Source organism: Anopheles nili, chromosome 3 (assembly GCF_943737925.1).
Source record: "Anopheles nili chromosome 3, idAnoNiliSN_F5_01, whole genome shotgun sequence".
Lineage (NCBI taxonomy): Eukaryota > Metazoa > Arthropoda > Insecta > Diptera > Culicidae > Anopheles > Anopheles nili.
Genome location: NC_071292.1, coordinates 60,142,488 through 60,203,007, shown reverse-complemented (window position 1 = coordinate 60,203,007; position 60,520 = coordinate 60,142,488). Strand labels below are relative to the sequence as shown.

Sequence of the window (60,520 nt, the reverse complement as noted above, 5' to 3'; positions counted from 1 at the left end):
GTATCGTAAAAACATATGCAGCGGTAGCATGTTGGACATGGGTTTTCCCGCCACTTAAAGATGCTCAAATTGTCCCTTTTCTTTTTATCAAATGAATTTTTTTAGCAAGTGTTAGAAAGTGTCGCTTGCAGTAATGATTAATTTCACTTTTTAAAGATTTCCCATTCTCCTGATTAGTGTTGGTTTCGCGAGCTGTAGAAAAAAATGCATTCGCGAGTAACAATTCAAATCCATTCGACACGATTAAAACATTACACTGGTCATATTTTGCCTTTCGACAACGGTTTCTAACGACCATGCATATTTTCAATCGCCATAAACGGTGAATCACCTGCGCGAAATTGAGCATCACGTTTCGCTTGCAGCATAATATGACCGTTTGGACCATCCACCTGATTGCATCTCCTGAGGCGTCGGTCTCTTCCACGATCGCGCAGATCTGTGCGTGCAGATCTCCTAACCCCACACGTACGCTAATGAGACAAACATTAGCCCCAAATCGGGCGCAATGACCCGCGGAACGGGCACACGCATAATTTCCGAATGCAATTCGACTTCCCGAGAAGCACACTTTCACGCATTTACCCTCGCCCGGTCCCTGGCGTAACGTTTGGGTGCATCACGATCGAAGACGCTACGATCATCAGTCGATCGTTGCTTTACTGCATCCGTGGGGCAACTAACGCTGGAAGTCACCGGATCAACGGGCGGTCCAAAGTTGGGTCAAGGTTTTTGCGCCACCATTTACTCGAACCACTCGGCACGCTGCGAAGGAAAGTGACTAACGAGCCACCGGCCAGACGGAAACTGCCGGAAGCCGGAAGAGCTGCAGGAGTGCCGGAGGAAAACGGAGCCCGGTGGATGACCAATCGTGCAGCGGTCAGGACGCACTGGCGTGCGTTGCGTGTGTCTGCGTTCGGAATGGGGCGGAAACGAGTTTTCCAACCGATCGTGGCGTTTTTCTGCTGCGCTACGTTCCACTGCCCCATTGCACTTGCACTTGGGCCGGTTCGGGTGAGGTGGGAGAGAAACCTAGCGGCATGCTCGGTGTCTGCCAGGGAAGCCTGAGTCGGGGCTTGTTGCATCTTGATTTATTGCGTTCCGAAAAAAAAACACATACACACACATCTTTATATGAAAAAGAAAATTGTTCGCCAATCGAGCTTTTCCATGAAACTTGATAAGGGTTATCTGTCGTTTTAAAAGCAACCGATTTAAGTCGCGATAATAAGGGCAGGAAGGCATTTTGTTTCCAAGACACTTGCCCTATAATAGTCCCGTCAAAACCACGTCCATCAAACACGCATTGTCCGTTCAAGCCTGCATTCCGAAGGGCTCAAATTAAAATACCTCCACCGGGGGACAGATCGGAAACAAAACAGCAACAACCGGGGACAAATAAAGTCCTCCCCACACAATCTACCCCGTTCATTTTTCAATGCTCTCTGGCCCTAGCTCCCGCAAAACTATGTTGTCCATTTGGAACCGTTGCACATTGCACCGTCAAGCGATATGACCTAACGATATGCATGCGATTCTGTCCAGGTCCAAAGGTAGCCAAGTGCCAGCCCTGGCAGCCCGGCACCGGCGTGTTTTCACCGCCAGATGACAATCAAGCGAACGAAAGCGACACGAGAGGCGACTCGTCACTACGCGCCTGTTGGCCGACATCAGTTTTCACTCTCATCTCGTGCCGGATCCGGAGCACACGCCGGCCGAGGACCAGATTCTGCACCGTGCCTTGGTGGGCGCGTGTGGACAGGTGGAGGCGCGAAGATGAAGAAAAAGCCACTCTTGCGATTGCTCGCGCTATTCTACTTTTAATTTCATCTAATGGCGGAACAGGACCACATAGACTTACGGGTAGTGGACGCGTTTGGAATGTCTTGAGGGTTGGTGGGTTTGGAAAAGTCGTTTGGAGTTGGAAAAACCATCACTAGATCGAAACATGCGACAAATGTGGACCAAAAACCACGCGAACATGCCATCCTACAGCTGCGAGATAACCACCCCATGGATCATGTCCCCACGGAGCTGTCCAATGTCCCCAATGCAGGATGATAAGGAACCGCCAGTGGGCCGTCCTACGCTGCAAACACTTACACTTTCTTTCTCCCTGTTGGGTGGAAAATTATCGCCTTCCAGCCAGCCGATCGCAAGGGTAAGTTCAGATCAGGTTAAGCACACTTTTAGCCGCGTGTAATTAGTGTCGTTTGCTGCGATCGATCTGCGTTGGGTGGCTTTGGGTCGTATGTCTTTCTCTCTATCACTCCCGTTTTGCGCCTGCCCGAACTGGGTCACCCCTTTGAAACACTGACACTCGAGTCTCCAGAGATTCTCGTCACATCACAGCAGCTCAATAAACTACGTTCGCTGCCAAATTGTGTCACACTTCATCGAGCAACCGTTCCAGGATCGATCGATTTCACGCGGACACTAGCCAATTTGGCTCCATTTCAGGGCGAAAAACACTCCAGCTCCGGTAGCTCGCTGCAAACAAGCTCGTCCTACACCGAGCCCAACAATCGATCGTGCGCAACGGAGTGTTCAATTCGGTAGCACTTCCAATTGCTCAACTCCTTCGTCCCGACTGACGGAAGATGTGAGCGCGCCCGTGTACACACACACACAATACCCGGCAAAGGGGCGAAGAAAAAAAAATAAGCCAACCACAAAACTGTGCCGTCGAGTAACCGCGACTTGCGTTGCCACCGCTCTGTTGTGCGCACCGAGCTCGACTAAAGCGCGCCGCAGCGGGAAAAAAGAGTTTAAGTGGCTCCCGTACCACGGCAGGGAAACCACCCTACGCCCCGAGAGGGTGAGGATCAGCGAAGGGGGTGGCTTTTGGGGGTGGGGAAACCGGCAAACCGCCCCAACGGCAACGGCGGGAATGGCGTGCGATCGAACGAATGAACCGAGGCGACGAGTTGCGCCCCCGTTTGTGCCTCTCTCAACACGTGGTTCCCCGGTTCCACGGGGACGACCGGTTGAGCAGTGATGTAGCGCAGCATGTCACTGTCTTTGCGTACTTTCCGTGGCACCTGGCTTCGGTTGAAGATGCGTTGGGTGCATCTTCAACGGAACCGGACCCATGAGGAGGGCATGAGAGTTTGGCGATTCGAGTCCAGAATCCTTTCCTGTGGTGTGTGACGCTGTCGTATGGTTGTGGGTAGGACGAAAAGTGAAAGCAGCCGGTGAGGTTGAGAATTATGTGGATCATTTTACTCACAGAATTCGATTCTTTTCGGAATGTTTTAAAGGGTTTTTTTTTCAAAACAATTAATTGATAAAACGATGATATGCTTGCGAATTATTTTGAGTGGTTTATAACCATAGAACATGCATACTACAAGCCTGAATCACAGCAATTTCAACTCTAATTACTATTCCCAAACCGCATGGTGGATGTTTTGCACTCCGCCACACAAACAAGCAAGAATATCTTGCACCCGATCAGTGAACAGTTCGGGGAACACACGCAGATAAGATTCTACCAGATCGCAATCGTTGGCCTTCCTGCTCGTCAGTTCCTGGTCTGAGCGTCTCAGTATCATTTCAAAGTGAAGACAGGTGGGTTCGAAAACTAGACACCACAGCGAGAGAAGCAGAAAAGCATCAACATGAACCGTGGAATACGCAGCAGTCGGCTGATTTCCTACGATGACACCCCTCGAAGTCCACCGATGGCAATAACGGCACGAAATCGACATACAGATGGATCTTCTTCAAGGAACTCGTCCGATTTTAGCAAAAGGTTTGTGAAAAGCCGTTTACCTAACTAGTACGTTGTTTATCCAGAACGTTGTTTTACCTGCCCTCAGAGAGAACATATCCAAAAACATCGAACAACTGCTGATCTGTGAACTGTGTGAGCTTAGACTGAACGTTCCGAAGATGCTCAACTGCCAGCATACGTTCTGTCTGGAATGCCTGGAAGAGTGCCTCCAAAAGCAAACGGACAAGTGTGAGCCTTCCCAACCGATCGATGGTTTTATGCCTTTCTCATGGAGCTACAATCCTGCCGATCTTTTCAGCTTACATCGCGTGCATAACTTGCGGAACAAAGCAACTCCTCAAGGATCCGGATCTAACGTGCCTTCCGTCGAACCTGCACATCGATAACATGCTGCTGATGATGCATCCAACGCCATCAGCAGCATCATCGGTCCCGTGTTCGCCCAACATCGGCAGCTATCACCTGGAGAATGTAACGTATTTCTTCTGCGCTCTTATCGGTGACATTTAATTTTGGTCACTCCATTAATTGGCCACTTATCGCGTGCGGGGGCTTTTTGGAAATGGGCACACGTTCCGTGCGTTTCTTGTCGGTGCGGAACGATCTGTCGCGTTTTTGACCGTTGTTTTGCGGTGTATATTTCGTTTCCAGAATTTGGCCCCAACTCTGCAGTGCTCCAAGTGTCAAACCGTTTCCGAAACGCCGATGCACAAATGCGACCACTGCATGTCGGTAAGTTAAAGTGTATCTACTAGGATAGAATTATTACAAGGAGTATCTTATTAGGACGAACTATTAGAAGAAAAGTACTCTGCAGGGCTATCAATTATTTTTCGTTGGCATTGTGAATCGCAACAAAAAGTGAAAATGATAGAAAATTCCTTCCGTTCACGACAACCCATCGTATATGCGCGATTCTGCGTGTCATTTTGGTGATTAGCTTGATTTCACTACGCCGTTGTATGATTCCAAAATTGGATTTAAACCTGCGCTCCAACAAATATGGCATGGAATCAAGTTCTCGCGTGCAGAACAGAAGGAGGCCACCCGATCATTAGCCAAAATTAAAGCACACCATTTTCGATTTCGTTTGCAGATGCTCTGCGCGATCTGCTGGCTGGCCCACGTGGACGAGCTCTCCCGGCAGGTTGGTCAGCTGGAGGACCAGCTAAAGTCGGCCAATGAAAAAATGGACCATAAAATGATTGAATATAAGGTAAGTAAATTAACACACAAAACTCTCGCGGGGTGGAAAACACAAGCCGCCAACGGTCAGCGTAGGGAATTTCCTTCCAGGGCTACCACGCCCAACGGGTCCGGTTTGCTTCACCACGGGTTAATGCGCGGGTTTCCGTAGCCCGAAATTATATCGCCAACCATCAATGCACACGAGCCAATCAAAGGAGGCGCCGCCTTGTCCTGCTGACGGACGCCGCGCACCGGAAAAGAGGGCAAATTGGACGCGCGAATAACATAAAAAAAGGCAATCGGCAAAAGCGCGCACGAACCACGCCGGCACGCCATTCGTGCGATTGAGAGTGAAAATGAGGCCACGGTGGATGACAAAAATTGTCTTATCACTCGATCGTATCAAATCTCTGTCGGTGAACCGCCGCTGAAGATTATCATTCATCTTGCAACGAGTGCCATGAAAGTCACGCTGTCTTGGTCGGAGGATTTGCGTACTGGACGGCCTAACTCCTGCACTGATTAGTCCTTACTTCGACGTACGATGTTGCCTCGCTTTGGTTATTTTATGTACGAAATTAAATCGCCCGAATTTTTGGCTGCGGAGCAATGCCGGCTGCCAGTGGCTGCGTGCGTTTTTCAAATCCATTACTTGCCCGTTAGCCGCGCACGGAGCACGTGGTAGATTTAAATGAAAAGGTGCACGTGCTGCGCATCGCAATGCTGGTTAATCTGTTATTTTTTAATTTGCTTTTTGAAAGACAGAAAGCGGGCGCCCCCACCTAAACACCTTCCAAGCCCGAATACGGTGCTGGCTCATTGCGCATGCAAAGTACTGCCTGACTTCGGCCGCACGTCGTCGATAAGTAAAAGTTGCAAAACCAAAAATTTTTAGCCAAACGAAAGTCCCGTCCCGACCGATCGATTGTCACCGGTGAAATTGTTCGATCGCGCGCGAAGCGGATGCACTGCGATAGAATGCTAAAATTTTGGGCCAGTCTGGCAGTCGGATTGATAAATTGGGTTAGATTCGCGGTCGGGATCGAAATGTCGGAACATTGCTGAATTCAATCACGCATAATGTACTTTTTTTTAAGATTCAATAATGTGTTCACTATGCAGGATTGCTCTTAGAAAGGCTTCGTAGGTTATGCTTCCGTGTGCCTTTTCGTGCTCTAGTTAGGCCACTTTGCATAGACGTAAATTTATGGCACGTATTCAAACTGCTGGAATTTATCACCTCCTATTTGTATCGTATTTGTTTCCAGAGCCGCTTCACCGAGATCAATGACGAGATAAAGGCATGCTTTCTCGACAAAATGCACTGCCTTCAGCGACAACAAGCGGAGCTATTAGGTGAAATTGATTGAACTTTCTTTGCGAATTTTTTTCCCCCCATCCAGCGTGGCACATGTGCGGCTACCGGAATTCGATCGCTTTTGTCCACCGGAAAGCTGCACTTGCCAGCCCCCATTTGCATATGCTCGGCACGTTCTACTCTGCTTTTTAGCTTATTAGCATCCATTTTTCTGTTGCATTCTCGTTTCACGTGTCCACCCCGTGGCGTTGGCCGGAGCAACCGTCGCGCCAAACTGCACCAAATCCGTCGCATTGACATGTCCGGTGGGGCTACTGTTATGCCAACCTGCCATTAAAATGGACGCAACGCCTGCGAAGACTCCTCGCAAGGAATACTAAATGATGCGCTCTGTTCGCACGAACTGGTGAGGGAGAAAATCAACCAAATGCGGACGTTGATTGAACGTCCGATTGTGGGCTCGCTGGATCCGGTCCAACTGTACTTGAAACTGCACAAAGACACGTCGATCATCCTGGAGGAGGTGGCTCTGTGGGGCCGGGAGCGTATCCTGTTTAACCGGGTAAGAAATCTGGCGCCAAAGCATACAGATCGTACTGAGAGTCAGGATATTCTTCTAGGAAAAGCTAAAGGTTGAAACTGTCTTCGAAAAACGAGCTACATCAGTGGTCAAACGTAGTGCGAGTACTCAACACTTCCAGAAGCATCAGCTACATCCAAATTCATCCGAAACGTCGCTAGTACAATTTTACAAGTAAGAATGAGGCTTACAATTTTATTTGTCATTTTTAGTTGGGTTTTATTTCTCAACAGAAGTCACATCTACAAACCTAGGCTGCTCTGGAATCATTGCCAGCGTCCGACAGGCGTCGGGTTCGCACCCTGGAACCATGATAAGCTGGAAAAACCGCTCCTTTATGTTGCTGGATCTGAGTGTCGCATCGTTTTTGGTATCGATAAGTAGGTTTTTCCAGATTTTACTTATACGTGCGACTTATGGTATTGAATTGAAATTACAGAACGAACGGTGAGATAGTACAGAAAATAGCTCACGAGGAGCTTAGCTACCCGCAAGGAATTACGTTTGATCCTGAACGAAAGGAGCTGTTTGTAACAGACAAATGGAAGCACTGCATTTTTGTCTTCTCTCAGGAAGGAAAGTTATTGCGCAAGCTTTGCTCCAGAGGCGATCAAGCCGGTCAGCTGCGGTATGATAATTGGACAAAACTTTGCGAAATAGACGTCCTGTTATATTACAGTTTTTTCTTAGATCTCCAGAAGGAATAGCATTCTCGTCGGATGATTGTATTTTCGTGTGCGATACTGGTAACGATAGAATACAGGTAAGCAGCATGAACTTAAGGGACAGTTGATCATGCCCTCAAAACATCTCTTCTCCACTTGGTGCAGTGCATTAGTGCAAGCGATGGGAAGGTGCACTCCCAATTCGGACGCTTGACAAAGGATCAGCTGATTAAGGCGTCTCAAGCGAAAGTTTTGGCGCGTATCGTCGACCTCAAGAATCCCACCGACATCGCAGTCCAGAAGGACTCGTGCGTATTAGTGCTGGATGCTGGCAATCGGAGGGTGAAGATTTTCAACAAACACGGCGAGCAGCTGCTAGAATTTGGCCAAACCGGTACGATTAACGGACAATTCCAGTACCCGGAGGTTATTGGTGTGGATCCGGCCGGATTCATTCTCGTGGGCGATGGGGGAAATGCGAAGATTCTCGTCTACCGTCCCAATGGGCAGTTTGTGACGGCACTTGGTTCAAGAGGTGATTCGGCCGGTAAGTTCAACTGGATTTCAGGCATTTGCGTAAGCAAGGACTGGGAGATTGTCATCAGCGACTACAAAAACCACGCGGTACAACTTATCTTCTAGTAGAGCTGCTAGTACAACGCCTAAGTTGATGGTTCTCACAATGAAAACATTTTATTGCATGAAGGAGGTTAAAAATAGCATTTTATTTACATACACGATCGTTTAAAATAGCTCTAAGACTTCCTCAAACTAATAAATAGCTCGTATAAAATATTCCACATGTCATACTCTACGTATAGAGTCAACTCTTCACGCTCACTTGCTGAGCTTGTATGCAGCGTTCGAGTATCGAGTACGAGAAAATATTTTTGATTCGACAACTGTTAACACGGGACAGCCACTGTGCGGGTCTCCCATCAAGTTATAATTACTACAAATTAGTTAACACATGATTCCTTGGTACGAGTACCATTCCAATTATATACAGCTAAACCTCATCACGACATCCAATGTGTGACATGACATGAGATTAGTTTATCGCAATCGAGCACCTATGGCTTATTTACTATTGCAGCATTTCGCTGCAGAATTGCTTAGGAAAATGGCATGCACGGTCAGGAGGTGTTGTGTGTGTTGGTGATGAAAGAATAAGATACGGGTGTTTTAGAGTCTAAATCCTGGGAGGGATATCTTTGTCCGATTGGCTGGTTAATATGGTTCGCAATGGTCATTTGGCTTCAGCCAGGTATCAGTAGCTTTGTTCCGAAATTTGCACTTCTTCACGTCAAATTGCATAACGCGTTACAGGAATTGGTAGATAAGGTTTTACTCTGACCTAGCGTGATATTTTCCTCCTCTTCAGCTGCAGTTATTCCATCGTGTCGTCTCTACAAATGAAATAGCCCAAAATCAGTTATGAGCAGACGATTATCCATCATCGCAACAAACCTTCAGCTCGGTCGCAAGCGTCATAAACGCGTCCTCAATGAACCGATTGTCTTTGGCCGATGTTTCCATCACAAACATCACCTCGGGGATGTATTGGCATAAGCTTTGGGCCTCGGAGAATTCAACCTCCCGTACCGATTCGAGATCTGATTTGTTGCCTATCACGAATATCATCACGTTCGAGGCGGTGTACCTTCGTACCTCGTCGATCCATCGTTGGAGACTGAGAAACGACGACCGCTTGGTGATGTCGTACACTGGGAATACATAAAAGGAATTACAAATCAGTGACTTGAGATATCTTTTCGTTATCTACTGCGAATCTACGTGCTTGCAACCGATACCAACCGATTAGAACGCCATTTGCTGATCGATAGTAGCTTTGCGTAATGGTGCGGAATCGTTCCTGACCGGCAGTATCCCATATTTGCAACTGAAATACATTGAATAATGTTATCAGGACCGACAACTTGAAAGGCAACCGAGCTCTCGATCGCCTTTTAAACTTCCGGCATGCAGGAAGCACGTATGAATTAAGCATGGCAACATAGCTTACCTTAACGTTTTTCCCGTCGACGACCACCGCTTTCATGGAAAAATCCACACCGATCGTGTTTCCATGGCTTTCGATGAAGTTACCCGACTTAAACCGCTGTACGATGCATGTCTTTCCGGTGTCGCAGTCTCCGATCAGAACGATTTTAAATAGAAAATCGAACGACTCGTTTCCATGCGTCGCTATCAGCGACGTTGGTTGAGAGGCGGACATGTTAATTCTGCGGATCTGGCACTTGGTTTCTACGCGCACACGGAAGCACTTTTCTGCTACTTTCTGCCCTTTGTACAAGGGTTCTTTAGAAAGCAGCTAGGGTTATAAAATAAACGTCTCCAAAAACGCAAAGCTGTAAAAAGATTATTGTTTTCTTTGTCGTTTGCTGTCGGTGGTTGTTGTTGTTTTGAGACGCATTTTCCGAAGCATCGAATACACTGTCTTGTGTTTTGACACCTTATTTATATATCGGAATTAGCTGATATTGCAGGTTGGAAAAATGTTAAAAATGTGAAACATTTGCTTGAAATTTTTAAATTATGTTTTATAAACTTAAAATAATTGCTTTAGTTCATCAATTTTAAGTAGAAACAAAAGGACAATCCTGTGTGTCGCACCAATGAAGTGTAGAGCCAGCAGAAGCCTTCGTCGTGGATGACAACAGAAACTGTCACACAGGCAACACGAAGAACAACAAACATCCGTGGAATCTTCATCAAATCTTGCAATGAAGGAAATTAAGAAAGAAATTGTCTTGTCTTCAGGTCAGGAAGTAGCGAAATTTATCCACAACGTTCGTCTCGGGTAAGAAATGGAATCATGCATGCTGTGTTTGCATTAATATGCACTATTTTGCTGCAGGAATTTTTCCGAAGCACATAAGCTTTCATCGGCTACACTGCACCTGATGAAGAAGCTTGTGGAGAAGGAACCATGGAAGACGGCGAAGGAGCTATTGCTGTTTATTAGAAAACAGGGTCAATTCCTATCCGAAGCATTTCCGGATGGCATTGTTATTTTGAATGTCATCCGGCGAGTTATGAAAATAATACGCGAAGAATACGACTCAACGCGCGTGGTGCAGGTCGACGATGGACAAAGTATCCTTTCACTGCACAAGCTGATAACCCAGGGAGAGGAATCGGAACGGGACGATTACTCAAAATCATTGCCAACCCTGAAAAATTCGCTGCTGGACCACTTAACCGAGCTAGAAACTGAGCTCGAAACGACGATCGGAAGCATTTCTTCCCAGGCAGCGGAACATATCCACTCGGCGGAACTTATCATGACCATCGGGTACTCACGAAGCGTGGAAAGGTTCTTACTAAAAGCTGCCGAATCTCGACCCATTGAGGTGGTGGTGGTAGAATGTGCCCCCGAGTGTCGGGGCCAACAGTTGGCCGCCAACCTTGCAAATGCAAAGATTCAAACTACGCTCGTTTCGGATGCGGCTATCTTTGCGATAATGTCACGTATAAACAAGGTTATCATCGGAACGCATTCTGTTTTAGCAAACGGAGGATTGCAAGCGGTTTGCGGGGCGTATAGCTTGGCATTATCAGCGAAGCATTTTTCCGTCCCGGTCATTGTGCTGGCACCCACGTACAAGTTTGCACCCGTACATTTGTGCCATTACGATCAGGGTGATTTCAATATGCTGGGCAACACTGGATGCATACTGGAATCAAAGAAATTGGCCTCACGATTAACCAATGCTTATAATCCGTGCTTCGATTATGTGCCTCCAGAGCTGGTGACACTCTTCATCACAAATAAGTAAGCTAAACAGTCGGGTGACTATTGCACAGGAGTAGATGAATATTTGCTTAAATGGTTATTTCTTTTGCAGTGGTACAAATGCACCGTCCTACATTTACCGCCTGATAGGTGAACTATATCATCCAGATGATAACATGTTATGAAAATTGCAATCTAAATGGGAAGCCCAATGAAATAAAATGATTTACACTTCGATCATTACATGTTTGATTTGATGTATCCATATACAGGTTTTGAGAGTTAACATATCCGTTATATAAAACCGTTACAAATACAGCTTTTATTGTTTTAATCAATCCTTGATCAAGATATATAGCAGGAAAGGAAGCAGAAAGCCACGTGTTATTTTAGTGAAAAAAGTGCAATATAGAATTGCGAGAAAATACAACCGTTGGCGACGGACGGTATAGGAATTATGAAAAAAAATATCATGAGATTATCTAATGGTACAATCGAAATGTTCATGAAAGCAATCGCTTAACAAAATTGAGAAGCATGATGTCGTCAAGTAATATATAAATAACGAATGTAGTAACACGTGGAGTGACCGCAGTTTGAAATATTTTAATATAAAGACGCAATATTTGAAAAGAAACTGCGTGCTTAAGCATCCTCAATCCATTTTGAGAGGAATAAAAGACATTAAGGCTTCAATTTAATTTAAAAAGTACCCAAAAGCGATACATTCTTTACTGAAATATGTCAGAAATTCTTGCATGGTGCAGCATGGTTAGTCAGTTTGCAGATTTGTCTGAACGACTGTAAGCAAATTGGTGCCAACGACTATTATTTCAAATACAATTCTCCAAGCAATTTTTGTACAATATAAAAATAAAAATTTGTTAAATACATTTTTTACGACGCTGTGTTAAAGAGACGCTTAGTTGATGAAGGGTATGTTTTCGAAGATGGATTTCGAATAGTGCCTACAAACGTCAAATTATGCTCGAAATTTTGTCACACTTGTTTAGTATTGTTTAGAAATTGCTGTGTTTACCCACAGAACTATCGCATGATTTTAAAGTAAAAGTAAATATTAATAAACTCTTTCAAATAGTGGAACACACGGTTATCATACTTTCCGAATGTGCGATTGAATTGGTGGCGTTCCGATTGTAAAGAACCGCAACTCAATGTCCACCGGTACCAGCACTATAGGGAACCCTAGAAACCACGCGTTATAACCAGTTGCAGTTGTATCCTATAAAACATTTGTGGTCCAACGTTTCACAACCTACTGTCTAAGATGAGTTCCAAAAATTCTGCACTAGCTTCATTGACGGCCACTTACACGGATTCAGAAAATGAAGGGGGTCATCCATCGGACGATGATTCAGGCCAATCCGACGATGGAAGTTCCGTTTCACAGGTACTGTATTCCTTCACAACGAGTATCATACAGTCAGCGTAATTATTATGTATTCCATACGGTTCGTCTCAGATTCGTTCCCGTCAGCAAACACCTCTGCGCGATATGTCCGAGAGCTCAAGCACACCTATCACTCAAAGCAACAACACCAGCTTGCCACTGAAATCTGCAGAACCCAGCGGAGCCAGTGACAATGGAACGCCAGGCCCGGTTCGGAAAAAAGCTTTACGCCTAGTGAGCTACATCGACGACACCGTTGTTTCGGACGATGAAAATAATTCTCCAGCACACAATGAGAGCGTCTTGGTGGAGGAATCGGACGAAGAACCCGCCGCCGAGCGAAGTCCGTCCCCTCCGAAGCTAGACCGCTCGAAGCTGTACGGGTTTAGCTTGCCGCCGGAACCGAAAGGCAAGTGTTCGCAAGAACTGCAGGAAAAGATCGCTGCCTTGCACGAGCGTATGAAAAACTCAAACATGGACACCAACCGCATCATACAGGAGCGCAAAGAGTTCCGTAACCCGAGCATCTACGAAAAGCTGATCCATTTTTGCGACATTAACGAGCTGGGCACTAACTACCAGCCCGAGATATACGACCCGTTCCAGTGGGGTAAGGAATCGTACTACGAGGAGCTGGCCAAGTCACAGAAAATCGAAATGGAGAAGGTGGAAAAGGCGCGAAAGGAAGCGACGAAAACGGAAATCCAAACCGGCGTGAAGCGCACGGACCCAGAAGAGTCTAAGAAGCGGAAGTCAAAATGGGACCAACCGGGTGTATTAGGGGCGGCCCCCGGAATGCTGGGATCGGCCGCCGCTGTTGCCATGGCTAACGCTCTCAAACCTGCGAGTATAATTCAGCAGACCCTCACAACGACGGCCACCGGGACGAAGGGGACAGTCATATCGGCGTTTGGGTCGCTTCCAAAGAAGCCCAAGGTGTAATACTCACATAGCGAAACATAGGACAAATAAAATTAGACTAAGTTATTTTGGTACCATCGTCCGTTTTTGTCTTGATCTGCCAGAACCTAACCGATTTATGATATTATTTTTCCGTTTAATTGAAAAAACCCTTACACTTGTAATTAAAAACAGCATTTTATTCTTCTCTGTTACATAAAATCATCTATTACAGTCCATGAGTGGGAAATGATCTACGGTAAAACGCAATTTTGCTATCGTTATGCAACAAACAAAGAAAATGTAGTAGGAAAACTTATTCTGTGCTTTCGTTCGCTATCGAGTCAGTTCTGTACACAGCTCCAAGCACACGAAACGACGAAATAATGAGCAACTTCAGGTATTTTGCTATTTACGCTGCACGCAGGGAGTTGTAGGGAGCAATGCTCTATCCTTCCTCCTCCCAGGATTCGCTAACTAAACGGCGACTTAATTCTACAATGATAGCTAACATGCATCTTGAAGGAGTGTTGAAGATTACTTAACATTAAAATTGCATCGAATAAATCCGGCCTATGCCGTTGAATCCGTACCGTATACTAATAAACTTTCTATTTTTTTTTTCAATAATATTACCAACATTAGATGCTCGTGCTAAACAGCGGCAACACGCACCGGACGAGAAACAGATTTATGAACGAAAGGTAATTATAACCAATATAACCTAAATGAAACAAAAAAAATATCATACGAGAAAAAGGACATGGAAACAATTGAAATAAATATGTCTAGAAGCTAAACCTTACACTATCTATCTATCTATTATTCGCTACAGTTGTCTTGCGGAAAGTTAAACGCCCGGTATGGGGTGTTTTTCAGTTCCTTCCGAGCTTTTTTGCTATAGTTTTTTGGCAGGTACTTATGAAGCTAACGTCGCCTGAACGCAATAGTGTTCAGAGTAGAATGCGTTTCGGTTGCAAATGGAAGAACCGAAAGCAATGCTACTTTATGTAAAAAAATAAAAAAAAAAACAAACAACCATATAAAATCCTAAAAAGAACGGTTTTTAAAAATTACCCAACCGAACCACGGTGATTCCGTTTTGCTTACACTACATTGCATGCGATCATCGATCGCAGTTCGAATCGTTACAATAGCCAAAAGTGTGTGAGCCATTTTTGGTATTATAGCCGTGATTTAAGCTACAACTACCTCACCGAATCGTTAGCCGCTACGAGGTTACATTTAGAGGATTAAACATACAGTTTCTCTCCACGAATGGAGCCTTACGAATTAGCTTACTATTGCCACGGTCCACTCCTAACCTAGGGTAAAAACCTTAACTACGGATTGTTGTATTGTATTGCACATATCCGGCCTAGTTTTGTAATGTGGGGTTGGGCTACACCGTTGAGGGTTTGCCCGCCCCACCATTACGGAGAGGGAAGGTTCCCATCCTCCATTAAACCTACGTATCCTTACGCACCTAAGATTGCCAACTAATGCAAACGACGTGCTCGTCGCGTATCACATTCATCTGCTGTCGCACTACATTTTCGTATTTTCGATTGCACTGTAAATGCACTTTTAGAGCATCAGTAAAGATCGAAGGAATAATTTGAAAATATTTGTAAGAGTTGGTTCTTGACACACTCGAGAAAAAAGAACTGAAAACTATAACAGACTACACATAAAATCAAGGAAAATGACAAAAATATGAGAGAAAAATTATAAAAACGAAAAATAGCCACAAAAAACAAATGAGTGGATAATGCTAGCCAAATGTATAAAATGAATACTATGGGACGAGACATGTAGATACGACAGCTAAACTCAACAGAGAGGCACACAACACAGCATCCACGCAAAACACCATACATTCTCGTACATACAACCCCCCATTCGTTCACTCGATCACGCTCGATGTTGAAAAATAAATTATCTACCCTTTAACACCCCCACTCTAGTTCCCGTTCATTGCACGTGTTTCTCATCGTTCTAATTGCACAGTTGCCATTATTCCTTACGATCGCTAGCATATTCTAGAAGCTACACGAGAGCAACCCGGCAGCCTCGTCCTGGACATCGGACACAGGACGCGGCTAGGATCGCACTCAATACTTGTGGAGGTACAATAACTCAATAATCTCGTACGGTGTGCGCGTCCCCGCGGTTCGGGACGGGTGCGAATGTACAGCGGCGTAACCGAAACGTCCTAACAGCTAACAAGATTGCGATTTAACATTACCATTCTCCGGTATCCTACGCTAGTTATAGGGGATGCTACTAGGTGCATCCGAAAGGACGAAAAACTGACGAACCATGATCACGTGCACTAGTGCACTGCTGCCGCTATGGCCCGGTCGGTGTTCGGAACCACCGGTGTCAGGTGGGCCGGTTTACGGATGTTCTTGAAGAACACCGAGTGCGTCTCGACGCTTTCGGCACCCGATTCGGAGATGTCGTCCATGTGCGACTCAAGATCGTCCTCATCCGAGATGCAGGACATCGCGTCGTCGCTGCCGTTAAACTTCTCGTCATCGGAGGAGTACACCCGCACGCTGATGGCATCGGACGTGTTGAAGAAGACCCCATTTGTAGGGGTTCGAGCCGATCGGGCTTGCGAGGAACAACCTGCAGAACTCATTTGCGCTGTTTGAGCGATCGTCGTCAGGGACGTGGGTGGAGAAGAACTCGAGCAAGGTGCCGGTGGTGGTGGTGGCTTGGTGTGCGGTTTCTCGAGGACCTTCACGGGTCCGCCCGGGTTCGTGGGTCGCTTTTTCGTTGGAATTGTGGCCGTCGGTGGTGGAGGTGGCGGAGGATTTGGAGGTGGCAAAGGAGGCGGTGGTGATCGAGGACGTGTGATCGACTTTTCCGATCGTGATCCAGCTCCGGATGAAGATCCACCCGTCGATGAACCGCTTCGGGTCGTTCCGGTTGCGTCTGGTGTTCCTGGAGGCTCGTGAATGTTCCCACCGGAAGTACCGGACGGCGACTCCTGGATGGCGCAGATCTCGTACTTGTTCTCTTCCATGATCGTGCCATCCGGACCACCCTCGGGGGAATGCGAGCTGAAGTTGAAGCGTTCGTACAGCTTCTTGCCGTTCAGCTTCGACTCGCTCGAATCGGCGCTCATGTACCCACTATCCTGTTCCTTGGTGCTCGATCGCGAGTTACTCCTCACAATCGTGATATTGCGCGAAGTCGACGGTTTTTCGCCATCCTCAACTGACGGTGGTGAAGGTCGCTTGCGATGATGATGGTGGTGATGCCTTGGTTGGTAGTGCGAGCCGTACGCCCCACTGCCTGACGAGTCGTCGATCAACGACGATATGCCTTCGTCCTTCTCGAGGATGTCTGACGAGTCGGACGTCTTCTCGAGCTCAGGATCACCAGTCTTTCCGTTGAACTTGGACGTTGCGATGCCAATGAACTTCTTCCAAGCGTTCTTCAGGTCCTTTGATTTCTTCACGCGATCGCGCAAACCCATCGCGATCTGCATCCCGTTCGAGGACTGGTTCAGTTCCACTCGGAACACCTTCGTGGTGGTTGGTGGTGATCCTCCGGCAGTCGTCATCGGCATCGGTGCGCTGATGTCGTAGATGGACGGTTTCTCGTCCTCTCCGACATCCTTCGGATTGATCGACGGCCCATTCCTGTTGATCGGGTAGCTGTAATTCGACAGCGTTTTCGTTGACAGCACCTCGATCTTGTCGATGTCCTCGATGAATTTCGCCTTGCTAATCACCGGCGGTTGTGCGTGGCGCTGGCGCAAATCGTAGATCTTGCTGTCCACCTGCTGCAAGAGGTTCCTGCTGTTCAGCTCACCCAACGTCATGTAGCTCTCGAGAATCCCACCCGGTTCCTGACGATCCTCGATCCGTGCGTATTCGCCCAACTTCTCGCCAAGGTACACCGGCTGTTCTGTCGGCACCTTCTGGACATGGCTGTAGTTGGCCGGTTTGCCCACCGTAGGTCGACTTTTGCTGGTACTGTTGCTACCACCCGATCCTGCCCGATCGTTATCTGACACGCCCGTGAACTGCGTCGAGTCGCTATCCGCCGTCAGACTGTTGATCGACTCGTAGTTCTCACTACTTGTACAGAAGTTTGGCTTCGGTGCAGGACCTGTTGGAGGGTTTGACAGCTTCTCGCTATTGCTCCAACAGGCCAGGTTTTTCGTCGGCACACCACCATACTCGTCTGATGTCTTCTTTTGGCCCAACCGCGGGTGATCATACAGCGTACCAGATCGCGCATTCTCCGGCGGTATCAAGTCCGGAGGAACCAGCTTCGGTACTGGTAGGATCGCATCTCCGACGTTTGTGCGCTGGCGACGTGAATGGCGAGTCTCCAACGACAACAGCTTGCCCGATTTCACGTCCAACTCCGAGAGATTCCCCAAGGAACTGCGTACGGCCGTATTGCCGTTGCCGATTCCAGTCGTCTTCGGGTTTTTCGATTCATAGATCTCTCGCAGACTTCCGAAGCTCGTCTCATGTTTGAAGGACCCCGTGGACTTTAACACAAAATGGCTGTTCAAGTCGGCCGGTAGTGACGTGAGACTCGACTCGGCCGTACTGCACAGCCCACGGCTTCCCCGGGCGTCTCCATCCCACACATTACTCCGATGGCGGCTTACAGCGTTCGATTGGCCATTCGCCTTCTTCGGTTTCCGGTCGAGCGTGTCCGGCTCGAACTGATCGCTGTCCGTCGCCGATAGCTCGCAGTCATCCGGACTGTGTTCCACCTCGATCGTGATGCTCCCCTGAAAGGGCGTATCACACTTGATCTTCGGCACCTTCTTCTTTCTCTTCCCGGCACCCACCGGCTGCGGAACGTCTTCGTACTCATTGGACCGGATACTGACAGCTGCGCGTTCCGTCTTGATCGTGTCAGTATCCTTTCTAAAACCCTCCACCCGATCGTATATGGCGTTTCGGATTTCGACCTCCTCCTCGAGCGGCAAAGCCGTGCTGAGCGAAGGCGATGGTTGCGAACCAGGATCGCTGCTGTTCGTCGTTGACGTGCGGAAGCTCATCGGAGTCTTTGAGGTGGCCCGCTCAAGGCTGTCTGTTTCGTAGTCCACGATCAGGTAGTGCGGAGACTTGCGCGAATAGATCGGTGAGTCTGGCTGGTACCGGTTTGCGTGCTTTCCAGATCGATTCCCTAGCGTGTTGCATTCTTGGTCCGAGTTCAGAAAGTCGTGAAAGAACTTCTCGTTCCGGTAGCGCTCGTGTCGGTCGATACTGCTGAACCGGCTATCCGAGGAATCGATGTTGTACTCGGCCGGTTCCATTGGCAGCAGACGATCGGCGTGCCGCTCCGACCATGATCGTATCTTGCGTTGATCCATCGCAAGCGCCTCGAACACCATGTCCGGCATTTGGCTAATGTTGCGCATCTTCATCGGTTTCACGTTCGCATACTGATCATGCACCTCTGGGTGGCGCTTTCCCGCTGTCGAGGCTCCTGCAGTCGGATTGACGTGAGTCCTGTTTCCTCCATTCACGGGTGGTTTCTTACCGTGCGCATGGTGATGATGGTGGCTTCCATGAGTGCTGGCTGGCAGGTGTTTGTGAGGCAACACTGGTGAAGCCTCAAACTGCGGGTTGTTGTAGATCTCGCTGCCAGTGATGCTGTATAGATCGCGTTTGTCGTACACCTTGTTCGTGTCGAGGTTCGCCACCGAGTTGTTGGTGTTGCGCACGTACAAATCCTGATTGTGGCGACTCTCCTCGTAGATGAAGCTGCTGTTTTTCATCAACGCGCCGGCTCCATCTTGCAGCCCATACTTGGTAGCCTTACTCACCACGTCCGACTTGAGACTGTGCGACACGATCTTCGGAGCTGAGCTGGTGTCCGAACGGACAGACTTACTAGCGGATGGGATGCGCACTACGGCCGCTCGTTCCTTCACACTGTTGGCCACGATCGTTTCGTTATCCGAAGTGGACGAACTATCGCTGTTTGGGCTTCCGGCCTTACCCGGGCGATTTCCTTTCGGTTGTTTCTTGATGTCGGGTCGAATCCGAGCATCTTCTTGCGATGACTTCAGTGACTCCTGCTGAGCATCACCCGCGGCGAAAGCAACGTTCACGATGCCACCTTGAGTGTCCTTGCAGGCTGGCCCATCCGTCTCACTGGGACGTTCTTCTCCGGCGAGCAAGTTCGACTTGCTGTCGTACAGATCAGCTTCGGCGATCCCATCCCCGTGCGTCGACGAGACATCCTCGAGCCACTTGCGGATGCTGTTCTGCTTATCACCACAGTTGCGGCAGTTGCTGGACGGCACAAGGACTGAGTCGGCCTGTCCATGCTTCTTCTCGCATCCTGGACACCCCGAACAGGCGCTTTTCCGCGAGCTGTCCTTGCGCGAACTAATGAGGCTGCTCCGGCGACTGGCTGGAGCCGTTTGGACAGCTCCGTACGTCTCCGAACCAGCACTTGTCTGCTGCAACTCCTCCGGAATGATATTCAGCGAGGGCTGGAACCGTTTCGCGGACATCTTGTACTTTGCGATCGTGATCACCTCGCGGATTTTATTAAGAAATTCGATAGCTGCCGGTGGAGGTGACTGGTGAAAAAGAGCGAGAAAGAGATTTTGCAAAAAAGGTGATTAGGAAAGTGATACCCATCCACTAAACCTCTACACGGCTCCACAGTCTACTTACAACTAGAAGATGCGGTTCGAAGTAGGCCGGATTGAAGTACAGCTTCCGACGCATCGTACCGTTCACGATGGACTTCATGCTTTCGAGCTTTTCTTCGTTGTTCAGTTCTTCGACAATGGATACATTTTCCTCGGGCAGGCACTCCGTATCCTGGCCACCGGAATTCAGCGGATCCTGCGGGTGGTGATGGTGACCATGCTGCTGCTGCTGCTGCTGCTTCTGCAACTGATGGTGATGGTGAAGCAGCAGAGCCGACTGCTGGTGTTGCTGCTGCTGCTGCTGAAGGCGAAGTTCGCCATCCAGTTCGGTACGCCCTGAGAAGTTTTTTGGCTGATGTTTGCCGGTTTGCATCTACACCACAGAGAGTAGCAGGTGTTTGGTTAAAAATGCAATACTTATTGTCCGTTCATATTGGGTTCTCTCGTGGGAAAGCCCACGCAACCTACCTGCTTCTCAACGTCGGTCGTAATGTCGTCCTCAAACTCCGACACCGAATTGGAATTGTCACTGATGAAGCCCGAGTTGTCGCTCAGGTTCGGGAAGTGCTTCAGCAGCGGGTTGCTCTTCACGATGCCCATCTCCTCCGCGTGTAGGCCCACTCCACCCACGAGACCCCTGTGGGGACCCACAGCAGGACCTCCACCCTGTCTCTGGCTACCACCCAGAGCATTCCGTCCGATGAAACTTGCTCTCGCTTGTCCTCCAAATGGGCTGACAGCTGCCCCCATACCGACTCCGAATGTGACCTGATCGTTTTGCTGGTACGTCGAGTAGTCGTTCTTTAGGCCACTTCCATCGTCGTTCGAACCCGATCTACTCTTGCGTTTCTTCATGTGGATGTAGAGAAAAACCGATGCGATGTAGATGAGCCCGAGACACAAGCTGCAGACGGCGATCACGATGTATTCCTTCGTCGACAGACCAGACTGCTGCTCGACGTGCGTCTCGGAGGAAAACGTCACCTCGGTTACATCTGCGAAGGAACAGCGAATGATCACGTTAACGAACGCGCTAGGGGATAAGGGTTTTCATGCATTTTTATGCGCCCAATGTCAGGTTTTCTGTTTATCTCAAATCTCGAAGGGAAAGCAGTTCACTCGATATTACATTATGGCGTTCCACCTGTTGATCATCGGCCTGGCACCTTATGTCACTTCACGGCTCTATTCAGTGGGCCATTTCATCGCCCTCTAATGATAGGCCCTCGAAATTATTTTCCACTCATTAGCGGCCAATCGAGTCTACCATCGAGTCTACCACACTCAGGGGTTGCTTGGAAAACTCATTAAAAAATCGGTGCCGGAGCGATTGAAACGTACCTCTACCTTTACTGCCTTTACCGAAAATTGCGCCCACCCTTTTCTGGGGGAGGGTCGAAAGTGCGTGAGGGCTTCCGAGCGCGTAGGAGTTAATTCAATCAAAACATTCCACCTGCTCATGCCGTCTTTCAGACGCGTTTGCGGATAAGCGAAGCTTCCTTCATTACGAATGTTTCCCAAGCGGTCGGTCGCAAGTGACGAGGCGATAAATTGTGCTTTGAGGCACGAAAGCTTTTCCTTCCACTGAGGGGTGATTTGAGTGGTCAGAAAAATGGCTCACACCACCGTCACGGGTGCGTTGCATCATCCTCCGGCCACGTTGCAACTGGCCGGGGGTGCGATTATTCCATTACGACCCACCGTTGCACAGCCGGGCACTGATAACGGGCTGGGCTGCTTTTCGTTATCGCTTGCGGTTCGCCGGGCGCAAAGAAGTGAAAGTTCGACCCATACCGAATCGATCGGGCGGGTTTTCAACCACGCGGTGTGCACGGGTTGAGTAATAATATTCATAATTGTGTGATAATACCAAAGCACGCGGACCCCCTTCTGGGTGCATTTCCATCCGGTCAACGGGCGTCAACCAAGCAACACTTTCGCCTTCGCCCGTTTGACGACCTCGGCGATGGGTGTGCCCTGGTGGGAAAACACGATGAGCCCAGCCCAACAAAAGCCCTTTTTCCCGCAGTGTGAGCCGTTTAAACGCTCACACCGGGCCGGATCCGATGTCAACTGGGGTAGGAAAAACGGAGACATTTAGCCGGCCGGACGAGAAGAAGTCGACAGCAGCAACGCGTCCACCAAAGACGAAGCGCCAAACGAAAAACGGCACATTTTACGGTGCGTGATTTACGATCGCGAATCTCCCGTGGTCGGGCTCGGTTGACGATCGCTTTAGGCGCCCGGACGATGGACGCAGCAGGCCAACAAAGCGATCGTTTCACACAATTAGCATAATCTGTGATTTTAGCTCGCCGCCACCGTACACGGGGTGGTCTGTCGTACGAAAAATGACGCTGGCGCCTTCCTGGCAGGGAACACATCGTTGTCGGCATGAATTATGACACCGAGCGACCTCAGTGGCACGTTCGGTGAACGTTTTTTTTAGCACCGCACCTGGACACGTCCAGCCAAAAGGGTGGAAGGAAAACGATGCGTCTGGTCGAGGGCGACGGTTCACTTTTCACTCTTCGGTTGAAAGTGAAACCGTGGCCGTGTTCTTTTGGACTAGCCTGGCCGTATTACGGCGTGAGCTGCAGCTGGTGTCGTTTTCCCGCCAGTTTCGTTTCATTTAATGGTGAGAAAGGAAGGAAAATATGTGCATATCTTGCGGCCACAGCCGTGTGGGGATTTGATTTTTGGATGGTGTTTCTTTTGTTTTTCTCACCCCTCCTTCAAAACAACGCCCCACTTGCATACGGTTGTGGTAAATACCTGGTATTCAAAGCGGCTCTCACCGAATGCCAAACACGTCGATGAACCGCGAAAAAAACACTCCCAAAAACCCGGACGATCGCTTGCATCATTGGCATTTTCCGGGCGAGTCGTGATGTTGCGCAAGCGGTACACCAATTCCGCGAGATCCACATCGCTGGGGTGTCATAAGCGGAAATTATTCCAGCTCGATAATGGCTCGCGCTTGTTTATGCTGATGAGCTCTATGATCGTAGCCGACCCGGCCCATTAGCAAAACTGGATCAACACTGGCTGGGATGGGATTTGCTTTACAGCTCGGGCTCCGCTCTTAAAACGCAACTAATTAGCAGTTCGACAATCGATCGGAAATGGAAAATTTGCAAGAACAAGAGCCACATAAAAGCGCTACCATAAAAGAGAGAAAATTGTTCGACCGTGGCCTTGCGTGGGTCTACGACAACGCGTTGTAGCTGTAATAGGCAGGAACGCACGATCAACGATCACCCTTCGATCGTCAGGGATTCTCCCACAGCTCACAGCTCGCAGGAATGTTGTAAAGCAATGATTAAAATCCAAATCCGCGCTAATAAACAAATAAATCGGTCCCGTAATCGAGCGAGGACGTCGTGCCTGGAGCACCATAAAGCAGCCACATCGGCGCGTTCCTACATGCGCCCAACAATGTACGTTTTGGTGAAGGGATCAAGAATCACCACGATGCAGGGCCGTTTAATTTGGGCGATTCAAATGCAAATGCCGCTTTCAACCGGTTGCACCGGTGAAGCAGCTTCTGAGCGTTCATTCCAATCGCCGGAGAAAAACCTGACTCACGTGGAGCCAGAATATTATTAATTAAGACACAACCGAGCCAGGAGCGTTCTAGGGTGTGCACGCACCCGGAGTGCTTTATTTATAAACGATTTTATTGTTCTCGGTCCCGCAAGTTAAGCATGCGTAAAGTCCCTCGCCCGATAGCGTCTTACGCAGCCGAACGCATAATTGGCCGTCCCGCTCCTGACGAATTTATAGCACCCCTGCTACGGCGTTTGTTGTGGCGGGTCGTAAAACGGTGGCGTCCCTTCGTTGGTCGTAGGGTGGAACAAAAAGTAAATTTCCCCGCTGATCTAGATTCCCGACGTGTTGAAAAACGGGCCAGGAATTTATGGCGCCCGTGACGGATCCCGATTGGAACCAGTTCAGCGCAGGACAGGGATACGATATAGAAGAAGAAGAAGAGCTACAAAAACAAGCATGTTTACGACGCGCTTGTTTGCGGGACTCTAATGATCGATCTCCATAGGCCACTGGCAAGCGGAACGTCAGTCGTCACCAGTTGCAACTGTTAGATAGTGGAACTGAACATCATGTAGCCGATTGTGCGGCACTGTCGAAAGGAAGCAGGATGCAGGAGTGTTTTCCCCCATTTTTACGACTCTATCTAAGCAGGTGGTAGTTTACGCGATCGTTCGTGGAAATCAAGGTGGAAAGCTCAACCCCCGCGGAGATCGCGGCTGATGAGTGGTTGCAAATCGGCGCCATAAATTAATAGCGAAATTTATTGTGCATCTTTACGGCAGACGCACGACGGCACGTTCTTTTTTGCACTCTTGCCAGGAGGAGTCTAATTGGCGCCGCGATTGAGTGCTCAATAAATGGCCCGAGGAAGGCCAGGCCAACCGCATCGATCGATCGTTTTTACGGCCAATGTTGCACGTGGGATTGAGCCGATATTTTCCTTCACTCTGGCAACGTTTCATTGCCATGGGCAAGGGTTGCAAGGGTGCAATCAGCTCAGGTGTGAATGAAAGTACTCGTCCGAAACCCGTCCGCGGATGTAATGAGAAGCACTTAGTGCAAACGAACTCAATCCATCTGTAGATTGGACCAATTTAAGGTGTACTGTTACTGGCGCTTAGTGCAGACATAGTTTCTTTTCGACGTACTTTAATTTGGGGCGTTTTGTATCTCCAACCGAAAACGGGTAGCAGTTTGAGTTTAATTTCGTCACGCATAAGACGTCCGACTTCCAATGCTTCCCAATGTAATGTGAAAATTGCCACCTCGATTGGGATCTCACGGGTGAAATGGGTCCAGGGGGAAGAACCTAGAACGTGGCGAAACGAATCGGCCACCGATTGAGTAAGACGTCTCATAAAATCGCACTAATGGGACAATCAAGCAAACAAATCACCTTCACCGGTCGGGTTCGTCGCTTACCCGTTTGCCCAAGTCTCCGGGTCCGGAAGAGAACAAATGGTCAAAAAATAAACTCGCATTACAAAGCGACGCAAGGAAACGGTCCACAAACACCCGGACGATCGTCTGCCGAGCATTTGTCGCGATAGAATGGCGCTTTGGGGCAGTTTTATTGCCCACTCGCCTTTCCCACAATTCACCCTCGGTGTGCGGGTTCCGCCCCGGGTTGGCCTTACCGATTGTGTATTTGTGTAAATGATCTGCAATATTCATCGTACGTTCCCTCCGGATCGGCTTCAGGCGGGCCGTGAGAGTGCCGTACGATGGCACGACTTATTTAGTGGTGTCGTTTCATGAACCAAGTGCCTCGGTGGATGGAAATATGAATTCCACGACGAAAGGAAGCATTATGACCTCTCACGGATGGGGCTGGAAAAAGGGTTGGATCGGTGGGGATTCATAATTTATGGTAGCCCTAGCGGGTACTCTGCGAGTGGGCCCTCACCTCGATCATGCCATAATTCGTGTTTTCCCACTTTTTGTCCGCGGCAAAACACTTTTCATGCGACAAATGGTCCAACCTGCCGCACGCTTGTCCTCTTCCTATGTTTGAATGTTCCCAACGCTTCCGAGAAGAAGCTCTTTCGATCGATTTCAATCCCAACTGAAAGAAAGCTCTACTAAAGCTGTTTGGAAACGCCCTCAACTCCACTTTTGGCTCAGCACAGCAGGGCCACTTTCGCGTGTACTGAGCGGCTGGATTTTCTTCTTTTTCGGGGACGCTGTAAATCAAACGCAAGTGAAATTTGCTACGATTTCTAAACGATCGTCGCTTGATTCAAACGCATACGGAAAAAGTGCTGCCAAAACGGACCACCGGAGCAACTCCGTCTACCACATCCGTGTGTACGCATTGCGGCGAAGACACGGTAAGTAGTTCACCAGCCGGGACCGGGGCCGGAACGAAATATAAAAAAAAGCCCAACCCAAGTCCTGCCTAATTTAGCCGGCGCGTAATTACGTGCCCCCGTGGGGTTAATTGGGGCTTCGATTTTTATTTTTTCGCTTTCATTGCATCCCCTGGCGCAACTCGAGAAGCGCATCCTCTCCCGAAAGTGAACGCTAATGCGCGTGCACAGGCCCATCTAAGATGAAGCAGAGCCAACCATCTCGAAATGGGAAGGCAAAACCCACCCACCCAGGTCTGCGCCCTGGCGAGGAAGGATTTGCATACAATGTTATTAGTACCTACAAGCCTGCATTGGCTTTGCGCCTCGTTTCGTTCGCTCGTCTTGAGCGGCCCTCTGGCCTCGGTTCGTTCGGTAACCCTACCGAAAAACGCGCACGGTGGCGCTCGGGTAAAGCAAATATATCAATTACATGCCTCAGTAAGCGCGATGTGGAGGTGAGCATCTTGCGCTGGTGGCCACGCACCGAGGCGTCCGATGAACTTTTATGAATGATTATTATGTATTTTGTTTGGTTGTTTCATCGCGAGTTCGCTTTCTTTCGCCGGCGTACTTCATTCAACAGTCGCTCTCTCTCTCTGGTTGTTTTTATAACAGGAAGTGATTATTGCTTCGTTGGCGGGCGGTTGCTTTGGGGCCACGTGCAAACACACAGGGTGGTAATTTTGAAGTACGATTGCACCGAAGGCTTTCGCTTTCGGCATGGTGTATCTAGACACGCGTGATGCGAACGACGTACGGACTATTTTGTGGTTACTATTTGCATCACAAATAGATTCGAAAAGGCAAGGGAAAGAACCAATTTCAACCACTCGTACTCACTCGAAAAGGTTTACGAGCTACTCTTGCTTGATTGAATGCTGAACATAGTGTTTAACCTCTTCCGTTGTAAATAGTGATCGTTCGATCCGGCCACGACAGCGATCGCCGGTCGGGGACGTGAGTTGATCGTGGGATTTTCTCGGCCATCGTGAGATTAGTCATTTTCACCATTCAGGCGGAAAGAAATCGAAAGCATCAGCTCGATCATTAGCTAAGGAGAAGTAACAATAGAAATATACACTCTTCTGCAAGCAGTGCCAATTGGTTGTGTTTTCCCGCAACAAACAAACGAAACCAACCAATAAATTCGTGCAGCTACACATGCTACAAAAACAAAAATTGGCCACATAAATAAAACAAGTCTTCAGCGCTGTACGGGCAACAATCCATGAACGACGGGTGTAAATCAAAAATATGGCGCACCTTCCCTGTCAGCGGAAAAAGAAATGGGAGCAAAACAGAACCAACAAATGCAAACAAAAGACTTACTGGTGACGTATTTTATGGGTGTCCCAACGACGCGGAAGGCGATGCACGGAGTGAAGATGTTTTGGTTCGGCATCTGCATGTCATCTGGAAAAAGCGAAAAGAAGCGAAAAGCATAAGAGAAAGACATTAAATGGGAGGGGTGGAAAAGCCGTGGAATGGGAACGGCTGAAGTTGGGGGGGAATGAATTTATTACTACAACACCCCCAACAGACACCGAAGCGTTGGTGTTTTATTAATTGTGCTGCAGCTCGCTCAGTGGCCACACGACGTCGCAAGATCGTATCGATTCGTTTGCTTCTGATTTTTCGTTGTGCTCGCCAACTCGCTGGTTGCATCGTTCGCAGTGAAAAGAACAACACGGTGCAATAAAATGACCCTGCTCGCTTCTTGCGGGTGCTGCAATCAGCAGCACTTCGGATTCCGGTGGTCGAGATTTTTGGCCCACGATAGAACGCATAAATAATAATTTTCTTCATCGCCGTAATAAATTTCACTAATTTACCAGCTTCTCGGGTTCTTCCGCGATACAGTACGTGGGGGGGTTGGAAGTGAGAATATAAATTGAAATAAAACGCCCGCGATGGCTGCGTGCAAAATCCACGCGCGCAAGTAGCCCGCACAACTCGCACACGCAGAGAAAACTCACGATTTCACGATCGCTCGCTGGCCGCGGTATCGTTTCGGTATTGCAAATAATAAATCACTGATGGTTCGTGAAAAAAAAATAACGCCAACGACCCCCCAACCCACAGGGCGTGCAGATGGGCACAGGAAATGGCCTGCAGTCAGTAGACCTGGTGTCCGATTGAAGCATAAAACACAACCACCGAACCGCCGGCAGCGTGGAAGAAGACCTACACGAGCGATAATAAATAGAGCAAAATTAATATCGCCCTAACTAGGGGAGTCGTTTCGCGTTTATTACGCGCGCAAAACTGCGCTCCTCGCGTGCAGGTTCCCTGGCGAATGGTTCGCCGTGATTAGACCCTCGAGGAAGCCACCCATGGGGGTGTGCACCGATTGCACCGGGTGGGAGGCACATGTAATGCACAAAAAAGATAAAGAATTCCCGCCAGCCAGGCACACATGTGCACGAGGATGTAATGGGCCAGTAGTGAGCAATGGGAGGGAAAACGATACCATAAAGACCGCAAGCAGTCTGGAGAAGGAAAACCAACGCAGCCATTAACCGGCCGGAACCGATTGCATCGCCTCTAGTCATCGTTGGCCGCCTACGAGCCGAGAGCTGATCATGTTGCGATGCTTACATATTTGCATCTCGTGCAACCATGTGTGTGAGTTTAGGCTCGGAATCGGACGCGGTTGAGACGGATCTCCGGATGGTAGACGTGCGGATCCATAATGCGTCTCCGGCGGGCGGCGACTTAGTAGCGTGTCCCGGGGGAAAATCTGCGCCCGTAAATAACGCGCGCCGCTGATTACAAAATATCAACGGTGTCATCCGTTTTTATCGCACCATTTGTCCGCAAAGGGTCCCGGGTCGATTATGATGGTGCCTTTTTACTCTGCGCTCGAGGGCATTCGTTCGGCGAAAAATGGCGAGAAAAGGCGATGCGTAGGATTTTGTTGAGCGAAATGGATATTGCTCTAAGGAGCAGCTTGATGTATTTGTGTTTGTACAGTTATTGATTAAGTTGAACAAAGTATTTACTTTGAACAAGGACTTGGAAAGCTGCAAAAAAAATCGTTGCTAATCAAATTTCCTTAAATATGCATATGCTTGCAATTAAAAATGATGCCAGTAAATAAATTTAATTGATTCCACGCAGGCATGTGACGGATTCTCTTATCATGGAAATAAAAACAGCCAGCAAGTTTCACCACCCAATTATTACGCTTTATGAATACCGAAAAAAAAAAGTTCGTAAATTAGTCCCGATTCAATCTTGAATGAGATAAAGCCAAAACCAGATCTCCATAATCCGGTCTCCAATGCGGAATACAGAGCGCATGGGAAGGAGAAAAGCAAAACAAAAATGCCGAAGCATGCAGCAATTTTAATTGAACTCCTTATTTTGTGATTGGTCGCATTTTTGGAAAGGCCTTTCTTCGGAACCATCGTGTGAAAGAGGATCAAGCAGGAACTTGAAAAGCGGTCCATCGGTGTCCAGTTGGTGTGAAACCCCGTGGCCGTTGAAACTGAAAGTTGACTAACGAATTTACATCCTGTTAAAACCACTTTTAGTAACCAAATGTCGATGCTTTTGGGCAATCGCGCACATATTTCTTCCACAAAAAAACGTTCGTTCAATTAGGGTGCTTTAGGGGGAAGAAAAAGCCTGACCTCTTGGACCAATTCCGAAACGGAACGGTAACGTGTCAGATAGAACCGAACGGCACGTGAAAAGGCAATCTTTTCTCGAATCTTTTCACACATGCCGTAAGCAAGGGTTCGAAGGGCCGAAAGGTGATCTATTAACCTCGTCAGCGGTGTTCTACCACTTCCGGGATCGCATTGAAGCAGAAGATCACCGCGACCGGTAAGGTCACGTCAGTGAACTATTGTCCGTCAGGGCTGCCCGCGTTCAGATGGTTATCGCGCGTCCGGTCAAGTCCCAATGCAGCTACGGTACAGAACAATTACCAGGGCAGCCACAAAAAAGTGCCCTATTTTGGGGTTGATAGAGGTTTGAAGAAAAAACCCTCCAAAACCTCCGAACTCCCGCCGAACTCGCTCCTTATCGGTTTGGCGCAATCGAAGAATTATGATGGGGGGTAGTTTGAGTTCATTTTTTTGTTCTTCTACCTTTTCGTCTTCGCTTATCCATCGCAAGCCGACAATCAACGCCGCTTGAGGGCATACACACACAAAATCATACCCGATCCTGCCACTCTAACGGCTGGCGGCACGTGGAACTAAGCTACACCGGACGAGCAATAAATAAATAGACGTGCGATAAGCGTTCAACAATGATGAACAACGGGGGATGGAACGGAAAAAAAACCAACCCCAGTGGTTTGGTGAGGAAAATAGCGCGAAACAGCACCAGAATGGGGGAGGGAAAACAAATTCCCTCTCTCTCTCTCTCTCTCTCTCTCGTGCTCCCCGCGGGAGCCAAAGCCAACAAACTAATGAATTTACGGCGGGCCCCAAAATAAGCGAGCACTTTGGCCGAAATAATGGGTGCGCGCTGGTTGCTCGATCGCACGCAGGAGGCCAGACGATCGCGAGCGCGGTGATTCATCATAAATTTATCGCGCTTCGCTTTCCGCGCACCGTATGGGGTGGCAAAGAGGTGGTTTCGAACTCACCCCTCCATTGTCCAACGCCAAAAGAGATTTGACACGACTCACGGAGGGTGCGAGAAGCCAAGGAACGTAGGAAGATCACCACAAACCTGTGCGTCTTGCCGCCTGGTACACCTTGCTGACTGGCCACCCCACGGCCACGGTAAGTGGAAAATCAGCTAGCGGTTCTAATTATTCTTCCCCTTTCGAATCTCGCGCTGCTCGCGCAACCGTGCGATATTGTAACGCTGCGGGCACCAAAGCGCGGGCTTTAATGCGTTCGGGATGCAACGGCCCGGAACGCGGCACCGGGAACGCGCGAACACTGCGCTCTCAGTCGGTGGAATTGGAAGTTGTAGAATTAATAAAGCACGAGGCAAGAGCGCAGCGCGAGAAAAAGGGCGAGAACGTTGTGGCTGGAAAGAAAAAAAGAAACACGAGCGAAACATAGATACCGTACCGTGTTGAAGGGCGGCACGGCCATCGTCGAGAAGCAGACGCGGTGTCATGTCGCGGCACATCAGATGCACCAGTACGAGGCGGCCCTGCATGCGCTGGCGTAGCTCCGGTTCACCCAACCACTGCAGATAGATGCGGCCCTCGTCGCGGAACAACCGGAACGGGACGTCCGTGTCGATTGGGTTGCGCAGCTCGGCCCAACCGTTGATGGTGAGGTACTGGGCGGCTGAGACGGCACACATCGGCATCTTGACGCCTGCGAGGATCGGAACGGGAAGGATGAGAGAATTATTAATTGGTCTAATAAAGGTTTGGTTGGCTTGTTTGCGGGCTTTATAGCAGTGTGAAGGGCTTGTGCAGGAAAAAAAGGGCGAGAAAAGCATTAGTTTTCAAAGTTAGCATGCACAGGTAAGTGTATAGATATTAGTTTTTGATTATCGGTTTTTTTTAATTAAACAACGTTATGTAAATTAAACAATTGAATTAGGGGATAAAGATAACTACAGAAAATTAACAGATATAAGCTTAGTCGTGAAATGCAAGTGTAAAATGAAATGAAACATGGCTTCCCATAAACATGCCCCGATATTTGGGATAAGCCGTGTGCTAAATGGATAACTACCGGGCCTGTGAATGACGAAGAGCATCGCTTCTCTTGTTTCGCACTTTATTTCGCGATCGAAATGCTCGTATCGTATTTTGAAAGGGGGCTTGTTTCGTTTTGCAAACAGCCACACCGCCATCGTTAACGTTCTCGGTGCTTTATTGAGATGTAAATTGTTCTTTTCGCTTTTATTGAAACTTCTCCATCTCTTACCAATCGAAAGCACGGGAAAACAAAATGCCTTTTGATGGTGCCATTGCACCGGTGATTTTTGCAACGAACCACATGATCGCGGGGCAAAGTGAATTTAATGCCACTCTAAAGTCCGGCAACCATTATTCGGCAGCCACACTAACTCAAACGTTTCGCGATCTGAACCGATGATGGTCGCAGGCCAGTTTGTTGGTAGTAAAAATCGGTAAGTGTCCTTTGCGAAATAATCCCATGTGACACGAGATGTGTGAAAAGTACAGTGCACCCGATTGCGATCGCGGGATGGTGATTTGGTTCGATTCTTTATTTCCATTCCCCGGTAGTTCGTTCTGTAACTTTCATTTGAGTTCCGGATTGAACTGGAGGGGAGCAACCACCAACAAAAAATGATAATAATAAATTAGCATTTTTTTCCGCTTGAAAGGACTCAGACCCAATCTCAGGCAAGCTTTTTGGCATCGCCCAGTCGTTAAAAGAAACGGTCGCCCAAAACATGGACTGGCTTGCGTTCATTATCGATTTTACGAGCTCAATTTAATCCTGCACTGGCACTGGCCGCCTCTAAGTACGATGCCTTGAGGAATTAAGGTGAAAATTCATCCGCTTCGAACAGGTTCCCGAGGCCGAGAGCGAGTAATTTGGGGACAATTTTGGCACCACGGCATGGCAAGGCACGAACGATATCCTTAAACCCGTTCCTGCGATCAGACGTGCGCAGATGAGCTTTCGCTGGCCCACGCAAACTTTGGCGTGCTCGAAAGTCAAACCACACCGGTCCCGTTAAAGCGAATACCATCGGCTGGTGGAAGCTGACATCCCTCCTAACAGGTTGAAGTGAGCCACATAACCACTTCACACGGATCAAGGATCTTCGAGGTTCGATAGACCTCGTTTTCGCGTTGCTTCCCGGCTGGATTGAAGTCTCAATCTCGGAATGAGGCTCGCGCGAAGGGTCGTTAGTGAAAACAAGGGAGGTTTCAACCTTCGAGTGGGTCTCTTCACGCGCCATCCATTGTCAAGCGATAGGCGAACAATGGGTACGCAAAGCCGCGCAGTTCTTGAGGGAATTCCACCTGACGCACGCACTCCGGGTTCGGTTCCGCTGAAGAAGAACAAACAGCGCGTCTGGTTGAAGTTTTCATAGGCCATCTTCATGCGAAACGTTGACCGGACTGTCCGATTATCACCCAACCATACGGTATGATTATTGCCATTAAGGAATTACGGGTTTTGACGCGGGAGAGAGAAGCTTGTTATTATTTTATTAGTCGCTTCTCGGAGCGATCGTTCGAAACCCGTATGGCGTTCAGCTCGAAGAAGTCGTTTTTTTTTGTCCAAAGCGACTCGGAAAAATCCCGCAAATCTTTGAGCTTATTTGCATTCGATCTTCAAGCGATCCTCAGGCGCCATCACAAACCATGTAGCCGGCGTGGAATGGTGCGTTTGTATGTATGCACGCGAGATTGCGTTCTTGGGATCAGGTGCTGCGTACAACAGCCCTAGATCGAGGGCAATCGATATCCAAGAACCCGTTCGATGGGAACGTTGATTTTGCATTTCAAAAGCAGCGTCGATCGCGCTTGATCCGCCCCGTATTGTGATGTAAATTTAAATGCTCAAATCTGACAATGTTTGAAATGACGATATGGCCCGAATGCCTGGGCGATATTTGGTAGAGAACTCGTCAGCGCGTTTGCGTCCGTTTTGCGAATCAATTTTTGTGAATTTATAATGTCCGATCGAATGTGCACGGAATGAGAGCCTTCGCTTGCTTGTGGCAGGTGGAAATAAATCATGCAAACATTTTATGACCCACGATGTGTGCTCATCAGGCAAGCGGAGTAAAACCACAAAGGAACAGTACCGGTTTACCAGTAATCACACGTTTGATGTGTATTAGTGCCGGATTTTCCCGAAACATAAAAATGGGCTTTTGGTACGATTAACAGTCAAAATGAGATTTTAAGCTAGACAAAGCTAATATAATCGCAAAAATATCCCAGAAACACTCGTCAGCAGCTTGACTAGAAGAGAAAAACAGGTTTCTTTCGAAGATGTCGTTGGATACGATCACCTGTGCGGGTCCTTTTGATCCACCATTAGACCGGACCAAGCCGAGCGTGGAATTGAGCTCTTTTCCTCTCTTGAATGTTTTTATTGACCATGATCGTTTTATGGATCGGATCGATGCTAATATGCGGGAGAAAAACGCTCAACTGCTTCTTCGTTTTTGTTCGAATTTCGAGAGAAAGATATTTAATAATTCCGTTCGTGATAGCTACGGTGCGGTTTCATAACGGCTTTCCGGGTGTGATTCCGTGGATGCGCTTTAAATGTTACCTTCGCACGGTGCAACACTTTCGGCTGAGCTGATGGATGTGCCAATTTTGCCGGCGTTTAGGCAAAAATTTGCGAATTCAAATCCATTAGATGCAGCAAATTGGGCGCTATAAAATAGTCATTTTTTTATCATTCCTTTTCGGCAAAAATAACGCGCCGCATCGTTAGAGGGTTGCAACGGAATGGATTGCAATTTACATCCCCTTGCGATTTGAGCGTGAGCTTTGGGGAAGCGTTCTCTTATGTGCAAAATCGGGCTGCGTTTTTATTTTCTGTTCTCCCCACTAGCACTAACTTTTGCACACTGCAATTCACACAACGGGAGGTTAACGAAAGGTCGAACGCAGCTGGACGCGTGGATGTGTGAATTGCCACGTGATTAGAAAATAATCATGGATCAATTAGGAAACAAAAACATCTGCCTCATACGATCTGCCATCATTTGAGACGATGAGGAATGAAATTCCTGAATAAGGTGTAGAATTGAGAACAGGTATCATAAAATTGCAATACACACAGCTAATACAGATAGAAAGCCAATAAAGCTTCTCATTGTCAGATTTTGAAGTCGCAGTTACTTGTATGGTATGATTTGCCAATTTAAGTAAATTCAATTTGCTATGCAATTGTGCACGCTTTTGTGCATACACGCTACATGGAAAAGTAATTCGACGTCATTAACGACCGGTCGGAATTACTCTTTTTTTGTGATATCTGATGCTGTTCCATCCAACATCATATCTCTGCTTATTAGCATGGGCATGCTGTTTTGTCATCACACCACAAAAGAAAACATTAAACGGTGCGTAATGATGACCGATTCTCGTCCATCTCGTCCCGGTCATCTCGTTTCGGCAGCGTGTTCGCCTTGCGGGATGCTACTGCTGAGCAAGCCACGCTCCGCATGTTATGCACCGGCTGCATACGACACGTTACCGGCTACTGACCCGCCTAATGGGGTCGTTCCCGGTGGCTTCTACATTGTGTGCCGGTTATTCTACTGAGCCACCGGGCCAGCTCACTGTACAACAGAATGGAGGAAAATTTCAGAAGTGTCGAATTTGCCATACACGCATGCTTTTAATTGCTTGCTCTTCTGCGGTTCATTCTCGACGAGCTCTCGAGGGATGTTTTGCCTTTTTTTTTGCGCGACCATATACTCTGTTTGTCACGCGTCTCTCGAACCGTAAGCTTTCGTCCCCGTACAAGCATGTCCACAAGCGCGTAAGAGTGCAGCGAGGGTAATTTAAAGCCCTCCATCATGGGCTGGCAGAAAAGCATGGACTTTCTGGAAAAAAACAAAACAAAACTCTACACAACGCATAGGCCACACAGCGACACGCATTTGCACCGACAAATTGCGCCACTTGACAGGAGGTTAAAAGTTGTTCTCCCTCCGATGCAAAGATTGCCACCATGCAGCCTGCACTTCGCACCTTCGCAAGTGCGCGTGGAGAAACCGTGGCCATCGCCACTCCCCATTAGCAAATTTGTCTTTAGTCCTGAGGACGCATTGTACAGTAAGAGGTTAGGTCCAGTCGCGACCCTTTCTCGGCGCCGAGCTGAGGAACCTAAGCCACTGACAAATCTCTACTCATTTCTGAGTGGCACTGCGACGCAGGTCCATTTGTTGTCGATTCCTCCCGGAAGGGCCCTAGCCGGCCTGGTGAGGTGGTAATAATTGTTTGCTAAATTAAAGTCAAGTGCCGTTGTGCTGGTTCCTTCATAGATGCGCTGGTTTTTCATGCTTCTTTTTTTCACAACCTTATGTGCGATGATCGCAAGCGATCGCAGGCAGGGTTAAACAGCACAGGATGGTTCGAAGTTGAAGAAAAAAAGCAGACAAAAGCCACCGGAGATGGTGATCGGAAGGTTAGCAAGACTTACCGGGAAATCCAATCTCGCGGCTCGGATGCACGATTTGGCCACGGTGGGGCAGGAAGACGAACGGTATCTTTTCCGAGCTCGATCCACTGATGAACGGTGCTAGAGTGCATTCTGTGAACGGGAGAAGAAGGTGCAAACGCACGAAAAAAGGTCAATTGGGGCGTGCTGGAAGCGAAACTCACTTGCTCGTCTTTGATAAGACGGGGAGGAGCGAGTGAACAACAAAAAAAAGGCAGTTTGAACTGATTTAAAGAGCGATAAAGTGTGAAGCGAGTGGGGCCGAGAAGCCTACAAAGCCGAAATCATTATCATTATTTATAGGCAAACAAACTAAAAAATGCTGTGCAAACAAAATGGTGCCTCGACGCACTTACTCACGGGCGGTGCAGGCGCGCATTAATATGTATTTCTAGCGAAGAAACCATCTTGGTGGGGGATTAAATTCATGACACAAACATCGTTCCAACGGCGGGGCGAACGCCAGCTAACGAGGAAAAGTGAAGAATTTTCGGTGAAGGGAAGCGACGATTTGGACGGGATCTGATACAATAGTTCGTTCGTTGGGGACTTTCCATTTCACCGTCCATCGGGGCTGTCAAATCTAATATTGTCGCTTGAAAACACCCTCTCCCGTGGCAAAACAAGCGACGCCCTCTAGCGACAGAGAAGAAAGAGAAGGAAAACACAACCCGGAAGCAGGGAAATGGTCGCGATCTCGTTGGTTTTTTTTAGGCGCTTAATTCACCTCCACCGTTGGGCCATTTAATCAAATGAAATGTACATATTTTCGTCATTCTATTTGATTTCTCCTTTCTCCCCCTTCCATTCGACACAAACTAATGCTGCACGAATAGACTGTAGCCGGGTATGGGAGGAGAAAGAGCGAATAGAAGAGAAACACCACCACCCATCGGTACCTTACTGACCCACGCGCCCCGAGGGCTCGGCTACTGTGTGGGAACTAATTTTCCCACACAAATTTGTTGCACGGAACGCGGCGAAAGAACGGATGCTGTGATGGAGAAGGGGGTGGGGGATGGGGGAGACGGATCGGAGATGAGCGGGAACGATGAGTCTGTGTCTAAGTGTCATCGGTGGGAAATATGGAAAGAGGATGAAAGTGGAGCGAGTGGCACGGAGTAGCGAAAATCCACGGCGAAATGATGGGCAGAATTAAATTCCCAATGTAAACCCAACCACCCTTACGTGGGGGTGGCTCGGTTGGGGCGGGGATGAAGATCAACCCTGCCGATCAGTTCCGGACGGTTGCTGCTAACGCGAAGCAGATCGACCGGCAACCCGGTTCCCGGGTGTGCCGAAGAGGATTGAATTCCGGAGCCTCTTCTGCTTGATTTCCACACCGTCAGGTCGAGCGACGCCGCAAGCGGTGCAATTTCGATTCGGTTCACGGTGCATTGGGCCGCGGTACCGTGCACGGGTTTGGGAACCGGAAAGCTACCCCGGAATGGTGGGTTGGCGTGGTCGGTTGTTTGCATAGTACATTTGCATTGGCTGGGCGTCCAGACCGACCGAGGGAAGGTTGTTCAATCGAGCTGTTGCCCCTCAGGGGCGTCGAAACATCCCAAGCTAGACCACGGAACGGTAGCAAAGCTCGATCGTAGTAATTTTAAGCGAATCGGCGAGCTTTAATATGCTAGTGTATCGATTATGCTGGACGGTTGTGAAAGTGTCATTCCCTTGAATGAGAGTTCCGTTTTGCGAAAGTGTTGATTCGCATCTGCTACACGCGTTCGGTGCCATTTTCTGTGCTCAAGTACAAATAGATTGCCCAAATTGGGACTGGAGCTGAATAAGTTTGCTTGCCAGAGCAGAGGAGAGATTTTTTGTGTCATATGCAATTGATTTATTGCTTTCAAACGGTTGATTTAATTCTTTTGCGAGATAAAATACATGAAACCATTACAAAAACTAACCGAGTCAGCCCGGGATAAGGCTATCTGCGGCTGTTGGGAGGAAATGCCTTACAGCTTACAAAAAAATTAAATAAATAACAAAATACATGAAACATAAGCTTACTAGGGATACTACACTGTCAGTCACACAGATGTCACATGTCATATATGTTAATCTCAGCAACCTATGGCACTTCCATTTTCAAACAGCTTGATGGTCGAATTGCCTTTTAAATTTTTATTTTCCAAGTCATAACCCACCAACAGGGAAGCAAAATTAAATGCATCAAATAAATCACAGCCAATTATTGCAACTCATCCGCACCGTTTCTTCACATTATTTTCTTAAACAGCTTCCCCATTAAAAAACCTTTCCGTGAACTAGAAAAACGGGCCAACTGGGCGAAGAGATGGCGCAGAGTTTTCCTCTCATCTGTCACAGAAAAAAATCCACCGCCATGTTGACACCCGGGGGTCCGTAGAACTCGCAGAAAACGCCTCGCTTTCGTCAATTTACACTAATAAAACGCCGGCCCGTAACCTTCAACTTCAAACCGGTGGCTACCGTTGAGCGATCGCTTAAAGCTTTACGACCGCTGCCCCGCTCGAAAGCAGTGCGAAATGATTGGCATTAATTTCGTACCTCATAAACAATGCTCCTGTTGCAGCGCTCCCACTCGCCACCCCGTTTGCTGCGGCACGGGAATGAGATTTTTCTTCCGCACCAGGCCGGACCGAAAATGTACATTTGGACTAATCACCGAATCTAGGCAAAAGAAAGCGTAAATGCGAAGCGAAAATCTCATCTACGCTCTCTTGCCGGCTAGTTCAGCCTGCCCGTTTTGGGCTCGCTTTAATGAACATCGCGAAAGAACCGCTAGTCCGCGGCGCTAGGCTTGCAATGGACCCGAGGCGGCCCGTAGCAGACTCCGGGATCGGGAATTCCGAGCCAGGACTGGACCTTATGGACCACCGGATAGTGGTAGTCATGTAGAGAAGAAGCACCGTGCAAGGAAACGATGTACTACATGTGCCGAATTAACGCTTCTCTGCATAATTAAGCCGTTGCTGCGTTGAATCTTCACTGATGCTGGCGCACGGGCTCGGGCTGAAGCGTCTAACGAGGAAACGTGTTTTTCCTCGTTTTATTTCTAAGTCAATGGGCCGACCTATCGCTTCGGTGCCTTACATCAAACTACGCGTTTTGTAGCTCAGTTTTCGATATTTGGGCCGCATTCCACACATGAAAGGGCCTTGCCCATGCCACGGGAATAAATTGAATAAAAGCCCCATCGCCGCTGCAACAGGGCATGATGATCATGAGCCGGTAGTTTTCATTCCCCTTCGACTGCAATCACCATTTTTAAGCGTCAATTTTGGAAACCTCAACCCACTGGAACTCGGAGCGGGTACATAATGCTCACGCGACTACGATTGACCCAATTCTCCGGTGGTATTTCATTCTTTAAAACTGTTTGTCAAAACCACCCCGAAAATGGGCCGTGGTGCAGTTACCTGGGCGTGCATTCGATTGTCCCGCATAATCGATGCAAAATTGTGTCATTTCACGTTTCAAATCTACCGGTATGGTGTTTTTTTTGTGGTGCCATTGGACAGCACGAAAGCCCCGAAAACACCCGGAGACTTAAACGCTGGGCGTGGAGGGAACCCGTTTTTCTCGGGCAGCCGGGGGATTGCCTGTATTTTTATTTAATTTCATGCTTTCCCGCCCCGTCTGTGGAAAACGGTCCCAAACTCCGGTCGTGGAGTGTGTGCGTGGCCAAAATCGCAATAATCATTGAAAATTCACACCTTAAACGGTCCGGGCCACGGATAATAAATGTGTTTCCCATGATCTCACAGGGCGGTGCCAGAAGGAGTTGCCGGTTGGGTTGGATTTTCCCTGCCCATTTCGGAGAGCACTTGCTGCGATGAGCAGATTTTTTTGCTGGTCCTTTTCTTCGATCGACTAGACAGACACCACGCAAAAAGAGCCAAACGAAGCACCAGCGTATTAAATCACGAGCAGCTGGCAATCGCTAGTTCTGCCGGGTGGTGGTTCCATCTATCAACGTTCCAGTGCCAAAAATGGGGTGCAAAAAAAAAACGGCACAAGATAAGGGGCCGGGCAATCGCCTTTGTTCCCGATCCGCACAGCCCGATCCGCAAGTGGTAAAGGTACTCCAGAAGCAAGTGCCTGTCTGTTCGGGCGGCCAAACGCCAAATCACCTGTCGATTGGGATCGAACCTGTGCGCCAAGAACCCGGGCCGGATCCAAGGGTCGAATTAATAAACGTGTGAAACATGCCCCCATCCGTGGTTCTCGGCTAGTTTGGCGTTTCGAGCACGCACTCCTCCTAATGATCGTTGCTTCTTTTACGCGCGAGCTCAGAATCGAAGAAGCGCCTTCCGATTGCCGGTTTCGAACCCGGTCCCAGGGCCGTACAGGGTTAACAAGCCGAAGTGTAATTTGGGAAGGGCCGTTTCGACGGTCGTCCAGAAGTAATTGGAGCATATTGTCTCACATCATTAGAGGTGCCGCTGAGAACCGGGCGTACCTGAGCCCGCGTATTCAGCTCCCAGAAAGCTCGTGCGTCAAAATTGGAGAGCATTATCGAGTGTGGATTATTGTGCGCCTCCAAAACGAGCCAGGACGCGCTTGAACCTCGGAGTGGTGGTTGAGGCGCGAGTTCATAAACACCTGCCAAAAGCCCGACGGCGCCGACCATCGATCGGTTTTCGATCAAGTACCGGGCTGGTTGCGAGCGCCAAGAAGCAGGCGTTGATTTATTTGAACGGCCTGAACGGGCCTTTTTTTTTCTTCCATTCTGCCCCACCAGAGAACCCTAGGGGGGTTATTACGGTAGAGGGTTCTTTTTTTTCACCCCTTTCGTGTGGGGTTCGATCTTTTCGAGGAACGCACGTCTCATTTCTAATAAAATTATTTGTTGAGCATTTTGATACACTAATGAGCGTAACGGCACTCGAGGAAGTGCATGATGGTTGTTGAAAACGTAAGCAAGCATTCCCGATTCGCAGAGGGGCAGAAGCGGCCCTTTACAAGGTTCTGTTTTCTCGCTTGACCGTCGAAGAGCCCTCAGCGATGCGCATCGTCGAACGGTGGTTAATATCAGGCGTCCGTTTGCCCGCTGATTAATCCTCGCACGAGGGAATTCTCGCCCATTACCGACCGAATGAGGGGGCAAATGCGTCCTAAATGACGCACCCCGGGCTGCCATCGCCGTTGCATTAGCTCGTCTACCAGTCTGAGCATGCGTTCATGGTTGCATAATGTTGCTGTTCGACTCTACCCCCTGCTAAGCGCCCCATCACGCCGGCTTAACCGTGACCGTGAGACAAGCCACCCTAAGGTGAAGGTTCTGTCGCGCGCCCCAAGGGAAAGACTTTCGCCAAATTCCTCGCGAACACGCGCTCCACGGGCACGTCCTGTTGCACCATTTATCATGTGACGACGACTCGCACGCTGGACACACTCTCTGGAGGGCATTATTTGCATTAGATTCGTCTCATTTGCCGTTCCAGCCAAAGGAAGGTTAGCTCAGCGCCCTCTGTGCGCTGTAGAAATCAATTTTCCACTCGACCCAGAACACGTACCGCGATTGTGTTCGCCTTCGCCCGCTAGACCGTCGGCCCATTTCGCGGATTATTATGCGGATCGCAATGTAAACATGCACTCTCTCTCGCTGGTCCACTTCCCCATCCTGCAAGCGATGGCAGCCAGCTGTGCAGGCTGGCAGACTGAGCCTGAGTGCATTTATATGCAATTATGTGTGGCAAGGTCCCGGGGTCCAGCAGCACGATCAGCATCCGAGCGGTTTGCAGGGCCAGGGATGGACGGCACACTTCCTGGCACTTTCCGGGATTCGTGCTGATCGAACCCAACCAGATTAACACGTATGATCGGCCACGATCACGCCGTACATGATCACAAATCCCGCCGTCGGTTGCGATTTCAGGCCGATTATGCTAGCAAAACGCGGGCGCAACACAAGGACACGAGGACCGAGGAGCCTTGAAGGGCGCGCAAATAAAATAGCCATTTTACACGCATCATTTTCCAATAAACAACCCTTCGGGGAGCGCACGTGGAGGATATGGGGTTATGGGTGTAAAGAAAAGCGTCTTTTTTCTGCCGCAGCGAAACTTGACCGCCTCGTCGGTGCGATCATTGCAAAAACGTCACGGGCAATGGCAACATTTTAAGCGCCCTGGTATCGGTTCCCATTACCGCTGGGATAACGGCGTGGTCTCGGGCACCACGGGACGCTTGAAGTGACCACAGGGAGGTCGTTTACGATCGCATTAACGGCGTGAATCGATCCGCAAAACTGCCAACTCTGCGAGCGTGGGCCGAGACTAGAGCCCTTCCGTATCGCGCGATCAGGACCACCGGTTTGTCTAGCGGCTCGTCCCGAATAATGGCCCATTGGCATGCTAACCGAGCTGCCGCGTGTCATGTCGTTATGCAGAAGTCCGGGTCCGTGGTCCCGAGGGTGGATTAAATTTCAATGTCCAGACCGAGAAATGGTGCAGGTCGGATCTTGCGTAGGCTTCGCTAACGTCTTCTGGCCGTAAATGGGCAGCTGGAACATGTTGCGAAGGTCCTTCCAAGCCGAGTGATACACATTTAGCACATTAACCTGTGAAAGGGGGGTCTTATCCCGTGGGCGAATCGATGCAACACAATGCACACCGGGTGCACCGTAGGGCAGTGAGTAGCGGCTAATGAAAAAGCGCATTGAATAAATTTACATACAACGCAACCGGCTGCGATCGTTGACATAGAAACAAACAGGCTTAGGCAGCGCGGTCGGTACTAAACTACGATCGGGTTTAGTTCCTGGCAACGTTCACGCGGATAAGAAGCACCTCGAAACAAATAAACGATCAACCGATCGCGCACACCGGTCGGATGTAGCGAGCATACGTTACATAACCCACCGCTGATGGCTTCTCGCACCATCGCTCTACATTTTTCGGACAAATATTTAGCGTGCACTTTTCCCCGTGCTTGGCGTGGAAAAACAAACAAACGAAAACACAGGCCACAGGTACGAGGCAAAGCCACGAAATGGGTACGATCGATTACGCCGATCGCAGCCGTAGTGGTTCGTGAGGGCGTGTTGTTTGGATTTCATCCGCAAGCCGCGATGAACGCGAAGATGCGCGAAAAGCAAACAAAGCCATCTAGCGGCATGTAATTACACACTTCGAACCGCGAAAGGGGCGCGCGCGAAGAGTCACAACACCGAGCATGAACATAGATCGCCAAAGTGTGCCGCTTTCCACGTGAATCATCCCACCGAAGAAAATAAACCCGTTCCGGGTGCGCTGCTGACGTAGGGCGGCCCAGAAAAAAAACGCCTAATCAGGTGAGATTTATAAAATGACGCACCATTTTCCATAACGAGCTTATGATGCGACAAATTTCTGAGCCCAATTAATGGCAACTATTCTCATTACGTTAAATCGAGGGAAAACGTCGAGAGCGATCGCTTTTCTTTCTCTAATCAGGCTGTAGAAATATGTTTTAAACCGTTCAGACGCCAAAACCGATCGATCGGCAGGTGTTCTGTTATGCAGATCATCTTCTCGATCACGGGCTGGCTGTGTGGATAAGCCCGAAAAGGGCATCGAAAACAACAGTTAAGTGATGTCGCTCCATGTTAACAGGCCATGTTCCCTACTGGCTCGTAAAAACCGAAACCTCTCGAGCCATAAATTGCTGACCGCTGAGGCCACTTGTTTGCCCATTGTTCGCCCCGTTAACGGACCTCGGGACCTCTTTCTTCTCTTCCGAAAAGGGGTTCCACGTGCGCCTCGGGAAACGTTTGCTTCCTGGTTTTCGACAAAAGTGACACCTCAATCGACAGCCGGGCTCGTCCCTTGAACGTTTTTCCTCGTAATGGGTGACTCCAGCTCGCACATTAGTGAGAACTCGGCTGATGAAACAGAGGGATGTAACGCATTCCAAACGTCTCAATCTTTACCGCGTACGACTGTCCTCCACCCAGTGGCTGGTGTGTGGTTGAATGTTTCCGTTTTCAATCGTTTTTTAACGCCCAAATAACGCCTGGCTTCTAACGAGCACGCGTTCGTTTGATAAACGAGCTTTGGGCGGAGGCTCGAGCGCACACCTGGGCAGCGACATTTACCAGGTGTTTGACAAGCAACACGACCACGTGCCAGAGGTTGGTCTGATTTTGGATCAATTAAATATACATCAGGACCCTTGCGGATCGGTCCTTCGATCGAATGGGTTCGCCCGGGAAAATCAAGGTGGTTCGTGCTCTGCACTCGCAACGTATTATTAGTCAGTCATCCGTCGGTCAGCAGCTTCTGCGGTTAATTACCATAAGCAAACGCCGAACCCGGCCAGCCCAGGATGTTGATCGATTTCCGCACGCTTTCATTAGCGCCCGTGCGATGTTTGCTTCCGCGAGCTGCACTTCTGATTGATAGGAAGAGTGAAAGAGAGCCGGCGCCAAGGTTAATCGCAGATCACATCCAACAGGTGATTGGCAGCTAGGTGAGGGTTAATGGCAGTGTTTTACGAAAACCGCACCACCAGCGAGATGCAGATCCAGATTCCAGAGTCTAGGACGACCCACCCGACGCGAAACCAGGTCCGAGGCCCGTTTTCACCTAGCAGCAATTACATGCACGCGATCGTGCTTCTGGAGCGATCGATGCAAGGTTGAGCGCATAATGTAGTGATCTGCCCGCCTCAAACAAACACCGTTCCGGTTGACTTTGCCGGCGCTTCTAGAACACCATCTAGGGGTGAGCGTACGTGAGCGCGTCTAATTCGTGTGCTTTTTTATATCGCATCTGTTTGCGTTAATGCCCTGTTGGAAGCCATTCCTTCCCAGATCACCATGCTTAAGTACTGTGTTTACGCACCGCCACCACGTGCTGGTTGGAAAGATTTAATAAATTGCGTCCATTACAGACGCAGATGCGTGCCGGGAACGGAAACATCCATCCAAGCCACGATCGGTGAACGCTTCGGTGAACTCGTGTTAAGGCCACACTTCAACGCACTCACCACGGAACTTGCGCCAGGCTCGCAGAATACTGGCAAAGCTCAAGCCCAAGGGACTCCAACACGCCGGTCAGGGTCGTTCGATCCTTTGCGAAATGACACCGTACGATCGATTTCAGTTTCGGATGACGCCCAGCAGACCGACCTCCGCGTAACCGACACGTCGCATTTCGTTAGCTGCCCAATTATACGCCCCGAACCGGGCCGGATTTATCGAACCAGCACACTTATATCCGCCACCCGTTCAGCTGGCGCAATAGATGATTGTGCAAGAAATTGCGGGCGCGCCACCACGAGATGGCTGCGTCATCCTACGCCACCGGTCTTCATTCATGCGCGTAATACGCTCGCACTGTAAATAGAGCCATAAAGCGAGCCTTCGCATGTGGCGACCCACGCGAGCCTACAATTAAGCATTACGCTGCACACGCGCGCGCAACCGTGCGCCAGTTTGGGTGGGTTTTCCACGCCTTCGGATCTTCGTTTCGGGGGAAAATCTATCCACACTTAGCTGAAGATTGGGGAGGAAAAATTTATCACCCCCCCAATTGGTGGCGCTCGAAGTCAAGCCCGTTGGCTGAAAGGTGATCAATAAATCATGTCACAGTATAAAGCCATCAGGAAGTTCGCACACTTCCAGCGATAAGCGGTCGCCCACTCGCCTAGCGCGTGGTAATCCCAGCGTAGTCCAACAAATGTGCTTGCACACGTGAAAACCTGTGGGAGGGTTTGCCGAGGCCTATATCAACATCCATTTATCGGTTCTAACGCCCTGCCGGCGGGGATGAGTGGCACGTATAAATTCGCGATAAGAGCGTTTGCGTTTGCGCTCGGAAAAACAACAGCCCTTTCGGAAGGTTCGCTTAGGGATGTGGCTTAGGCTTAGGGCGAGATAGTGGTCCGTTGGTTGCGCTCTAACATAGACCCGCGCAAAGTGGAGGGCATCATAATTCATATTCCACTCTCTTCCATCCGCACGGTTTCGCTTCCCGGAGCTAACGGCTTCCAACGGGATCGCAAGCACCCACTCGATCAAGTCGCTTTACGCGTTGGGATGGAAGTGCGATCGGCCGTGAACGGTGTGTGGAAGGTCAATGGATGCGCATGGGCACTCGCTGGGTTGTGTATCATGCTTGTATATTATCTCAATTAATAAATTTCCCAGCACAAGTGACATGGGGGAATTTATAAAAGCTCCACAAACCGGCCCCCGGGGGCTCATAAAACCGAGGAAAGAATTGCGATCTTGTACGCTGAACAGCTGGTGCTTACGATCGCGCATCACCGTAGGCCGTTTGGGTTAGATCTGTTTCTGCCGGAAAGTACTCGGTGTGTCTGAATTGTACGCAGTAAACTCTATGACTCATTACCTGGAACACGGAGATAAGGTAAAAGGATCGGATGGCCTCAAATTGCAATCGATGGTGCGCAAAACCGTGGGATAAACACGCCCGCTGACGCACTGCCGATCATTGACAGGTCTTTAATTTATCGAAAGATTATCGAGTGTGCGTTAAAAGCGTACGTTTTGAACGGCTTTCGTATTTGAAAGCATAAGAATCATAAACATGCTAATATAATTAACCCAATCAGTGCTCTCATTGTTCGGCCGGTCCAACGATACAATCTTTCTTTTGTGAAACAACAAAAAAAAAACAAATGGCGTTGTTTGAACCTGCTCGACTGGAAAAGGGGCCAACGATAAGCGAGTGATCGCTTCCGAAAAAGGGTACCCCGTTTGGGAGGGATCCCCAAGCGTTTGGCATTTCAAGCGTTAATTACGACGCCACCGAGGAAGCCATTGTGGATCCGTGCGCCAGTTTTAAGATGCCGTGCCTAATCGTGGTCCAACCCAGCGTCCACGCGCGTTAATGTCTTATCGGGACCACACTTGGTTTGTTCTTTTTTTCCCCGGTGACTCGGCAGCTGCTCAGAATTACCTCCGGTTGAAAATTGGTTTGATTCGTGGCTTTATTCGATTAGCGGACGCCTCAGAATTACGGCGCCATTCTGAGTAATCCGTCATAGTTAAATTACCGTTTTGTGGGTTTTTCCTACTTTTTTCCAGCTGAGGCAGTGGCTTCCTTCTGGTTTTCTTGACTCGACCATTGTTCCGGTGGCCAATCGGACGGTGTAATGTGGCAATTAATGCCATTTAAGCCGGTACGGCACCGGTCCCGAACAATGGCCGCCCGAACGGCGTCTTTTGCGCAGCTGTGCGTATCGTCGCGTAGCTGTGAAGGGGGTTTGTTTTCGGTTGTGCGTACGCGGCTTAACGCGCTTAACGAACCGGATTTAACCGTCCGAAAAGGAACGTCCGCACTGTGAGGACGACGGGGACGCATTGTGCTCGCTTAACGGTGGCCGGTCAGCGAGTTTGCGAAAGGAATCGTTTCGTTCAGGTGGTATCGGAGTGACGAAAAGTTGCTTGGGACGGGGTTGAAATTAACATCTGAATCAGTGCTACTCGTTTTGGGGCATGCCTCGTTTTCCGGGACGTGCGAGCTGGTGAGAGTTGCTCAGTTTTAGAAGGATGAGCTTTTCCGTCGGTGCTTTAGAAAGTTTCTTGCTTCTACAGCACATCAGCATTAGGATTTATTATTAATGTACTCTACCATCACATCCGAAGTGAATGTTTGATATAAATAAATTGTCTTAAAATAACAGCTTTGAATCTGTTTTAATGACACGCATTCAGATCTGACGTAATCGATTCCGTAATCGAATCACTCCCGCTAATGATTCGCTAATGATTGCAAATGTGGCCATCATTACTTGGTCGCCAATTCCGTGCCGTTCTGTTCTGTGGAAGGAACTAAGCTAAATCGCACATAAAAATCACCCATCGACTGCATTCTCGCACCTGCATCGACCGGGAAGAGCATCAACCAGCCTCACCGCTGTAAATTGGAGCGAAATTACGACCGGGGCCCATTCAGCCCACTAGCGCAACACGCGTACGATCTCGCGTGAACAGTGGCGTATGGTCCACACGCGGCCGATTGCGTGCGGTAATGGATCGCGGCGTAATAGAGGGCGCACCGTGCATGATTCGATGCCCACTTGTCGGCACAGCAATGCAATCGCAAGTGCAGCGAGTTTCATCGTTCAGCGTGTACTTTTCCGAGCCCCAGTGTGCGCAGTTTTCCATGCAACACCCGTGGAGTAATGACCAGCTGGTGAACTTTGCGCAACCACGCTTGGGGGTTTCTGCCTGGTGGGTGGAAACAGCTGCAGCAAATCGATTTTAGAACTCCGGCCCGTTCTAGAGCGTTGCGCTCGGTAAACTTCGAATTGAAATGCGTACCGAGCGATCATAATCAACTGCACGGGGGCAACATACTCCATTCACGGGCGGAGAAAGGCCGCTTGATGGCCGGAACATCGGAATGCAGATGCATCGCGAGGGAAGCTGGAAACAATTATGCTTTCCGAGCGTTCGCTCGAGCGAGCACATTTGTCTACATTTCGTTATTTTTTTTTCTCTCTCCACCTTTCGGCCTTTTGTTGTTCTAAAAGCCCCTCCTCCACCTCGACCAAAGCGAATGATTATCGGCGAATGAATGAACGATGCGTTTCGAAAATGGATGGCCTTTTAATGGAGGGCTAATTGGTGCCCAGTCCAGAACCGGAACCAGAACTGCAACATGAACTCAACTCACCTCTAATATCGTCCACACAGATGCCCAAATCTTCCCGGTAAGTGCTCAGGTGTGGCAGGCACTGGCACTTGCACTCGATGCCGGCATCCGACGACATGTCTGTTTTTGGGAGGGAATAAAATTGGATGGTTAGAAAACTGTACACACCACCTCACCGGTGGCAAGACTCCCGTGTTTTTCCACCGCCTTCACCCAACATCCGACGCCTTCCTTTTGGGAAAAGAAAAACTGGAGCAAATAGATCACGCCTAACGGGTGGCGCAATCCGACACGCCGTCGACCACCGGGAGCTTAATTAAACTGTCATTTGCCGTGAAACTTACCGATCGCTTTGATGTGGTCCGTACTTCCGGGGATGCGGTGGGGTCCGGGCCCACTACCACCGGTCCCATCAACCCCGGACCGATCGCCACCGATCGATAGTTCCGCCGTGCCGCTCGACAGCCCCACGCAGGTATCTGTGTCACATTTTTCCGATTCTAAAAAGGGTTGCGAGAGAAACAGAGAGAAAAAATAAGTAAAATAAAACAGTTCCCTTTTTCGGGTGCTGCTGGCAGGTGTTATTAATTTAATTCGGGTGGTTCCGCTCGTCGGGTTTTTCGAAACGGAAACGCAACCAGCCGTTCGTTGCCACTTTTAAGGGTGAGATTTTATTTTTGGAAACAATCAATATTTGCCCCCCACTCGATCGTGGATCGAACGTTCTTTCGAAATTGTAATGTAATTAGGTCATCATCGGGGTGGGCCATATTTGCTAGAAGCCAACACCTCCGGCACAATGGCCCTTGAATGCCACCCAAATCGGGTCATCATTGCATAACCGCTGGCATTGCGTGTGGGGTTGGATTGCGTTTCGAGATAAATCAATTTATCTTTCTGCTCATTTTTTGCTCTTTTTTGCAGCTTCACGCACGCAACTAAAGACCAACGATTGGTGGCGATCGCTGGAGGATGAGATGACGATTGCGTGCCCGGATTGATGGCGCTCGCGTGCATCAGTAACAGGGTCGTCGTGGTGAATAAAATAACTAGCATACCCAAGCCAGCGCCAACCTCACCTCGGTGACAACATGATGGGTTTGGGGTCCACTTACCAAATGTGTAGAACAGATCACCACGATGCAGACGCGTCAGGTTCGAGATCCTGCCCGAGTCCGTGGCGAGCCCACTCATCCGCTTGAACATAGGCGGCCCGCGGCCATACCCGGCCGGTGGGTTCTTGACCGGGGTGGCCGCCGCCTCGCAGCAACACCTGATCGAGCAGTCGATCAGCAGCAGCACCAGCAGCAGCCACCGGCCAGATTGTCGGCCAATGTTCCCGACCGTCCGTGTCGGTAATGCGTCGTAATTATCACGTCCAGCCAGCGACGATCCAGCGGGACGTCCAGGTCTGGCCGGCGGCGGCGGCATCCTGGCAGGCACTTGGGTTGCGACCCGTCAGCAACCGTACGCTGCAGGCTGTAGCATGGTTCGCCGGATGCGGTCACGATCATTCATCAAGTCCGAGGGGCCGCATCAACGTCCTTTGAGGGGTCCAGAGGGCATGCCGTCGAGAAAGCTGAAAATACACCGGGAGCAGAAGAAACACAAAACTGATCAGCAATGAGATGGGACATGGACGTGAGCAGGACAGCATTTCAATGGCACAAAATTCGTTTCTCATAGGACCACATCTGACTTAATTCACGCAACCGACGCCACGGAACGAATAATTCGACCCAAGCGAGTCGCACAATAAGCCCGCTTACGCTAAAGACCGTTTGAGGAGATAATTTAGAGAGAACCCTGGACGGCTTCTGACCGTTTAGGGAGCGCGAGGATGCGACCGAAGGGCCAGCAGGTTCAACTGCATGTACCGTAGGTACGCGGGTTTGATTGATGAACGCACCCGACCCGACCTCCGGAGCTGCCTTACTCGTTCGTAATTAGCCCAATGAGTTGGCAAAACAGCGCGCTTCCGACGAAACAATCCCTTCGAACACACGTGAAACCGTTCCTAAAGGGCCTTCATCAATTTCCCGTCGAACACGGGTCCCGATCGGCACAAACGAACACCGATCGATCGTCGATTGGGTTGGCGCTCTAGGTTTTGGCTGATGAACTTGTAAGCTCGAAATGATGTTGAGCTTCCAAATGGACCCCAGAAGTGTCGCCGATCTGACGCCGATATCATCCTGTGTAGCGCTCATACACACACCCGTCTTCGAGGAGGCACATTAAATTGTCAAGTGGATTGAGACCCTGAACGTGGGCTACCATCGACACGGGATCTAGATCAATTAAGATTATGTAAATATTAAATTAGGACTCCCGAGGAAGTGATTAAGTCCAGCCGGTTGATTAATGAACGATGCCGGCGCAGGTTGATGAATCGTTCGCAACCGTCGTTGCGTTTTGCGCTTTGTTTCTGGGCAGGCTTTTTTTAGGTATGTCCGAACGAAATGTTACAAGGGATACAGTTAGCCTGGTTGGCGAGAAATACGAGCTCCGAAAAAACGGTGGCGCGATGTTTGACCACCGGTTGACAGTTGAACAGGAAACTATCGAGTGTGTGTGTCAATTTTCGCACTCGCTGTTGGCATTTTTGGCACGGGTGAGCATGCCAGCACGGTAAAAGCGGGTCAAATGCTGGGGATTAGAAGCGAAAAATATCTATCCATTTTGCAAATTTTCTTTTCGCGTCTTTTTGCGCCCAATTGGACAAGTTTCTCTTAAAACAAGATCCCCGATCATGGTGCTAGCGATCGAGAAGGTGATCGTACAACTTCCTGGTCCTCGTGCAAACTCTGATAATGTCAATAATGCCAATCACATGCCACGAAAAGTCAACCCCACAGGCAACGATCGCAGCGCAAGATGAAGAAATTTCGATAAATGTCAACAAAACGCTTACACGCTTTTCGGTGATTAAGATGTGATCGCGAGCAAGCCGAACATTTCGTCGACCGTATGAACACGATTTGTATCATGTGATAATTCCGCGTTTGCATAATTTCACCTCATCGGTGGTGGCCATTAATTGGACACAAATTTCATCCCGATAAGGACCCGGTTGCTAGGAAACGCAAATGAGCAGCTCGAGTCTGATAGGAGGGCTTTAAAATATGCCAAACCTCACACGAATCGGTGGCGGCTGCCGTCGAACGGGGATAACGCCTCGGGTCGTGATCTTGTCTGGTGATCAGTCGATTTTCGTGCATCACGCCATCATCCCGCGGGACGTCGCCGTGCTGACGATGACTTTACACGACCAGCTGCTTATCATCTCGCGCGATGCAGCGCCATCACCGCGGGGCAGATTTCACCTGTTTCCGAGGAGCCACTTGGGGAGGCATAATTAATTAGTATTCCTCGGCAGACCGCTCGGCAGTGATCATAATTTAAATTGGATCTCATCGGATTTGGACGCATTTTGGATGGTCGTTGCAGCCGAGCAAACGATTTACGACCCATCGCCGGTACTGATTAGCACCCAAACGGGCCCATGACGAGAACGGCGATGCAGAAAGTGTGAGAAATCGAAGGAAAATAAAATCCATCCGCTGGGAACCACGAGGAAGCATTATTCATTTCTTCACCAGGCGGACAAAGTGATTCCGAATCGACGCTCCATCCATCCGTTTCCATTTTTCAATAAATTCGTCCCGGCATCGTGGCGTCCATTTTGGACGGTAATGAATTCCACTGGCGCGATTCCCGTCCGATACGCGTTGGGTGTCGGCTTTGGACAGTGGAAGCTCCCGTTTGCCCTTCAAGAGCGAGCCGTTATCCTCGAGAGGCTGTTTGACTTCGATTACGCCACGCCATGTGCGTGTGCACCCTCGGGGCAGCCATTGGGCGCGGTCTGGCTCATGAGCATAAATCTGAATTATGATTATGTTTCGAGCGCCCACGGGTTCTCTGTGAACCAGATGAACCCGTCGAAGGGAGATAAATGAGGTGTTTTTCTTTCCTTTTTTTGCAATTAAGAACGACATAACATCCGTCATGACCACAACGTAACATTACAGAGTCGTTAATTTGTGTGTAGTACTATTGGGTACACTAAAAAAATATATGGCAAGCAAATAAAAGCACTGTGAACAATCTTTTCCAAACACTTGCAAGTGTTTAACACTGGTTTAACGGCAGTTATTATTGCGGATATAAACATTCAAGTAGAAATGTCTAGTCTAAAGCACGTAACTTTCCCCATTTAATAACGATTCAAAAGAGCAGTTTTTTGCGAGCACAAACATCGGCAGCAAACAAGTATAATGAATGTTCAGTTCCTGTCGCTTCCGGAGTAAAACCACAAAATAACATGAAAGAACCTGTTCTTCGTAAACAGTTAGAAAGCGAACGCCCGATTGGTCGTTAATTTAGTTATATCTTATTAAGCAATCATTAGGTGAAGCTGCTTGTCAGGGGTGTTACACTTCGGGCGCATAAAAGCGTTATCGACGATCGAACCAAAAATCTCCCATTAACTCGAGGCGTTGCTTACTGAGGGGAATTAAAATTTCCGAGCTGAATGAGATTGGTTTAAAAAAATATTAGGAGCGGATCGATGCTCAAAATACTTTAACCTTTTATGAGTCCGATGACTTCACGGATTCCCAGCTCCAGCTGCTCTAAAACAGACACAGGAGTTACACAGGCGTGAGTGAGATGTGTTTGAGATCGATTCCATTTCTCCCCGATAAAGCATTATTTTCCTTTTAAACCTACGTCAAGATAGGCATGATTGAGCTGCTACTGGGGCAGCACATCGAAGCCGCCCAACATTTGACAGCAACAATGCATAAATTTGTCCAGCAAGCGTCCGCGAGATGATCGCACCGCATTATGCTGTCACCGAACATGGCTCAGAATTGCATTCCCCTCGGTGTGCAGACGGACCCACTTCACCAAAGGAATGCGCGTGGTCTGTGCTTTGTGTGCTAAAATCGAGCGCTCTCTCTCTGTTCGGTGCTTGTTAGGATCGTATTCAATTGCCCACACGAAGGGTACGGCCAGGGCCAGGAAGCGACATCCTCTCGACATCGATAGCTGCGTCACATTAACACGATTTGTTATGCCGGTGGAATTGAATTCAGTGAAAATTGCCCACGTGCCGCCTCGTGCACCAGAACGGTGCTCGATCATCATAATCGCCAGGCACCGATAAACAGCAATTAAGTCGCGCTTCCCTATCCTGCCTACGAGATGCATATTTATGTGCCGCCCTCAAGGACACAACATATTGCAATGAGGTGGCTATCCGAGGCGATCCTTACGCATCGCCAGGAGCAGCTTTCTGGCTCAATTATGGAAAAATGTCTCGCATCGGCATGGGTCTAAGAGGCACGTGAAGTTCTTCGATACGAACGTACCCGGTAATGAGCGATATTGAAGACCAGTTTTGCATAATTAAGACACCCGCTCCGAGCGACATTCCACCGCCATCAATCTCGGCGCGCGCGCGCGCTCTGACTGGCCCAGAAGCATCTATTAGAGCGGCAGCACCGAGGGCAAGCAAGCTAATACATTTTCTCCATAACTGTTATTAAGTGCCGATGGTAGAGTAATAATAGAAATTACTTTTTAAGTTGCAAATAAATACACTCACCCATTAAAGTGGCATCAATCGGGAGTGCGTATTTGATGAACAGCGCGAGCGCAGCGTTTGCAAATCAAATTAATGAGATAAAATAATGGAAACAAAAACTAACTTGATCGCCTATAAATTCTTAACGAGCTCGGCTCACCGGAAGACGTATGGGTTTTCAATTGAAATCTGCTCTAGCCATCGATTCCCTTTTGTGGCATAACCAGCCGTTGGCATGCGGCGTTCATTTAAATTCTCCGAATCAATCCATCTATCTGCTGATTATTTGCAATGGAGCGGAAAAAGCGAAAAAAAAATCCACATACAACCCAGCACATAAGCTTCACGCGAGCCAGCCTCTTGTCAGCGCTCCGTCAAAGTTGATTATGCTCCAAACCAGAAGGGAGTTGCCGCATAGCGAGTGGGACAGGACGAGCTAGACGAACGAAAAACAAAGTCCAACCTTCTTGCGACATTGCCCATGCATGGAATGGGTCTTGTTTATCAAGACCTCTCCTTCTTGGAGTGTCTTGCCCCGACCACGCCAGATCCGCCCAGGTTGATCATCGTTTTATGTGCCGTTGAATAAAGTTAATTAGATCAATCGGGGACGCGTCGCTCGGAACAGGTTCGAACCTGGCCCCTTTCCCGTTGGCAGGTTCTTAGGGACAGGTTGGCGACTTGCTTGGTCTCGCCGTCGCCAACGTTTGGCTTCGATTTTCCGCTTGTGCCACTGATTGGCATTTTCTGAACGGTCCATCGTCGCAGGCCGGCCCCGAATCGACCGATGACAGCGTGAAGCCATCTCGTAAGCGATTGATTCCAACACATCACGAAGGAGCATCGGATCACGGCGGAAGCTCATCGTACCGTACCGGCTGTCGACCGAACGTGTGGCATGATCGTGGTCGGTTTTATTGCTTCTTTACCCAGCGATTATCCCGTTAGTGGTGGGGTTTGTCGTAATTAAAAGTAATTGTTATTAATTGTGAGCCATTCCTTTTGGGGTTGTAGCGACGCGTAGAGCCGATCGTGATCGATTTGCAATGGTGCGATCGCGAGGACCGCCAGAGAGGAATTCCGCTAGGATTAAGCATCTGAAGAACGGGCCTTTGAGGATTTGCCGGTTTCGGTTCAGTACGGTCTCATTGCAAAATTTACTGCATTGATTTTTTGTGCGGTTAGCGCATTTTAATTAAACACATTTGGTGTCTGTTGTTTTACGATTATGGTGAAAATTTGTTGGAATAGTTCGAATAAATAATTTTCTCTCTCTCTTCCTTTAGTGCAGCTTAAGCTCATTTTAAATCTCTTCTATTCTTACACTCCTTAAGCAATCATAGAATATATTTAGTACCCTTTCACAAAACTGCTTCGATCAGAAACCCCTTCTTAAACGATCCTTTCTAACCATCTCCGATGGGCGCATTTAAAGCGTCAGCACAAAGCTGGTCATAAACAACGCATCAACGGAGGCCCGCTTTTCCCGCTGATTGCATCGGTACGGCAGGAATTTACGACGTACGAATCGTGCGCCCCAGACCAACGGAAAGGCCTATGTTTATCTGCTTTATTGAAAGATTAAAATATTACATCGATAAGTGGCAGAACACGAGTGCCGGAACCGTACGCGCGCGACGGAGCCGGCCGCGGTGATAATAATCCGTCCCGCTGGCCTGAACGCCACGTAGAATATTGGAACGTTTTTATTCGCCCTGGCTTGCAGCCGATCTGTCGGCTCTCCAGGAGGCATCCTGCCTCGGACGGCTCCGGCAGGTCAATAATTATCCCGTACACGCGCGCACCATCTATCGAACTTTCCTAATCTCGAACAATTACCCCAGTGTGATATCATCGTACTAGCCCCCGGGAGAAGGAGCATCTTCGGCCGCCTCAAGCGGCGCGTAACAACTGCCGAACAGTACCTGTTCCTACATGCCGGGTCGGAGCAGGTTAGCCCCCACAGGTCCAGCTCCTTTTTTTCTCGCTCAATCCCTCACACACAGGTCCCATTTTTCTCGGTACCCTTGCGCGGGTTTCCTTATAATAGTGTTCTGTTTTTTTTTTTCTCTCCTTTTCATCTTTTTCCTATTCGATTTTCCATTCCCTGCGGCTCGCACAAACATTTCCGATCCGCGGGAGTCGCCCGCGGTGGGACGGGAATTCGTTTCCACCACGGTAGTGCCGTGGCCACCGGGGTTCGGGTTCTAGATTTACCGGTTTGCAAACTATTGCCACCGCATGGTGGCCTACAATCGACATTGCCGTCCTGGGCCCTGAAGCTGCCGGACGACACCACAACTGCAAGTGCCCACTTGAATGGGCACTTTATATATACTTTTTTTTTCTGCTACCTGCCTCTATGCTGGATCGGTCCAAAGAGTGCGGCAATGTTTTATCGAACTGCTAATGAAGATCCACTGGAGTTTGTAGCGATGGTACCGTTTTTCGATCTGGGATTCGTTTTTTTTCTCTCTCCAACCCATTTTCCGGAATGCAGCTCGAGCGACAAAAAAAAAAGAGAATTGCACTTGCTGCAGGAAGCCTCCAGCTTTAGAGCTGATGACGCGATAAGGTGTCGTGGTCGTCCTTTTCCAATCTTATAGAACCACGAAAAGCCCTACAACATCCTGCACGATCAGCTGCAGAAATGAAATAAATAGCTGTACGAATGAGCAAAAAAACGTTCTCTCGCCCATCCAGGGCATGATCTAGATCGTGTGCGTGTTCTCGGCGCACCGCAATCCCATTAAGCTAATTTGTAAATGTGCCGCTCACAGGCTGCCACCATTTTGGGCAGCGTCACGACCTGCATTATCAATTTGTACCGGCGTGGTTCACCAGGGCCGTGCCCCATATGCAAATGAGCAGCGTGAACCCTCCCTCGATCGCAAATTCCGCGTCCGATCGCGCAGGGAGAAGAGAAATAAAAATCGCCAAATGACCATTGGAATGCGTGAGCATGCCCACCCAATGCTAGCAAAATAGATTGTCCCGATCCCCAACGCCCAGGACAGGTCTTGTTTCCGCTCAAACCGAGACAACTCAAACAAACAACAGCCGGAGAAAGCAGAGACTCCCTTTTTCTCGGCCCATTGTTTACGAGGACAAGCTCCCTCCAAACACAAGTGACGCTGATTAGCGGTGGACCGAATAACGCGCGCGTGCACCTCCCTTGATTGGAAATGTGTCTTTCGTCGATTGACAGCGGCGGAAGATAATGTGACGGAAACGATGTCGAGAAGGCAACCCGAACAGATGTCAACCGGCACCAGCCATCACAAAGGGGAAGACAAATTTCGACCCTGGTACGGGCGTGATTCGGGCGCGATTCCACCGTGACGCGTATGCAGATGTGGACCACGGACTTTCCAATCTTAAGCGCTTGGGGCCGGCTGAGAAGTGAATGTGGGCTCAGCACGGTTATCGATGGAGAAACTCAATCCGCGCATCTTTTTGATATGATAATTCTGAATTGACTGCTGCTCAGACGAAACACAACTTGTTGCGGCTTGTTAAGCTTCTGGGAAATCCTGGGAACATCGTCTGTAGGCGATTACCATGTAGCACACTTCACCATGCTGAGCATGCTGAAGATGCTGCTCGGGAGGTTCTTGAGTGGGGCGTAAGTTTACGGGAATCCCTCTTCAAGGGTCAGTAGAATTTGTGTTCTGAAAAAAAAAACAAAAATTCCACAAACACTTTTTCCCTAATCGATTGTTAGCTGGGATGCATCTCGAAAGCCTCTTCCCTTTGCTGCAATAGTCATCTGGAGGCAAAAGTACGCACTGCATTCTCTGCTCGTACTTTGGGAGCTTGGTTCCCAGGCTTCCATGCCGTCGGTAAGCGATCTTCACGCGTACCGTAACAACCCTTGACCATTCGATGGAGTTTGAACTCGGAACCACCTGTGCTCTTCATTGACCCTCCGGAAGGTAAGAGCGCCCATCAACGGAATGGGTACTGATGAAGTTACAACACCTTCCAGACAGCTAATCGAGCGTATTGGCCGGTAAGCCAGCTCCCGGGTATGACTTTTGAGAGACAGCGCACTCCTGAAGTGGGCAATTGTACACGATTCTTAGCGTCTTAGTCGAATGCCGAATGATTATGAGACAGTATTTCGTAGTCTGGGGTATGATTATGACGAATAAATTGTAAGATTGGATTGGACCGTACGCCGCTTGGGACGATCGTCCAGACACAGATAGAGCTACAAAGCGATCGCAACCTTCACCGCAACGCCTAACGGGGCGCCTTGTTGTGGGCTTCTTGTCTGTCTCGCTTCCGTTTCGCCTTCACCGACGCCAAACAGCAAATTAGACGTTGTTGCCGGTTTACGATTATCGTCACCTTTCGCACGGGGCGGTGGTCGGTACCGGGCACCGGCGTAAGGTCCGGAGGGCTTTACACGTCTCGATCGTACACCCCAGTGGGTGCACTATTTGCCAAACGATAATCCTGACCCGGACCGCGAACGATCAGCCGGGCTGGACCTGTCGAGCGGTCTGTCGGCACCAAACCAGGAGCCCAGCCGGGACTACCGAACGGTGGTAATTTGAGCGATTCATTGAAAGGTATTGTTGGTAATTGTGTTGATTATCTAAATTCCGTATCGTTAGCGATCCGGTTGATGGGTCTTAAGCCGGCTCGGATCGCGGGAAGATTAGCCCCGGTGATGGTGTTCTTTCGCGAAGCCGGCAGCAGGTGCGCATCATGTTAGCGCTGCCAATACTGGATCGCCTTTCACCGGCGAAGGGGTTGCCATTTTAGCTTCTTTACGCCGATATGGTACGATAATCTGCCGGTGGTTCTAGCCGTTCGGCGATTCGGGAAGCGAAAGCCAGCGCGCGGGAAGGCCTATTAGAATTATTATTATTATTATGGAGTAGTTGATGATGCCAGTGCCCCCGTGTACCGTTTTGACGGGAGGTTTTTACGACGATGAGGACGGTCCCGGCGTCGACCGGTTTGGCTGGCCGATATCCAACCGATGCCAGAAGATGAGTAATATGTGGTGCAATAATAATAAATCACTCAATTTATGGATTAATCTATTAATTCGACTGCACCGATCACGATCACGTACGGCACGATCGTATCGGTTCGCGGATGCGCTAAAGTTGTTGAACTTTGTAACGCTTTGTAAGCCCGTGCGGAGGACCAAAGTATAGGGTTTCCTTCATTCCGATAGCTCTTCGATGATCGAGCTGTTGGTATCGGGAAAAACTTTCGCACTTTCTTTGCCGAAAGGCGCACGGGTACGTCCTTTCGAGCCACTCACCCAGCCGTTTATCGCGAGCCGTTTAAAAACGAAAGACTTGCGTGCTGCGGCGCGAAGCAAAAAAGTAAGCGACGAACCCGTTTTCTGTCCCAGCTCTAATCTCATCGACGCGTACTTCGCTTCACCCTGCGACCGCCCGGGAGCCATTTTTCGCTGCAAATTAAAAGCGAAGACCTGGTGAGGGCCTCCCAAGGGCTTTCGATGCCGGAGATGACCACCACGCAGCCCAGGAGACGCTTCTGCCTAATAAAAAAGCAGTTAAAGAAGCATTTTCTTTTAATGGTTGTCGCCATCTCGATCGGACCATTTCTTCATCGCAGTCGGCCCTGGATGCGGTCCGTGACGTGTGTCGCAACCCGAAACGATCCCTTCGGTGCATGGACACTGTACTTTTTTTATATTATTTTTTATTTGCCATTCCCGCTCGATCTGGCTAGCGGACGCAGTCCTACGCAATCCCTTTGGCCACGCAGGTCAGTGCCGCCCGATGCCCGATCCGGCATGCGATCGACGGCAAGTGCAACGAGTTTTGTGAAACAAGTTCCATCTCCAGCATGCAGGTAGACCCACATTGCCGCATCGAGGAGTTTGGATGGGGAACGCTAGATAACTGCGCGCAGCGCAATTGTTGCAAAGGTCCATCGGAAACCCGGTTTTTCTTTGCACCACGTACTTCGTCCAGCGCATCGCATCAGGCGAAACGGTGATGATAAAACCAGATTTGAAATTGGCAAGCTGCGGAGCAAGTTCAATGTTTGCTACATGCTTCCTTCACCCTGTGCTGGTCCGTTTCCACGTCGGCCGCCGTACCTGGGCTAAGGATGAGCTGGC

General features: G+C 49.1%; 5 protein-coding genes across 5 annotated transcripts; 3 read left to right on the top strand and 2 right to left on the bottom strand.

Moving 5' to 3' along the window:
* Positions 1-3,620: 3,620 nt before the first annotated feature.
* On the top strand, positions 3,621-8,129 carry LOC128726688 (RING finger protein nhl-1-like). Its single transcript, XM_053820509.1, has 12 exons — positions 3,621-3,754; positions 3,822-3,964; positions 4,035-4,207; positions 4,388-4,468; positions 4,833-4,952; positions 6,193-6,280; positions 6,602-6,804; positions 6,863-6,996; positions 7,056-7,202; positions 7,262-7,450; positions 7,513-7,585; positions 7,653-8,129. Exons 1-12 carry the CDS (start codon positions 3,621-3,623, stop codon positions 8,127-8,129), a joined length of 1,962 nt encoding a protein of 653 aa, XP_053676484.1.
* A 69-nt stretch (positions 8,130-8,198) lies between these two features.
* Positions 8,199-9,726, bottom strand: LOC128725169 (ras-related protein Rab-43). The gene is made up of 4 exons (XM_053818892.1): positions 9,514-9,726; positions 9,306-9,390; positions 8,958-9,214; positions 8,199-8,896 (listed from the first exon to the last, which is right to left on the bottom strand). Exons 1-4 carry the CDS (start codon positions 9,724-9,726, stop codon positions 8,789-8,791), a joined length of 663 nt encoding a protein of 220 aa, XP_053674867.1. The 3' UTR covers positions 8,199-8,788.
* A 508-nt stretch (positions 9,727-10,234) lies between these two features.
* On the top strand, positions 10,235-11,432 carry LOC128725723 (translation initiation factor eIF-2B subunit beta). Its single transcript, XM_053819489.1, has 3 exons — positions 10,235-10,311; positions 10,369-11,286; positions 11,360-11,432. The coding sequence occupies exons 1-3, from the start codon at positions 10,235-10,237 to the stop codon at positions 11,430-11,432; spliced, it is 1,068 nt and encodes a 355-aa protein (XP_053675464.1).
* A 1,103-nt stretch (positions 11,433-12,535) lies between these two features.
* LOC128725809 (SAP30-binding protein) lies at positions 12,536-13,645 on the top strand. Its single transcript, XM_053819581.1, has 2 exons — positions 12,536-12,658; positions 12,731-13,645. Exons 1-2 carry the CDS (start codon positions 12,536-12,538, stop codon positions 13,598-13,600), a joined length of 993 nt encoding a protein of 330 aa, XP_053675556.1. The 3' UTR covers positions 13,601-13,645.
* Positions 13,646-15,893: 2,248 nt separating this feature from the next.
* Positions 15,894-50,246, bottom strand: LOC128724743 (uncharacterized). The gene is made up of 9 exons (XM_053818464.1): positions 49,931-50,246; positions 49,160-49,315; positions 48,837-48,935; positions 36,196-36,306; positions 31,153-31,407; positions 27,443-27,526; positions 20,679-21,205; positions 20,233-20,583; positions 15,894-20,135 (listed from the first exon to the last, which is right to left on the bottom strand). The coding sequence occupies exons 1-9, from the start codon at positions 50,244-50,246 to the stop codon at positions 15,894-15,896; spliced, it is 6,141 nt and encodes a 2,046-aa protein (XP_053674439.1).
* Positions 50,247-60,520: the final 10,274 nt, after the last annotated feature.

Bases quoted from the DNA above. Each gene is read 5' to 3' on its own strand.
- LOC128725723 (XM_053819489.1), top strand. From the start codon at position 10,235: ATGAAGGAAATTAAGAAAGAAATTGTCTTGTCTTCAGGTCAGGAAGTA. The intron at 10,312-10,368 runs GTAAGAAATGGA...ATTTTGCTGCAG, and splicing joins ATCCACAACGTTCGTCTCGG to GAATTTTTCCGAAGCACATA. The intron at 11,287-11,359 runs GTAAGCTAAACA...TTTCTTTTGCAG, and splicing joins ACACTCTTCATCACAAATAA to TGGTACAAATGCACCGTCCT.
- LOC128726688 (XM_053820509.1), top strand. From the start codon at position 3,621: ATGAACCGTGGAATACGCAGCAGTCGGCTGATTTCCTACGATGACACC. The intron at 4,469-4,832 runs GTAAGTTAAAGT...TTTCGTTTGCAG, and splicing joins AATGCGACCACTGCATGTCG to ATGCTCTGCGCGATCTGCTG. The intron at 6,805-6,862 runs GTAAGAAATCTG...ATATTCTTCTAG, and splicing joins AGCGTATCCTGTTTAACCGG to GAAAAGCTAAAGGTTGAAAC.
- LOC128724743 (XM_053818464.1), bottom strand. From the start codon at position 50,246: ATGCCGCCGCCGCCGGCCAGACCTGGACGTCCCGCTGGATCGTCGCTG. The intron at 27,527-31,152 runs GTACGGTATCTA...CGCTTTTTCCAG, and splicing joins CCGTGCCGCCCTTCAACACG to ATGACATGCAGATGCCGAAC. The intron at 20,584-20,678 runs GTAGGTTGCGTG...TCTGTGGTGTAG, and splicing joins CGACCGACGTTGAGAAGCAG to ATGCAAACCGGCAAACATCA.
- LOC128725169 (XM_053818892.1), bottom strand. From the start codon at position 9,726: ATGTCCGCCTCTCAACCAACGTCGCTGATAGCGACGCATGGAAACGAG. The intron at 9,391-9,513 runs GTAAGCTATGTT...AATGTATTTCAG, and splicing joins TCGACGGGAAAAACGTTAAG to TTGCAAATATGGGATACTGC. The intron at 8,897-8,957 runs GTTTGTTGCGAT...TTTCATTTGTAG, and splicing joins CGCTTGCGACCGAGCTGAAG to AGACGACACGATGGAATAAC.
- LOC128725809 (XM_053819581.1), top strand. From the start codon at position 12,536: ATGAGTTCCAAAAATTCTGCACTAGCTTCATTGACGGCCACTTACACG. The intron at 12,659-12,730 runs GTACTGTATTCC...GGTTCGTCTCAG, and splicing joins ATGGAAGTTCCGTTTCACAG to ATTCGTTCCCGTCAGCAAAC.